General features: G+C 42.3%; 4 protein-coding genes across 6 annotated transcripts; 2 read left to right on the forward strand and 2 right to left on the reverse strand.

Moving 5' to 3' along the window:
• Positions 1-9,499: 9,499 nt before the first annotated feature.
• Positions 9,500-17,635, reverse strand: EIF3H (eukaryotic translation initiation factor 3 subunit H). Its single transcript, XM_078856287.1, has 8 exons — positions 17,489-17,635; positions 15,425-15,581; positions 14,623-14,790; positions 13,584-13,683; positions 13,214-13,363; positions 12,660-12,780; positions 12,367-12,499; positions 9,500-9,845 (listed from the first exon to the last, which is right to left on the reverse strand). The coding sequence occupies exons 1-8, from the start codon at positions 17,573-17,575 to the stop codon at positions 9,751-9,753; spliced, it is 1,011 nt and encodes a 336-aa protein (XP_078712413.1). The 5' UTR covers positions 17,576-17,635; the 3' UTR covers positions 9,500-9,750.
• A 2,103-nt stretch (positions 17,636-19,738) lies between these two features.
• Positions 19,739-27,777, forward strand: C5H20orf202 (chromosome 5 C20orf202 homolog). Its single transcript, XM_078856293.1, has 2 exons — positions 19,739-20,078; positions 25,882-27,777. Exons 1-2 carry the CDS (start codon positions 19,932-19,934, stop codon positions 26,089-26,091), a joined length of 357 nt encoding a protein of 118 aa, XP_078712419.1. The 5' UTR covers positions 19,739-19,931; the 3' UTR covers positions 26,092-27,777.
• A 100-nt stretch (positions 27,778-27,877) lies between these two features.
• PSMF1 (proteasome inhibitor subunit 1) lies at positions 27,878-38,404 on the reverse strand. Its single transcript, XM_078856292.1, has 8 exons — positions 38,334-38,404; positions 37,184-37,337; positions 34,097-34,243; positions 33,705-33,787; positions 31,826-32,023; positions 31,261-31,314; positions 29,862-29,996; positions 27,878-28,016 (listed from the first exon to the last, which is right to left on the reverse strand). Exons 2-8 carry the CDS (start codon positions 37,310-37,312, stop codon positions 27,965-27,967), a joined length of 798 nt encoding a protein of 265 aa, XP_078712418.1. The 5' UTR covers positions 37,313-37,337; positions 38,334-38,404; the 3' UTR covers positions 27,878-27,964.
• Positions 38,405-38,522: 118 nt separating this feature from the next.
• TRMT11 (tRNA methyltransferase 11) lies at positions 38,523-52,517 on the forward strand. 3 transcript variants are annotated; one of them, XM_078856289.1, is made up of 13 exons: positions 38,523-38,626; positions 39,989-40,057; positions 41,688-41,761; positions 41,854-41,932; positions 43,589-43,681; positions 43,948-44,082; positions 45,103-45,259; positions 47,732-47,812; positions 49,166-49,330; positions 49,734-49,806; positions 49,963-50,094; positions 50,238-50,358; positions 50,930-52,517. In XM_078856289.1, the coding sequence occupies exons 1-13, from the start codon at positions 38,531-38,533 to the stop codon at positions 51,047-51,049; spliced, it is 1,395 nt and encodes a 464-aa protein (XP_078712415.1). In that variant the 5' UTR covers positions 38,523-38,530; the 3' UTR covers positions 51,050-52,517. The 3 variants fall into 3 exon arrangements, with proteins under 3 accessions (XP_078712415.1, XP_078712416.1, XP_078712417.1); XM_078856291.1 differs by lacking the exon at positions 38,523-38,626 and adding an exon at positions 39,254-39,332; XM_078856290.1 differs by lacking the exon at positions 43,589-43,681.
• Positions 52,518-64,216: the final 11,699 nt, after the last annotated feature.

Here is a 64,216-nt window from a genome sequence, read left to right on the forward strand (position 1 = left end):
GACTCTGTCTTTTCGACAGACCTGTTCTCCACCTGAGGACGGCTGCTTGCGTTGTGGCCAAAACGTCGTGAGAATTATTTTATTATGTTATATATTTTTTATTTTTTTATTTCCATTCTACATGACTTTACCGAAAGAACCAAGAAGATGATTCCCTGTAGTTACGAAAGCTTTAAATCGAAATCTTAACACCAGTTTTGTTACTCTTTGTTTCTTTCGGTAAAGTCACGTATAAAGATCAAATAATAAATTAAATAATAGCATACGACGTTTCGATTGCAACACAAGCAATCATCATCAGGTATAAATGAAATAGCAACAAAAATCGAATCAGAAAACTATAGACAGACATATAAGCAGACAGATATCACCAAGATACAAATTTAAGATTGAACCACTTCTACGGGGAAGTTTCAAGTTTATCTTTTTCTCTCTCTCTGGGTTTTTTGTTTTCTCTCTCTGCCTGTGTATTTAGTGTACTTTTCCTGTCTCCACTCGTTTTTTGTCGTTCTTATGTTCTGCTCTGTCTGTGTGTCTCCGTTCCTCTTGTTTTATGTTTTGTCTCTCTTTGGAATTTTCACACTTAAATTCTAACTTAGCAATCTTTGAAATATTTAATCGACCAGGCTATGCATTAATTGTGTGTTGACCGACTCTCTGTGTTGTATTACATAACATTTCGATATTTTGCTAGGTTATTTAATTTAGTGTGTTCTTTCTCCCTCTTTCCTGATGTTCAAGCTTGCGTAATTGACCACGCGTCGCCGTACTCATTGACATGTTAATTTTTTCTCTAACCCCTCCCTCTCTCCGCCCCCCCCTCTTTCTATTTAAGGCCTCGCCACAGAGACGATCTCCCTCTCTGTGCCTATGTGTTACTCTCTCTATGTATCTTGGTGATATCTGTTTGCTTGTGTTGCAATCGAAACGTCGTATGCTATTATTTAATTTATTAATTTATCTTTATACGTGACTATACCGAAAGAACCAAAGAGTAATTCCTGTAGTCACGAAAGCTCCAAATTTAAGATCGAACCAGTTTTGTTGCCAGAAAAAAGGGGAAACCCCTATTATCATATTTTGGTACTGGCAAAGGAGATCCCATGATGAATTGTGTTATGTTTTGAATTAGATCATTTTATTTGTTCATTAAAAGCTTATATCTTTTACATCTGGAAGACTTCATTGAAAAGGACATTTTACGTGAATTTTGTCTCGTCGTTAAGTAGAAGGCCTTGCTGGGAGTTCGGTTCGATGTGATCGAGATAAGGCGACATGGAGCTGGCCGTGCGACAAGACCGCCATCTGCATTTCATTCATCTCCATAAATATAAAAGGCAAAGTTGTGATTATGTGTCTGTTCAAAATGTTTAGCGTACTTCCGGACATGCAACAAACTTGAAATTTGCCATGTGGGTACTTTCCAGACTGTACACCGCGTAAATCTATTTAAAAAATACATGTGGAAGCGTCACGCAGTGTGCCTGCTCATGTCACGCACCCTCCCTCCAACCCTCCGCGGGTACAGTGCCATACAAATGTGTTGCAGGTCTAAGGCGTTCTTCGCGCAGCATTGCTGCTTTGTTATTTCAGTCGTTTACTGCCGGACGCACCCTGAACGTTGTGTCTGCAGCAAGCGCGTGTCTGTGTACCTATGGACGTGTGTGTGGGGGAACGGTAGTGTAGTGGTTAATGCGCTGCGCTACGAACCCGGCGAACCGAGTTCGATTCCCGCTCACGGCCACCACCGGTGACGATTTGAACCGGTCCTGGGCCTCCCCTAGGTAGACTGGTGTGGTGTGTAGTAAACATCGCCACTGGGGAGACAAAGGCGGTCGGGCGTGGTGAATCCAAGTCCCGGGTAGTAAAGCTAGTCTAACCTATATAACATTGTTTTTAAACCCAAAGTGTTACACGTGAATGCAGCTGCGCTTATACAATACATCACTAGAAATAACAAAAATGCCGATACATGCAAATCGTGTAACGAATAACATGACTCGGTTTCTTAAAGGTATTTTTCCGCACCGTTTGTTTAAAAAAAATGTTAAACTACATTAAATACAAAGATGTCAGATCTTGTCATCATCATAACAATCGCACGGATAATCAATGCAGCATATTAAGGTGCAGCAATGCATTATGTCAATTAATATTTATGTTTTGGTCTCGTCACTTATTTTCGTTAAAGTACGCATCTTTGTTTTTCTCAAAAGGCAAGGCACATACATGATGTGGGTGCCTTTCGTTTTTTCCTTTAAATTCATTTCCCGACTACTTCGTGCAAATAAAAAAAAATAGCTTTTGTTAATCCATCATATAATAGTGCCATTCGCAATTAGAGCCCCAACATCTATATATCGTACATATATTATGCATATATAAAATAAACTCCTTTAAAAAAATGTTTTTTAAACAACGCTTTTATTCACAACTTAGTTCAACTCACGGTCGAAAAGTACGCCAATGATGCGGCGCCTGCTCCCACATCAACGCTGACTTGAATTGTTTGATGACTTTATAACTGCATCTTGAATGTCCAACTTCTGTGCTTGTGTGGAGCGATGGCGGCCGTAACTCGACCACGCGGCGCGTGCGCGCCTGAGGCACGCGGCGCCGGCTTCTTGTGCGAGCCGATTCCACAGTTTAGGGACCGCGGCGGTTTTTGATATAATTAATAAGCCGTCCATGCAAACATTGCTTGAAAGCAGGCATGCATTGTCTCCGGATCTGAGTACTTGTGCAACATTTGGAATTGATTGGAAAACAGGAAGTATACTAACTTTTGATTACAAGATTTGATCACGACAAACACAAGTGAAGTTAAATAAACTCCTTAAAAAAAGTAAAAAAAAACGGTTTTATTCACAACTTCGTTTAACTCACGCTCGAGAAGTATGTCAACGATGCGGCGCCTGCTCCCACATCAACGCTTACTTGAATAAATTGATCTTCTTGGTTCTTTCGGTAAAGCAATGTAGAAGAGAAATAATAAAATAACAAAAATAAAACACAATAAAATTAAAATTCTCACGACGAAATGTTATAAATTAATCTTCAATGTAAAACGTTTGTTTGCGTGCAGCGAGGGTGCCCGTAACTCGTTGACACGGAGCGTGCGCGCCTGAGGCACGTGGCGCCTGCTTCTTGGGCGACGCGATTCGAAAGTTTAGGGACCGCGGAGTTTTTGACCTACACAAATATATATAAATAATAAGGCGTCCATACAAAATGTAAATTGCTTTAAAGTAGCGAATTAATTTATGAATTGATGCCGATTTTGATACAGGCATGCATTGTCACCGGATCTGAGTCCGTGTGCAACATTTGGAATTGATTGGACAAAACAGGAAGTAGACTAAATGTTGATTACAAGATGTGACCACGACACAGGAATAAAGTTAAGTAAAACCGTTGAAAACCCTCGACTTTGTACTGTAGTTGTGCATTTGTCCACACGAGAGAGATACGTGACTTGTGTAGAACCTATAGCCCTGACCATAATCTGTAATGCTCATATAGCCACCTCAAACCCTATGGCCTTGATTGAATTGAATATCTGGCTTGCATGCCACAATGATTGTTATAATTTCAGTTGCTATACTTCAGTTATTTGAGGAAAGGGATTTTGAAAAAAAAATTTGTCCCCCCCCCTATGCTATCCGATGTTTGCCTGTGTTTTTAGTACAATTCGGGGATGTATAAATTGCAAATGCTTTTTGGGGGCTCATTTCACGATGGAAGTGTTTTTTAAATCCCTCGGGACAATTTGTAGCCGACATATTTTGAAATCAGGAAATGTTAAAACTGACTCTATGGACCTTTAGATTGTTCAGTAGTCAGTGCCCAAAAATCTTTGATCTGTCAATGAAAGCCTGTGAAAGAGAATGTCATTTTGAGCACAGAGCCCCCCTTTTTGGAAAACCATTCAACTCAGTGGCTCAAATGCAACTGTTTTTGACTCGGGGGGCTTCATTGAGACAAGGGGTGACTCGGTTAACATCAGTTGCAGTATATACAGATCTTCCAGACCATGTGTAAGTATGTTTTTCGTACAATTTTGGGACGCAGAAATTGCAAATGCTTTCGAAATGTTTTTCGTCAAACCCCTGGACAATTTGTAGCCTCCATATTCTGCAAGCAGGAAATGCAACAACTGGCTCTCCATGTCTATTGGTTGCAGTGTTATTAACAAGCAAAATTAAGGGCTTTTTAGCAATGTTTTGCAACAATTAGACTTTTTCCAATGGAAAATTGCATTGAAAAATGGTCAACTTTGCACCTTCATAACCCCTAAAGCTAAACCTACCCCTAATTCAATTGGGTTAGTGCGTTGATTTCTTTCTCGAGAAAAAATATATTTGTATAATCACCCAATTGTATTTTATATATAGCATATCATTCCTCAAGGCATTGGAGGAATGAGCTTTTAATTGTAAAATGACATGTGAAAAATGTGGCAATTTTTTTGCAAAAAAAACGTAGTACGTTTAATTTAACAGTTTTTGTTTCATACATCACGTAGTAAGACTAACGTCAACGGAATAATTCACAGTGGCAAGAATGTAACGACCTTGCCTGGTATACAGGAGGTCGTAGGTTCAGCCCCGTCCTTCACACCTGCTGCATTTTTGTAGTTTGAATGTTCTCCCCACGGTCGTGTGGCTTTTCCCCTCCACATGCGTTTAGTGTATTTGACTGCTATGTCGATTTTTCACGCAGAAAAAATATACATGTTAAATTCCCCAGTTTGTATACAGCATTGTAAATTCAATGGAGGAATTCACTTCTCATTGACCCCTCACCCTAACCGTTTACCATAACCCTGACTAGGCTAACAGGGTATATGGATTATTTTGAGAGTCCCTATTCCATTTCCGTGAGCCCCATAACCACTTTCTTGGTATTCACATTCCCGGATGAGGAATCGGAACTCCGAGATTTAGAATTGAGACTCCTACTTTGGGAATTATGACTTCTTAGGGTTGCAAGTGAGATGCCTCAAATATGCCTTTAAACGCGTCTCAGCGAGATTAGTTGAATCATATATGGCTCGACTCTGTCAAGTAGAGTCTCAGGGCATATACCACTTGCCTGTGTGACTTGTTGGACCAGGGCGGCATTTTGCTTTGAAGTCAATGATTTGAAGCGCACTGTTTGGGAATGCAGTGCATTTCACTATTTAAGCACCGATGTTCACCAAATATTCAACGGTGTAAACGTATGGAACAGCTTGGGATGTCAATGCAGTAGTTTGTTACTTGAAAATCCGTGAAGAAATACAGAATTGCAGTGCGAATCGGCCGCAGAGTTTCGTTTATTTTACCGGCGCCGGACGTGTTACGTGTGCCTTCTGGTGGACAAGTGCAGTACCACAAGCATTCAATTCGTGGTTTCGTCCGCTATGTGGTGGACATGTGCAGTGTAGGCCAACAGTTCGCCAGCAGTTGCCGCTGTCAGGCGTCACCCCGCGCGTTCCCCGCAGTTGTGAGTCGCTGCTGCTGCTGCGGCGTCCTGGCGTTAGTCCCAAGCGGGTTGGCGGCGATGAAGCCGTGAAGACGCCGCACAGTGCCACTGCTAGTCACCGCGCCAGGCACTGCAGTGGTACCACGTGACCACACGGTGGCGCTACAGCACCATGTTGGTTAAGTTATTTAAGCGAGTTTCCATGTTGGTTAGGTTATTTAGCGAGTGTCCATGTTGGTTATTTAGCGAGTGTCGATGTTGGTTAAGTTATTTAGCGCGTGTCCAGGATGGATAGGTTATTTAGCGAGTGTCCATGATGGTGTGTATGTTGAACTTCGTTCACACCGTACATAGCGATCCATGCTCATCGGAGGTGCGGGGGAAGGACAACAAACTAAACACAAAAAGCAATTCTAAAGAAAATGTATTTTCAATCTAGATTTTAAAAATGCGTAGCTCCAGTGACTTCCTAATATCGGAAGGACTGCTGCAGAAGTGCATCTGAAAGCGTGCAATGCAGAGACCGTCTTTATTCGATGACTAGCCAAAAGCTGCTGCGAAGACGACCAGAGTTTGTGTGATGGTTTATGGTCTTTGATAATATCAGCAACCCTAACCCTAATAACCCTGACCCTGACTCTAACCCCTAGCCCTAACCCCTAACCCCAAACCCTAACCTAACCCCAACCCATAACCCTACAACCCTATAACCCTAACCCTATAACCCTAACCATATAACCCTAACCCTATACCCTAACCCTAATAACCCTAACCCTAATAACCCTAACCCTAAACCCTGACCCTAACCCCTGACCCTAGCTCAAACCCTAACCCCTAACCCTATCCCTAACCTAACCTTAACCCCTAACCCTATAATCCTAACCCTATAACCCTAACCCTTAACCCCTAACCCCTAACCCCAATAACCCTAACCCTAATAACCCTAAACTCCTGACCCTGACCCATAACCCTAACCCCTAGCCCTAACCCCTAACCCTATCCCTAACCCCTAACCCTAAACTAACCCCAACCCCTAACCCTATAACCCTAACCCTATAACCCTAACCTAACCCTTAACCCTAATAACCCTAACCCTAATAACCCTAACCCCAAACCCTAACCTAACCCCTAACCCTATAACCCCTAACCCTAAACCATAACCCCTAAACCCTAAACCATAACCCTAAACCTTAACCCTAATAACCCTAATAACCCTAACCCTTATCCCTAACCCCTAACCCTAATAGTAGTAGTGTACAATAGTGTAGTGTGTAATAGTGTAGTGTGTAGTAGTGTATAGTAGTGTAGTGTATAGTAGTGTAAGGTATAGTTTGTTATCGTAGGTTAGGGTATAGTCGTGTATAGTGTAGTATATAGCAGTGTAGGGTAAAGTAGTGTAAAGGCGACATGTCATGCGCACACTCGTCGCCAGGTGGCGATGCTTTGCTCTTCTACCGTATGCGTATGTACAGGACACCTTGACAGTCTGTAGCTGTGCCGAGAGTGAACGCAGCGTCTCTATCGCAACACTCTTCACTTTTTTGTACATTTTCTTAAAATTTTGAAAAATGTTCGCCTTCCCCTATGTCTAAGAGGAAATGTGATGCACGTGCAGATAAGTACTTAAGGTTTTTCCAATATGTTGTTTTCACTTCATAAATGTTTGTCAAAGTAATGTTAAGTTACAATAAATGTTTGGGTTATTTTATTTTTGTGGTCAATTTTGGTATTTTTACGGTAACGGGTTTCCAGGAACGGAACGCCAATTTAAAACATTGCGCCTATAGGAAATAATGATTCGACTTACGAAGCCTCGACTTGCGACCATTGTCCAGGAACCAATTCGGTCCTAGGTGCGGGGTTCTCCTGAATAGCCTTAAAAGACTCGGGGCAAGTGCTGTTACCGAGCAACTATGAAGACATGCCCTTTGGATTGCACCCTTTGGGTTGCACTCTCATGCCTTTGGATTGCACCACTCTTCGATTTCACATTGACATGCTAATCTCTCACATTAACATAGCCACTTCCGTGCCCTCGTCCAGGAGGCCCCTCTCCGATCTTACATTTACATGCTAATTTCTCACATTAACATCACTAGCCCCATCCACTTCTTTATGACGCTTGGGCTACACCCATTTCAAACTTTTTAAAAGTCTGCCTCAGCAGCAAATCATGCTTTCCCACCTAATGACGGACGCTTGTGTTGCGCCCGAAACATCGTGATTTATTTTATACCTACGTGACTTACCGAAAGAACCAAAGAGTAAGGATGACTATCACAAGGGGCCACTTTAGCTAGCACCTGTGACAGGTCATAAAAGGCATCGGACTCATCGGCCTTGCCTGCATCCCTCCACTGATGTTCATCTTCGGTGGGGGCAAAAGTAACCACGACCACCACTACTCACCCCTGGTTAATGGTATGGTGAGGCCACAGTAGCCTGAGGCTTTACAGCTTCCAACACATTACTGCCACCCTCCCACGCCCCCTTCATTCTTTTGTTCAGAAGAGCCACTCCCTGTTGTTTGGTAGTCTCCTGCCCCGAGATGATGACAGTCCACCCCTCATGGTGGCAGGAGCCAGAGCCAGTCCACCGGACCTCCTGAATACCAGAGATTCAGGCAGTACCGGTCCAGCTTCCGACAGGGTGGCAGCAGCCTCTCCTCCACAGCGAACATTCGAATATTCCACATAGCCACCCGTAATGGCTTTTGTTGTTTCTGGAGGAACCCCGAGGGTAAGGGTTCAGTCTCCTCACTCCGCCAAATGGGGTTTGGCCAGAAGACATCATAGACGCCTGTCCCCCAGGGCCTCCAGCACAAGCTTAGATTTTTTTATGTGTTTTCATGGTACTTGTGTAGTGGCATAGAATAAGTAATGTAGCAGCATAGCGCTGGCTGCTGGCGGGGAAGGTGATCTGTGGCTTACAGCAGCCCTGACATCAGCAGGCCACGTGACACACCAGAGGGGGATCTCAGGGAAAGGTCACAGAAGGGGCACACCAAAAACCCATTGGTAGGTTCTAGAAAGGAGGCATGGCCGGGGGCAGAGCCACACCACACTGACAGTATAAGGGCCCCTGTTGCGGACCTCAGGGCTGTTGATCGTTAAGTAGGATCCCCGTTGTGCCGCTCAAGTCCATCATCGTCGTCACCATTCTTCTTAGTCGCCGCAGTCGTCGCTTGATATTGCGCCATTATACAGTTGTTGTCTGTATCAGTCAGCGCCATCGGTGTTAGGCGGCTAGTGTTGTGTATCGGCTAGGGTGTGCGTAGCCTAGGCGACTGTAGGATGTGAAGGGAGATTGTGAGTATAATAAAAGTGCCTCCAAGAATTACTGCCTCCGGGTTGAACCACTTGTATTGAAGGTGGAGGGGTTACCAGCCAGAGACCCCATTGGCTGCTATGGTGGCTACAAGCACCAAGAGGGGAAAAGCCAAATGGAATTGGCCATTCCATCCATGGCAATGCTTGCATCCACCACAGCGTTACCGTGCGGCACACCGAGGAGGTAGGGAGTTGTTTTTTGCTACCCACACAAAGATAAAGATCCCCCGTGTAGCCTTAACAGACTGTAGGGGCAAGTGCTGTTAGCGAGCACCTATGAAGGCCGGAACGGTACACAAGGGGGTGTGGCCAGCACCACGCCCGACCGCCTTTGTTTCCCTAGTGGCAATGTTTACACACTGCACCAGGTACTCATTTGAGGCCGAGTCGACCTAGGGGAGGCCCAGGACCAGTTCAGATAATCGTCACTGGTGTTGAACTCGGGTCTCCAGGTTCGTAGTGCAGCGTGCTAACCGCTACACTACCGCTCCCACACACCCATCACTAACTAAAGTGGCCCCTCGGAATAGTTATCTTGTTTGGTGACTGAGTGGGTCATGACATGGGCAATTGGACTCGAGTGATTGAAAGGCATGGGCCACATCAGCTCAATATAATGGTAGGAGACTGTTAGAGATGTCAGCAGCCCATGGACTTGTAATCACCGACACACATCAAACTGCTCAAAAAAACTCAGAACGAAATAGTCTTCAAAAACGTTTATTCCTTGTTTCAATTTTAACAATTCAATGGAGATGGTAGTCACATATGCACCTGTACATGTTATCGCAGATAGTTACTTCAAATAAACCTGTTGCAAATAATAACAATCAAGTGCACACCAAGTATGTTAGCTATGATTTGGGCATTTAGATACAACTCATGTAAGCAATGTATCCTGTTCGGTAATATAGTGAGTGAAGACTGGCCTTTCCCCCCTTGAGATACTGGACGCTCAGTTGTTGCTGTTGAGAGCTTCTGCCATGAACAGCTTTCCCAGGTTCTGCGATGTAAACTCATTGATTTGTTGGCAGTAGGTGTTGATTTGTCCTGAAAGTCAGATCACAATGTGGCATTGAAAGTTATAGCCAAGTAACCACATGGAACAAAACACTGTTTTATAAATATCTTGTCTAATATATTATAAACATTGACTTCAAGCTTTCGTGACTGCAGGAATTCATATTCTTTGGGTCTTTCGGTAAAGCCACGTAGAAAGAAAAAATAATAAAATCATGACGTTTCAATCGCAACACAAGCAAACCATAGAGCTCGTATTTCCGACCATAACCACCTAGCCAGTGAACTGGAGCACGTTCACCAAGCCCTCAAGAAGAATGGATATTCAGACTACACAATCCGTAAAGCTGTCGCCCCAACCGTTGGGAAAGAACCACCCGAGGACCCAATCAAAACCATCACCTTGCCATACATAGCAGGCGTCACCAAAATATTTCCAAAATCATGAGCATACACAAGATCCAAGTACGGTTCAACACAGTACATAAAATTCGTGATTTGATCCCATTTGTTAAGGATGTGATCCTTGACATGCAATAATATTATTATTATTATGACATGCAATACCCCAGTGTCTACAAACTAAGTTGTGTCTAATCTTAATTTAGGAGCTTTCGTGACTGCAGGAATTATTCTTTGGTTCTTTTCGGTTAAGTCACGTCTAAAAATAAAATAATATAATTTATTATTTTCTTTTTAGACGTCACGTCTAAAAATAAAATAATATAATTTATTATTTTCTTTTTAGACGTGACTTAACCGAAAAGAACCAAAGAATAAGTTGTGTCTACTGGCTATCAGCAAATATTCGTTCATGAAGCCATCCAGATATATAAACACATACACAATTTTAACCAAGAAGATGGGTACAAACTGAGCAATCACTGGAAGGACGTTATTAACCAGTTTAGGTCATAACTGGCTGTGATGTTCCTATCCTACCTACCTATTAGCAGTTATTTTCGACTCTTGAGTTACATTCACGAACACAGCCAACCTTTAGGTGTGTTAGTAAATGGCGGCTTGCCACTACGTCGTCCGGGCCCTTGCCGAGCTTACATTTACAAGCAAATTTCTCTCTTCTACTCGCTCCAACATTGGCATTAGCTGCCCTGCCCAACTGTCTCTCTCCTACTCGCTCCTCAAATGTATCTCTCCTACTCGCTCCTACATTGGCATTAGCTCCCCCACCCATCTCTAAACCTTTATAAACAGCCTGCCGCAGCAATTTCTCCCTCTCTTTTTCACCTGAAGACGATTGCTGGTGTGTGAATGAAGTGCATTATGTGGGTTTTCAACATGTGTAAATAATTCATTTAGACATATTCCATCTGACAAATTAAAGTGTTGTGCTTGAGAAAAGCAAGGGTACCTACAAGAAACAGATAAATTACCTATTGGAATAACAGGCAATCTCAGGAATTCTATCATGTGGTTTTATTCGAGAAGTTGGGGCTTCCTATGAATGACTATAGCATTAATGTGTGGCAGTTGCCGTTATTACAAGCAGAATTAAATTGTAACAAAAACATCCTTTAGGCCATGCTCAGCAGTGGCGAACTGAGAAACTGGGGTTGAATGGTAATTTCACAAAAATAAAAAAGGATTTGGTTATCGGCTTTAGCTCGTTTAATTTCTCCCCCATTTCCATTTAGCACTTTGCAGCTGGGATTTTTTAAAGTTGAAATAGCCTTCGATTCTTCAACCAAGTTTACTATTATTATTAAACTAGAGAGAACATTTGTTGTGGTCCGTTTGTGTCTCGGACACAAGCACGGATTTTGGCAAAAGTCTAAAAGGTCAGATGGCAACACTGAAACAGGCAGGCACAAAGACACAAAGACACAGCCAAGCAGACAAATACAGAGTGAGAGACACAGATGGACAAAGATAAACACACAGTATGAGCCAATATTAATACGATTTTCCTAATTTTGCCGAATAGGAATCAAATATTTTCCCGCAAATTTCACAGTAAGGTTAAAACTAAAACTAGTTTTATTTTACCAGGTAAGACCCACTGAGCTATATAGAGTGCTTTTTCAAAAGCAACCTGGCCATAAATGATGTGCAAATTTCTAGCAGCCAAATACTCTAAACGCATGTTTCTAAATATGGAGGGGAAAACCAAAGGTCCAGGTTAAAAATCCACATGACCATGGGGAGAACATGCAAACTCCAAATATACAGGCGTCAGGGTCGGGATCGAACTCAGGTGAGGGAGTTAACATAGCCACCGCGGTGCGCCAAGTTAAATGTAGCATTACATAGAAAAGAGCAAGGGTTACAGTAAATCTTGATACTGCAAAATGTTTCATCTTTGTTTTTATAGTTTAGAAAATATGCAAATGTAAACTGATTTCGAATGTTTTTTTGCTAAATGGTTAACCAGAACCAAACCTTCCCAAACCGTTTTCACCTGATTGAACTGTAACTGGTTCAATCGGATTTCAGATGATAGAAACTGTACCCGAAAACCATTCAGTTAAATTTCCTGATGTTCAGGTCACCCCATAAGTTAATTTAACGATTCTAATGCAAAGTGACTAACCAGCGATAAGCAGGGTATCAAGACGGGAAGGAGGTCCTGGCGGCTTGAAGAGCTTGCTGATGTCCTCCTCTGCCAATGGCTGGTCACCACGCGCCTCACGTTGAACGTTTTCCTGCTGGCGCTTCTGTAGATACTTTATTACCAACAGTGCCAAATGCACACCCACACAATAGCACACAAATGTTAACTTGTTGGCAGAATGCTCAATCCATCATGAAATGTCAGAATCAAAATCTTTATTTACACTGTATTTTAATGTCATGGGCCATGGTTTTGTGCGGCTTGACGGGCACCTGCGTCTTCTGCTGCTGTAGCTTTCCAAGAGTGCGCAGGTGCGTGTTGTACTTGACGATGTCAGAGGCCATGTCGTCTATGCGGTCCATTAGCAACTGCAGGTTCTTTTCTAGGTGATTGCTGTATGAACATCAACGATCAAGTTGTCATTGTTGCCAAAGCCATTGAAGCCACCACAATGCTTTCTTTCCTTTCCACCAAATCCCACAGCTGCTGCACAGTAGACCCACGACCTTCAAGATCGGCCCTGACAAGTGTCCCCCTCCATCTGGTCTTAGGTCTTCCTTTTCATTGCCAAACTCGTGGAGACTTGTCTAAAACCTAAGTAACCAACCCTCAGTGGTACTTATTCGATCAATATTAGAGGGGTGATTTGCCAAGTCAACTCACAACCAAAATGTAAACTCACAACCTTCCAATTATGACCCGCTCGCTCTAACACTGAGAAACCACATCGGGTTGTTGTTTAACGACTGTCAATGCACCTTTTCATTTGTATACCTCTAACTTGGGCCACTACCAGTGTGTGAGCAGTGAACAGTGCTCAGGGTACCTGCTCGCCAAGCTGAGGAGCTCCTGTTTATCGGCCACTTTGGACTTTCCCTCCAGCTCCCCCTCCAGCACGTTGGTGAGGTAGGAGTTCTTGATGATGATGGGAACTTCCTCAAACATCTGCTCATACGTCACGCCAGCTTTTTTTATTCTGTGAATGAAACATTCTACGAATCAGCTTGTTCAACATGGAACTTGATCGCAAAATGTTTACACAAGAGGTTTTCGCCATAAAGTAGACAGCATTACATCCTTCAACTGTTTAATCACAATAAAAAACTATTTCATTTGCTTTCAATCCAGCGACAATATCTAAACTCCACATCAACATGAAAATATATGAAGGAAATGGCTGTTTAAGTCCAGAATACCCTTCCGAGCTGAATTCCTTTTCCTTGTACAGTTCCATGAGCTTGGGTGTCAAGCGATACGCTTTGAGAGACAGACTACCCAGTGCTGTCTTCACAGGATCTGTCGGACAAAAATGGTGCCTATTATGTGCTTTTTCTTATCAATGTTGAGAGCTCTATTTAATAAAGAGTTGCACTTTTTGCGTATTGTTTTATCCTATGTTCTCAATATATCAAGAGCTGCAATGCATGTGTATAACGTCATGAAGCAGCAGTCCTTAAAGAGCCACCCATACACTAGGGCAAGGCAAGATACATTTTAGAACTTAGAAGCAGATTTAAAATGAAAAAAGCCAATGAGCAGGGATCAAATCTTGACTTAAAGCTTTCGTGACTGCAGGAATTCATATTCTTTGGGTCTTTCGGTAAAGTCACGTAAATAGGTTGAAAGAAAATAACAAAAAACTACGATGTTTCCATCACAACACAAGCGATTGTCATCAGGAGGAAAAAAGAGTAAAGCTGCCGAGGCGGACTGTTTAAAAGGTTTAGAATGCGTGTAGCCCAAGGGTTATAAACAAAGTGGGCGGGGCTAGTGATGTTAATGCAATAAATTAGCATGTTAATGTAAGATAGCAGAGTCTCTGCCATGTCGGCACGCGAGGTGGCGGTGTTAGTGTGAGAAATGTAACTTGTTAATGTAAAATCAGAGCCGAAAATACTAACATCGTTGTAACAGCACTCTCGCTGTGTTCTTTCTAGTTCAGCAGTTCCACTGCTGGATTATTCTTTCCGCCTGAGGACGACCGCTTGTGTTGCGATCGAAACGTCATGATATATTATTTTTTATTTTATTTTTCTACCTACGTGACTTTACCGAAAGAACCAAAGAATATAGTTGATTATTTATTGAATAATTTTAAATGTTTGCATGTCATTTAGTGTTTTCTATGTATATAAGCCATTTGACACCATGGACACAATTGAATACAAGATGTTCCATCTCAAATAATAATCCAGGTTAAATATTTCATTTAAACATATTTGAAGAACTCCTTACCAAATATGAGCACAACAGACTCCTCGATGGCATGTTGGTAGCTGAATTGCGAGTCGAGCAGTGCCCGGCTGATAAAGGAACCATAGAAAGTCGATTGGTACCAACCGACGTGCAGATGGTCAATATTGACATGCCGGAGACTGCGCATCATCTCCATCTGATACTGAACTGCAAGGACCAAGGAAAGACACTGGTTATTACTCATCTTGTTGTTCATGTTATGTTCCTGCTACGAGCAAGCAGAGAATCAAGGTGTACAAAATGCATCAACACTCACATTAACAATTTCGATAGGGTTATGAACTGCAGACTACAACGCGCAATAATTATGCATGGGATATTAAAATTCTTAACACCATTTTAGGTCCTAAAAATTGGCCTCGTTTCATACCTAGCCTGGATATTCTCCTACCCCAAAATATAAGCAAAATGTTAATGTTGGTTGAATTGATGTGGAATGGCCCCTATAACTTTATATAAATCATTATAAGGCAATGTTTCAAGAAAACCGATGTGACTTTTGTCAGTATGACAAGTCAATATTTGCAGTTGTTGCCAGTCTTGACATGTTTAAAGGCCCCATTTCCTTCCCTTCATCCAAAAATGTATGGGCTTTATTCTTTTAGACGTGTCCTTCACGAGACCACTTATATTCATAACAGTTTGGTTGATGTAATACATACATCGATATGTTCCTCTTACTGTCTCTCAATGAAATTACAATCATACAACTCGTCGTGCTTTTAAGTTTCTTCTACATTTTTTCTAAAAAATAATGTTTTTTTGTAATCACACGTTTTACCCTCATCAAAATCGGACTCATCCTCTGTGTGCTGCGGGAACGGGAAACAGTTGGTGATCTCCAGGCGGTCATCCACCACCAGGCCGAGCAACACCCCCTGCGCCACGTCCTGTACCGTGCCCTCCTCCTGGCAGTGCTTAATGATCTTCAGCACCACCTGAGGGCCAAGCACACTCCAATGTCTACTCCCACAAATACACAACCACTTATTCCATAACTTCAAAGAAATATGCCATATTTGAGGTGTTTGAAAATACAATTTACATATTTCCACACTATAAAAATTAAAAACATGACTTATTGCAATGTCCTTAAGAATAATACATCGGATTCCCTGCCTTTGGCCAAATTACCACTCCAAGACATCTTACAGTACTTACGCTGTCAGTGTAAAAATGCAAATCCAGGTAATAAAATTCAAAATTATAATAATATACTTATATAAAGTGTTCAGCTTCAAAAAATCTGCATCACATAGAGTCTGCAAATAAGCTATCGGGTTTCCAATAAGCGGAGTGAAAACAGCGTGTTTGAATTAAAATATATTTTTGATAACGTATCGTCTTACAAGTCCACCACTTTTGGCACTATGATGGCGATTTATAGTTTTACAGCATGTTTACGAATGTTTAATTAAGACAGAATTGATCATGTAGCTTATTTCGAATGAATACTTTTTTTATACATAAAAAAACTATACATATTCTGATTACAATGAAGATAAGTTACGTGGAATGACAAATGTTTTGTGTCCCATAGATTTTCCAAAATGTATTCGAATAAAGCCAAGGGCAAAATGTCGTCGCCATCATCCATGCAGTCTCGTGTCTTGTCACTTTGCAAATTAGATGATATCCTGGTCGAATTCTGACCTGGTGAAACACAATCGCCTTTAAACTTGTAAAGACAATCCATATCGTTTCATCACTACATATGTTTTCCTTGGTGAGCTTTCTCTCGGACGAATTCGTTTTTGGCTGCCATCCCGTTAAGTCTGGTCCATCGGCCACAATTGTTCACAGCGATGTTTGTGTTTAAGTAGAACGTGGGATACGTACATGAAGCGACATGTTAATTGGCTCATGGCAATGTATCACATGGCGTGCGTACATTCATCCCTTCAGAAAAATTGAAGTGGAGGCAGCGGCCGCTTGGGGAAGCATTTACATCTGGTTAGGAGCGACCATGGCTGAATACGATGAATGGGATTGACCTCGCTGAGGGCGACGGCTCATTCACCACAATCAACGAGTTTCCACAACGCACGCAGTCGCCGGGCTCGGGCGAAGAAAAATGTAGGAGGATCGGCTGTGGCGGTCGCAGACTCCAGGATTCAGTTTTTTACTCCTCTAAAAAGCCTCGGCACCATACTCGACCAGAATGTCGTTTGATCGCCATGCGTAAAATATCAGGGCTCTGCGACACATTCGACCACTATTGAGTTGTGACATCGCTAACACGGTATCGTGCAGCACAGTATCGACAAGGCTCGATCATTGGGGTGACGTCTGCCAAAAAAAAAAATCACCCAACTGCAGCGTGTACACAATTCTTTGTCACGTGTCGTGGCGGGTACTGGAAAATTTGACCATGTCCGTCCGGCGCTCGCCGAGCTGCATTGGCTTCCGGTAGCGGAACGAATGCATTACAAGGTCGCCCTCATTACACACCCAATGCTTGCACAAATGAACAACGATACCTGGCAAGGTACATAAACCATCACGCCGGTCATCCTCGCAGTGGCTTTTGGATAGCCATCGAACAAAGACGGTCACTTGAATCCCGCGACTTCGGATACACTTTTGAGACCGCCAGGAACGCTCTTCCTTCTGATATTAGGAAGCCACTGAAGCTACGCACTTTTACATACAGATTGAAAACTAATTTCTTTAAAACAGTTTTTTGTGTTTAAGTTTGTTGTCCTTCCCCCGAACCTCCGATGAGCGCTGTAGGCTACGGACGGGGAGAAAGAAGTTTAAACATACATACACCCCCATAGAGAACGGGAGTGGACAAGAGTACACGGGGAGACAGAGGGGAGAGCGGAGAGGCCGCTCGCCTCACCAGGCCGTCGATCTGCACCAACTTCACGGGCGAGCCGAGCGCCGCCGCCGCCGCCGCCACCACCGCTACCTCCTTCCTCGCCGCCATCTTCCGTGGTGAGAGCGTGTTGCCGTAAAGTTGCTAGTAAGGTGTCGTCACTTCCGTGTCGTGAAATACCAGCCGACAGTTTGCGACACTTGTCACGCAGTTGTGTCGCCACGTGCGGTGGGCGGGGCTCCGTTCGTCACGAAAGCTCCAAATTAACGGAGCTGGTCTTTGTCTCTCCACAGCAACGATGAAATACAACCTGGAGTTCAAATCCTCATTGGGAATTACTTGATCAGGAAATAACCAACTCATTGTCATTCTGTGGGCTGTTTATCAAACATTTCAAGCAAACTAAACACGGTCGTCAATAAGTCTAAAAAGGAAATGTATATAATAGACAGATTTTCGGGCAATGGTCCTCAGCACATAGAGCAGAGGTAGGCGTCCAGAGATGTAGGTAACATTTCAAGGAACGTTCCTGAGATCGGCCATGCAATGAAGGCATCTTTGTTACCAAATAGCTGCAATGTAAGTGCTGAGGAGTTTCACGACCAACTTCCCAGATAAAACAATACAGTACGAGAAATCAATGTGACGCTACTGGAATACGTATACTTACAATACCATCATTGTGGAATGTTTGACAAGATTTACTCACTAAATTGATGCTAGTGCGATTTTTGTGTGAGCGTGGGAATGTATGTGTGATGAGTGCGCTGTTTCCTGTGTATAGTATGTATGTTTAACTTATTTCGCACCGTACATAGTCAACCATTATTGGATGTGCGGGGAAAGGACAGCACAAAAATAAGTTCTAAATAAATTCGTTGTCAATCTAGATTTCACGAATGTATAAACATTCATGAACTGGCTGAAAACATCCTCAAATAAAAAAAACGATGCAGGACCCTCATGAATACGAATTCTACTACTCAATGTGTCTTTCCTGGACAAATAAGTAAATTATTATCAACTCTTGTATAAATACAATCATATAGTAAACTATGGTTTTATGTGCCATATTTTACTTTCTTTCCTGAAAATGAGGTATTTTTAGCATTAGGCTGGAAAAAAGGTGTCACAGAAGCCCAGTATGTTTGGCCAGGACTGTTTGGTGTCTAGGTAACAGGATAGTTCTGTAGTGGTAGCCCACCACAACGGGATAACAACACGTCCAATATTTGCATAACGTGTGCTTTTTCCATGTCAACTTAAAGTTTATATGGATTCATAATGTTCCACCAATCATTCTGCAATGTAGATGAGATTTCTTAAAAGTAGTGTCATATAAAATATCAGCAGAGCATTTGTATATATTTGCTGAAATAAAAACCCAACTTGTATGTTCTCATTCAGACAGAGCTGCTTTAACATGGAGCAGCCTCCCAGACACTAACATATGCCACCGGTCTCAACATATATATTATACATCTTTAATTAAAACACAATTGCACAATGTGCAACCTTTACAGCTAAACTACATTATTTATGAACTGGTGGTGTGCACAATTTTGTGGCGTGTTGATGTTTGAATTTGTAGATACAGTATGTTACTGTTTTACGTATCTTACGCGTTGGCAGTGTACGCATCCCGTTTTAATTAGGTTGCCCTACTGGATGCACATTGATGAACGAATGGAATTAAGTAAAGTATGTGCATTTCTAATACTTTAGTCTTTTTAAGGAAAGAGGATTTTATGTTATGCATACTACAACGTTTACACAATGTGTAGTTTAGGTGCCAAATACATACAGTATCTATATCTTTGGTGTTTCCCCAACTGCTTTGACATAACCCATCACCCACACCAAGCATTGATTCACAAATCCAATGCATTTTCAACCTGAACGTAACGAATACAGTTGTGTTAACGTATCAAAGGATAACTATGCAGCCTCGCCATTTGATTGTAGCTTGCTATGTGACTTAAAGCTGAACATCGAGATAAAAGTAAAACCGATTGACGCAACATCTTTAATCCTCCTGCCTTTCTGCTGCAGCTTTTGTGCCACGGCACGTGCTTTTTTCCCCCAACAGCATTTTCTTTTGAAGCCAAAGCGACACCCCTTGGAAGCAGTTCCAGCGTTGCTAAGACGTTGACGACAGTGTTTGTGTCTTGGAGATGTCCGCGTGCACACGACAAAGCGCAAAGGGGTGCTTGGGGGGCAGGCTTCTTCACAGCGCCGTGATTTCCCGTCACACCACGGCGAGACCACGCATTTGATGCCCTCCCTTCTCCCCCCCAGCCCTACCCCACGCTACCCCAGCACCCTCGCCTATAAATGCTCTGCTCAAACGCGCTCCACAGAAGATCATACGCGACACAGGCTGCAAAGCCGCAGTACGGACAACACAACAACCAAGCAGTCGGCTTTGCTGAAACACGTAGTTACATAAACAATTACTAATTGCTAGATGGAGGCTCTGTCGGCAGAACTCGTGCAGGATCGGTGCGGGCAGCACGGGGGCTGCCCCCCCCCGTGCTCTCCGGCCACCTTTCCCCAGAGGCGAGTCGGCAGAATGGACATCGGCAAGGCTCTGACTCACCTGCGCAATGAGCTGGTGAGCGATGATGCCCTGTGCACGCACCACGCAGCCACATGCTTCGTCAAGCTCTGCACAGACACACACTCTCTAGCTTCATCGTGTATCAACATGTAACTACTGGGTGTTCGCATGTGCATTGGCAGAGGGACACTTGGCTACGCAGGTTAATGACAGACATCATCAAAACGGTTAAGAAAAAATGAATCTTGATTTGGCAGAACGCATGGCTTAGACGGGGCGATGAACTGTGGTCGAGATTAGCGACGGAGTGGCAGCCAATGAACGTAACGCGTCCAAAAGTTGGACAACCGAGGAGACGGAGCGATAAAATCAGTTAATGTGCCGCTACTGTCATTGAATGCATTTCAAGATCGTGAGAGGTGCCGGTGGATTAGGAGGCCTTTACCGGGCAGTGGTTTGACCACGGCTATGATTATATTATTGACCCTTCTATTAGTTATTAGAAGGTAAATACTGTATGTTATCTTGAATTGTTAATGGAATTCAAAGTACAATGTACAGTTTATTTTGTGGAGATCAACGAAAATTAAAATTCAGAATGTTAATTAGGTGTTTTTATTTTCTTTGACTTTAATTTTTGTATTCTTCTTCGATGCGTTTGTCCCACTTGTGTGGGGCGTTCCGCTGTCCTTGCCAACCTTTTCCATGCTGCCCTGTCCTGCGCCATCTCTTTCCACTGCTCGGGCTACCGTGTCCGATCGCACTACATCACCCCCCCCCCCCACCTCTGCCTTCCTCTTGATCTCTTTTCTTGCACTTGCATAACTTGCACCTTCTGACCCACGTAATTTTCCTGTTCTCTCTCCACATGACCGAACCACACCCACAGCCTTTTCTCTCTCATCATCTCTGTGATTTAGACCACCTTGAGTCTTCCTCTCACTTCATTTCTCACCCTGTCCTTGCTTGTTAAACCGAACATCCACCGCAACATCCTCATCTCTGTGACTGCCATAGCTTGGTCCTTTCTCTTTCTTGTGCCCCAGCACTCGGCCCCATACAACAGCACTGGCCTCACCACCGTCTTGTACACTTTTCTATTCAACCAAACTGGGGGACCCTTTTATCGCACACCAACCACACCAGTCATGTCTCCTTCTAGTGATCCATCAGCACACATCGTTGCACCCAGGTACTTAACTGGTCACTTCCAATATGCAATCATCCTCCTGCATTGTCCACTGAAATTTGCCACCATGTCCTCCGTCTTTTTTGTTATTAGTTCATTAACTTCCCTTGTTTGAAATGCATTTTGTAAAACCTATGTAAAATACGGTACTATAATACAGGAATGTGTCACATGACAGTGTTCAAAAAGCGGCGGTAAGTCTGCACCCTGCACCTCTGCTTAGCACAGTGCGAAACCAGTTCAACAAACATATTGTACATACTTATCAATTTGCTACAACTACTACGACGATTACTCTGAACTTCACTCATTGATTCCTCCACCCATTTTGAGGACTCGGTCTCTACCACACTACGGTAATCATTTAGTCCCAGCCATATTGTGTTCAACCAGCACACTGCAAGTCACAAACACCCACAATATCGCAGGTTACAATACTTATATTTATGCTTCTTCCCTCAAATTGCTCCACTTAGGAATCCCCTCCTGGTGTCTATTTTCCCAAGTTCTTGTATTCTCACTCAATTAAAAAACATGTCGACTCATTGAACAACTTTGATATTGCTGTTTGTTGCTGGCCCCTTGACGTTTTAGGCGTGTACTCAGCAAATTGGGTAAAGAAAATCTCACGTGGTGTGTTTGGAAGCTCATTTTCCTGAAAACCACTGCGGGTGTTTGCGTGGTGACCTCTCTGGCGTGCCCTGTGGCCATGGCGATGAAGCTGTTATGTGTGTTTTGTGGCACTGAACTCACTGACGCAACCCTTTTCAACAAAAAGGATTGGGGCAAAAGTAATGAAAGCATTTATCACAAGCACAATCCAGTGCTTTTGTTGCTAAATGCTAATGAATAGCCACACGTGGATAACGTTTTATGACCTTGTTTGTGTTATCCTTTATAGCCATTTAATCAATCGACAACGTTTTGAATGTAACATTACTTGTATCTTGAACTTCTTTCGCACCGTACGTATCCAATCGTGATAATCGGATGTTATTGAAGCACCAAACCCAAATACTTGCCATTGGTTACAGTTGCGCTGGTGGTGTGGTTTCTAAGCAACAATGACTCGCACATCTATCAATGATAACTGGCAGCACTGGAATCCAAGTTTAGGTCATTGCGACTGGAAACATTTGTCTGGCGAATTCAGCACGTCACCCATAATATAGGTTTTTTTTGGGGGTTAGATAAAAAAAATATATAAATATGTCGTTAAACCCACCACCACCCGACGCAGCCAATTAGTAAGGGTTGTCACGTAAACAGAACATGCCAATTCGTTACTCGTACAGCACACCGGTGTGTTGGAGAGCAAATCCACAACATTTACAATCTGAGTACGTTTCGCCTTTTATATTTATAAAATACATTTATATTTAAGCGATTTATATCTTTATATTTACACGATCTAACCAAACAAAAACCTATATTATGGATATTGGTAAACTCAGCACGTAATTTTTCACAAAATATAAAAGCAGCTATTAATACAAGTTGGCTTAGGCAGGACATGTCGCTAGAAAGGATAATGGGTCAAGAATAATAACACGATGTGACACGAGTTTTGTTCCTGTGTACTAAGTGTTATTTTCTAATTGCGTCTGCCTCAAAAGTATAGAAAATGGCTATTATTCCCCACAAACTTTGCTTTTGTGACCAAGACTTTACGTGAAGGAATGACACAAATGCACACGTTTTATCATTGAAAATGGGTACATTTCAAAATATCACTGTCCAGGTCACAAAAGCAAAGTTTGTGGGGAATAATAGCCATTTTGTGTACTTTTGAGGCATAAGCAATTAGGAAATAACACTTACTACCCAGGAACAATTTTTTTTGTTACACAGTGTAATGGAGTGACAGTCAAGGAGTGTAACGTGTCCAAGATGACGAAGGAAATGGAGCAACAAATGCAGTTCAAGTGTTAGATGGATTGTTGCATCGCAGGCTTGTGAGAGGTGGCAGTGGCTTTGGGAGACCTCCATCCAGCAGTAGACTGACCATGGGTGATGATGAATGTTTAAAAAAAACATTATGTTGTTGCACAAGTTCAGTCTTCCAGAAAAAAACTAAATCTTTACCAGGGATCAAATTAAATAATTGTACCATTGTGCTTCCCATACTCTACTACTGTACTTAAATCCTGCTCACTGTAGTTATAAAAAAAAATCCATTCTCAATGTAAAAAAACAGCTTACGTAGAGAAATCTTAATTCACATGTTGTAACACGGAGGCTTTCGCGATGAATATCTATAATAGAGGCTTTTTTTTGGGGAATAGATCGCATAAATGTGTAGTTCAACCCGCCATCACCCGACACAGCCAACTAGTAAGGATTGTCACGTAAACAGAACATGCCAATTCGTCACTGGTACAGTACAACGGTGTGTTGATGACGCTAGTTGTAATTACTGGCGAAACGTCGTACTCAGTTTGTAAATGTTGTGGCTTGGCTCTCCAACACACCGGTGTGCTGTACTAGTGACGAATTGGCATGTTCTGTTTAGTGACAATCCTTACTAGTTGTCTGTGTCGGGTGGTGGAGAGTTTAAGGACACATTTATATATTTACGCGATCTAACCCAAAAAAAAACCTCTTATGGATCACGTTGTACTCATCAGGAATACATTTTCAATTTAAGATTAATAAAAATATAAAAAGCAAGGAATACACAGTCAAACGGCATTGCAAGCATTTGGATACACACTACTATGTAACAAGTGACCACCCATATTTATTGCAACAATCTCTTTGTACATATGTAGTGACATAGAATTGGTCACTAAGTAGCATAGCGCTAGCTGCTGGCAGCGAAGGGGATCTGCAGCTTGAAGCGGCCCTGACAGCAGGCCACGTGATAGACCCGAGAGGGATCTCGAGGAAAGGTTACGGAAGGGACATGTCGGGAACCCACTAGTAGGTTCTAGAATGGGGCGTGGCCAGGGCGGAGCGAGGCCACGCTGACAGTACAATGGCCCCTGTAGGGGACCTCAGGGCTGTTGATCGTAAGTGGGACCCCAAGCAGGAGCTCGGGGCTGTCGTTTGAAGTGGAATCCCTATCGTCGTTGCTGCTGAAGATTGCCGCCATCGCCGCTGTCTCGTGCCTTCGTCGCTGTCGTCTCCACTTGATAATTGCGCTGCTAGACGTAGTTGGCTGTCTCGGTTCAGCGTCGTCAGTGTCAGACGGCTAGCGTTGTGTGGAGGCTAGTAACCAGTGTAGAGTTGCGTATAAGCGAGCGAAAGAGAGAGTGTAACAGTGTAGGGTATGTATTGTATAAAGTGTACAAAGCGTGCTCAGTGTTTAATTAAATAATTGTCTCCAAGTCAGTCACTACACATATTTAGCATGCTATATTGAAATTGTATAAGATCTTCAGCATACCAATAGCTGACACCATCTCTGGCCACAGCTGCATCACTACCCAGTGACCATGCTCCTGCTGCTTGCTTGTGTAATGAGCGACTTCCGCGACACGTCGTGTAGAGGGTACTTCTTTTATTTCTCACACGGGCACAACACAGGCAGCGACGCAGTCCGGACCCAAGAATCCACACCCGAACCCCGAGCCCCGATCCGCCCGCGCTTATCTCCCCAGGTCCGGAGCATCTCGGCCAACCCCGCCTTTTACCTTTGCGCCAGATACCTCTCCCTTTCCGATTGGATGTTATCTTAGCGGTGCCCGTACCTGTGCTTCCCTTTCCCAGCCAGCAGGTATCATCATGTCATTATACCTGTAAAATAATGTTTACCTAACATGCAATGGCCATCACAACAAGCAGCCCTTGTGGGCATGGGGATAGTTGTTGGATGCTTGTGTAAATCCACGCATGATTTTGTGATTTTTAGTTATTCTTGTCCTCTGTGGGGATACCATCATTTTAAAAGGACAAAATAAACTTCAAATTTAATTATGAAACATTGCTGTAACTTTGCAACTATATATCAAATTAATAAAGCACTTCAACAGGCTCTTACTAAAGTCGCAACCAAACCCAATTGGTTTTAATAATTTAAGACAGTTCAGGGCAACCAAACACATGCAGCTTAGGTGTATATTTTATTTATTATATTTATTTACTTAAGAAATTTTCTAATTTTGTGATCTGGTGTGTAATTTTTCAAATTTGTCACGGGATCTTTAACATCGACTGTGAGGCATCCGGTGCATCGTATTGAATGGTCATTATGCCCACAGCATTACCGAGGACAGCCTGCATTTAGAATCATGAAATAATGGGCACTTTTAGATACCGTCATTCATCTAAACTGCACCTCATAACACTGCGCAATCCGCAAACATGTAGATGCCGATATAGTAAGATGTCTGCAGCCAATTAATGAGTGGAAGGACACAGGAGCACCCGGATAAAACTTACGTGCATAGGGGCAACTCATGAGCTAGGGCACCAGCACACGACACTCATGGGAAAGGGAGTTTCAAATCATTTGTGATCCACCAACCCTCCCCTCCACTGCTGGAGTACAGGCGTGCACCGCCACCACCACCTGGCGAAACATAACAAGCAGCAAATGTGCAACCACCGAGCCACCACTGAGCCACGTCACTCCACCACGTATCTAAACGAGTTGTCTTTTGGAATGCATTTTCCTGTAAACAGAGGTCCATGCGATCCAACGTGGTGCATTTACTCGCATTGTAGGTGGAGTTGCGTCTGCAGGACAAGGCGCTTCTGCAACAGCTGCGGGAGCTGCACCTGGGCCTACAGGAGCTGCGTCTTGGTGAGGACAACGGCAGCGAAAGTGGTGGCAGCCAGAGCGACATCTCCTACGCCTCATCTTTTGGGGACGGCGAACCCATCCCATGGCCTGGCTTCCCACGTGCACGCAGCCGCCGCAACTCCATGCCCTGATTTTAATGCCAAGCCCTGTACAAAACGCACTCTCGCGTGGCAAACTCGTGACAAATCACTGAGGTCAAGCTAGCTGCTAAATAGTAATTAAGCATGTGACAAAACCCAATAAAATTGATCATGACATTTACACCATTAGTGTAATTTTTAAACATGTTAACATCAGTCATGATAACGAGACATTTCATAGAGATGTTATCAGTTGTATCTCTTAACATGCAAAAAGTAGCCTATCTGAAGGAAATACTTTGAAGAGCAAATACCTTTGGCATGACAGAATATATCCACATGGTCCAAAGTGGGGAAAAATGCAAATATTAAGATGTTTCCGCAACTGCTATGTGAAAGTGAAGACGGCTAATTTAATTTCACAAATGTATGGATAATTGTTCTTTGGTTTCTGCTCCATAATCAACTTGACTTTGGCTTTGCCAAACTCCAACTTTTTATACTTTTGTAAGCACAAATGCATTTCCCAATATATTTGTTAAATTGGATTTTAACATGTTATGTTCCATTGACCAGTATGGACAGAATAGGCTAAACATGAACATTCCTGAACGATTCAATTGCAGATTTGGTTCAATCAGAAGCACTGATGTTTGGAAGTTTCTTATATGGCAATGGAGTTGTCTCACGATGACCTGACCTGCAATTTGCGCATTGGCTGACATGACCATTTATGAAACATAAGACAATGTGTGGTAATATTTTGACACAAATACCAAACACGCTTGGGTTAAGTTTAGGACTTACAAATTGGATGCTGTACAGTGAATACACCTAAAATATAAACATCCACAATGAGACAACCCTATCCAATGACATGGCCAGGCTATGATTATCACTTGAAAAAACATACCGATAAACATATTTCTTTTAGAAAAGGGAAATGTAAACCACAGCTCATTTGGCAAATATTTGACTTTTTTTTTTATCTACCAACAGATTGCCACTGTCAAAAGTTTTACTCCAAAATTAGTAAAAAGAGAAGAAAATTATACACTGGAGCATGTTATGCATATGTTAACTTAGAGGCCACGTTTTTGTCTCTGTGTTGAAAAGTCTCATGATAAATGAAGTGATTTACTTGAAAATTAAGTGAACTTATTCCAGCACGCTTTCATCAATTTGAAAATAATTTATGGAAATGGCATAAAGGAAACCAGAACTGGAGTAAAATATTTAATGAATGAATAATTTCTCACATATACCAGTTGGAGAAAAAAAAAAGGAAAGTTTAATGATCCAGTAATGGCAAAATGTGACAATGGGTCTGTTGACCTGTTTATACCATGACAACATACATTAATGTATAGCACTTTAAGATTTAACACTTTGTTTTTGTAATTTGTATAGTATTGTACTGGCTATATGACTTTATATTAAGTTATTGATATTGAATCTTGAATCATATACAGAGTATGACTACAAGTTATAGAACTACCAACACTAACTTTTAAGGTGCTTAGTTTAGTTCTATGAAACGTCAGTGAAGTCGTTCCTTGTTGAGTGTCAAATGCATTTACATGTACTGTATTTAAATGTTGTAATGTAACGCAATACAAAGGTAGGCATATGGAACAAGTGTGACTGCAAAGAACATGGACTGGACAGAAATAGCATGAGACCATATATCTTTACTATTTTACGTTGGGATAAGTACTTACACCAATAGCAAAGAAATATCAAGCAATGAAAAATATGAACAAAAGTACAATTTGATTTAACAAATTCCACATTTAAACAAGACTGCACATCTTTTTCTAGCATTAAGTGCTTTTCAGTTGCATGAAGTTTGTAAGATCAGATTGATCTAAAAGAGCACTGCAGTGTATTGCGTTTGCAGGTAATTCCAGATGTACAAGTTGTGCTACATAAACATATCATCATAGTTGGGGGGAGGCAGGTGGTCTGGATCCGGCCTGAAAATAAAAATACAAAATATTACACATTTATTATATGTTTCCCCATTCACAGCTACAACGGCTGTTATCATGTAATTTGTAAACACGAAAGTTCCTATTTAAAAAGATAATATATATCCAGAGGTGAAATGGGGGCAGCCATGGACCAAATGTAGTTAATTACAAACAGTAAGTTCGTAAAAGCTACGTGCCCCTGCTGTTCAAATGTTTACTTTAGTCCATCTGCTAGCACTTAGCAGTGACCTAAGGCTGGGGACATTGTGTTTTTTTAGAAACAGACCACTGCATTTTCCACATCACACGTGCAGATCGTGGTTTAGAAATATCGCCTCGCAAAACACCACCCATTTGGATGACAATTATACACACTGTACATATTATTAGGGTAAGGTTGACAAAGATTGAGCAAAATACATAGCTGCACTTAAGAGCCACACTTACAGTTGCCCCATGCTCGCTACACATATAAAAGCAGCCAATGTGTTATTAGAACAAATAACATAGTGACCAAACTGGAGAAATACTATATTGGTCTGCAATTAATATAACTAAATACGATCGTAACAAGGAAGAGACTAGGGGGTGTTTACAATAAAATATACTAAATTAGATTTAGCTGATGTCACTGTTTTAACCTGATCCTAGCATCCTTCGGTAAAATGTTTACTCAAGCAGTTATGGACACAAATGTCGACACACATGCACTGTGCAAGATTAAAGTAACATATGCAAAATAACATGAGTCTTTATTTGTTCTGTTTTGGATGTACACATATAAATGTTAATTAGTTTCACATGAATTGCATATTAAATACATGACTACTTCACAAACTTGATATGCCTCTGATCAAATCACCTGTTATGTACCCAATCTTGTTAGGGCTTAAAAGTTAAACAGGGTTGACCCTGGATCGTGCTTGAATGGGCAACCAGTATGTATAAACATGTGCTGTAGGCTGCCGTGGGTTAGCATAATTTACAGTGGACAGTGCAGAAAAATCTATTGTTGTACTGTGCTATGCTCCAAAATCTATGTTCACCGTCTTCACCAACCTTCAGATCAGCAGTGAAGTATAGACAAATAACTCCTACAACCTGCACAGCATGCGGAGGCCCTCATGCAGCAGTGGATTGACTATATGTACAAATCCTTCTGTACATTAATGAACAATCCCATAACATGATGTAAGAATGGGCATTCTCATGCAGCCTATGTCATGTCATCTATAAAACAATTAACATTGTTTTTACATTTACTATTTATTACGCACCTCACATTGGAATATTGGGAAATGTCAAGTGGCTGCTTGCATGAGTACTTGATGGATGATTTGATGAGACGTGAGCCAGCTAAAGTATGTATTGGCATGTGACATGATAACAATCTAAGTCTACGAAACCATGATTCTGCCGATACTATGATGTGGATTAGAATATTTGAGTCTGAGGAAGCAGACGAGCAAAAGATGCAGACTGCAAGTAGAAGTAGGTAGAGGGAAATCTTTGGATGCTCGAGGAGTCCCAAAATAAGAAAAGAAGACAATAAAATGATAGGCACAAGGAAACACAACAGATGCAAGAAATGAGACAAATGGTTTGGACATGTCTCGAGAATGCATCCTGACAGAATACCAAACATGGTGATGTATATCAGAATATACAGAGATTGAACAATATAAACAGACAGAATGTCTTGGTTTGATAAAGGGAAAGGAAATATAGAACAGAGGGCATTGTCAAGAATAAAGTTGTGAAATTGGCAGACAATAGAGTGCAATAGAGTTACTTCGTACAGAACAATGTCACAATTGAGCAGATGGACAGGACCTGAAGAAAACTCACCCGCCGTGGGTGCCATAGGGCCCGATGGGGTCAAACCGAGCGCCGGGAGGCACAGAGCCCAGGGGTAGCTGACCAGGAAACCGAGGTCTGGGACCACGGTGCCTGGGGTCCATCAACATTCCACCTTGGCCACGTCTGCATTAAAAAGCACAGGGCAAGTTTACAATAAAGTGCAAGCAAAAATGTTCCACCACTTATGTTCCGACAAAACAAAAACATAATACAGTAGAACCTCTGGTCACGAACGCTTCTGACCACGACCAAATCGGGTTCCGACCAAAAAATCCACAACATTTTTTTAATCTGGTCACGAACACAAACTCGGGTGGCGATCAAACACGGCCGCGGCCGATTTCCCCTTCCGCGCCATTTTTTTTTGTAAGCGCCAAATTTCCTGTTGTTTACAAACAACAGGAACCCACGTGTGGCCGCTTGCTCAGTCTGTCTCGCTTAGTAATCGGTCTCGGTCAGACGTGCACTCATTCGCTGTGAACTCTGTGCAGTATTTAGAGCGAAAGCGCTGAGTACGTAAATCGCTAACATAAGAACCCGTTAATCTCTTCTCGCATCATTCATACGATGATGCGGTGAAGTAAACATTCATTCGATATTATGGTGAATGTTTCCAAAAACAATACTGTACCCAAATATTACCGTTAACTTACTTTCAATAGAAACACGAATTGCTCATACGAATATTCTCTCTCTCTCTCTCTCAGAATCGACCCACTGATGTAGCAGACGAAGCAATCATCTTGTTGAACGATTCTAAACCTTGAGGCGGCAATGTTAGTTTTATCTGTTGTTCAAGGTTCTCAGTGTTATTGAATGTTTTTACATTTAGTTTACTATTACACTGCGAATTCCATGGCATAATTAACTATTTTTGTGCTAAAAAATCTTTATAAAACAATATTTATATACAGTTCGTAGGAGTTTGGAATGGATTAATCGTATTTACATACAATCCAATGGGGAAATTAGGTTCGAGTCACGACCAAATCGGGTTGCGACCAAAGTTATGGAACGAATTATGGTCGTGACCAGAGGTTCTACTGTAATGTGTCACCCAATGACATTTTCTAATTTGTTTATAATTCATTTAGTTTTTGCTCTTAGTTGTTCTCCACCTTTAAACATTTTTTTTTTATGTTCAACGCGTAAGCTTTCACAACCAATATCCATAATACAGGGTTTTTTTTGGGTTAGATCACGTACATTTTTTTGTATATATAAAGCCAAGCATGTCTTCTGTTACCTACTGGAATAGTGTACGTATGTTGAACTTCTTTTGCACCATATGTAGCCAACCGTGCTAATCAGAGGTGCGAATGAACTAGTCATCGAATCAGAAAATCAGTAATCAAAACAAAACACACTTTCTGGCTAAGGATCTTACCCAAATGGATCCAGGTCAGCTCCACCTACTGAAAATGGGTTCACAGGATCTGACCTGCAAAAAGCACACAATTAGTAGATAGCTATTTTTTCATGGGAAAAGATTACCATTGGTCAACAAGCTATGTGTTACACATAGACATGACATTAACTTGCTAATCTCCCTGCCTAATCTCTCCCATCAACAGAGTGCTAATCTCCCATTAACACTGCTGTGGTTCACATATGCGACGATTCTCTTATGCGGCGACGGAAGTTCATTTCATGCTAATCTCTCTCCCTAATCTAACCCATTAACACAACTGACGTGCTTGCGTCCAAGGATGAAATTCCTTTCCAGCTCAGACTCCGCTTGCTTGCCCATCGCCATATAAATAACCTCTTGTTGTAACGGCTCTCTCGCTGGTTCAGCAGTTCCACTGCTGGATTATTTTTTCCGCCTGAGGACGACCGCTTGTGTTGCGATCGAAACGTTGTGATGTTATTTTTTTTCCATTTTATTTTTCTACCTACGTGACTTTACCGAAAGAACCAAAGAGTATTGTGTCACGGTAATAAGCACTGACCAGTCAGGTTGTTTTGGTGGCCGGAAGCCATGTGGAAGGTTCTTTGGAGGTCCGTAATCTCTGAGGGGGTCAATGCGACTGCCCTCCTGCTGTGAACCTGAGGCTTTGGCCTGTTGCGGCCTCTGCTCCCTTCCTCCCAGTGGCTCCACAAGTTCTCTGGCCACCAAGTTGCGGAGACCATCTTGATTTTTGAAAACTCTGAATGGTATAAAAAAAAACAGCAAGTTTTTTAAGTTTCAAGCACATTGTTTAACCAAGTAAGAACCCAAGAGACAATGGATAGTCTCATTTGCAAGTGACTTGGGTCACCAAAATAACAAAAGCAATAACATAAAACAAAGGTACAACAATTTTTTTAAGGAATTCAGAGAAAACCCCACCAAATAGAAATTAGAGCAAAACTACCCAATTACAAAAGAGAAACTGCACAAACATGAATCAATTTAAGTTGCATATATTTCCTGTGATGAAAGTTGGTTCAGACAAATTACTTTAAAACTGTCCATGGAAAATGAAGTTACACATATAAACATGGATTTAGGGAGTTTGCATACACATGTAAACAGGCAAGGACAGGTGTCAATACAATGCAAAGGGGTAACTGCCCCTTTACCAGATTTCAGTTTCATTTATTAGGTATAGCTCTGTGAGCCATTCGGCTCTTGAATCGGGTGCAACCGCAACAAACAAAAAACAAAAACATGAACAAAAAAACATCTTAAAGTGACTATGTGACTATGTGCAAACAGAAAAGACAACAAAATATTGCAGAAAAAGCACCGTACACCAACGCTGTGTGCAAAAATCCCAGCAGGATGCAAGTCAAACAACAACAACCACAAGACAACTTAGATAAAGGCCATCAGTCTAACTCCGTACTACAACATGGCCAAAAAAATTATTTTTTTCTAAATCACCAAAATAAAGCCATAAAAGCAATGAAACAGTGATCATAAGAACTGTGACCAAATTTTCACAATAAACGACGTGAACAACATGTACCACCAAACCCTGCAGCCATAGCTGGCTGCATGAGTCACTCCACAACAGCAGGAACATAAGTTGGAGTATCAACATTTTTCAATGCACCTTTAAGATCAGTGCACTAAATCAAAACACAGATCATACTTTGCAGCGATCATCCGGAGTGAAACATTTTATTTTAGGCCACTGAATCGCAGTGGCAGCTATGGTGGTGGACCACCAGGCTAACTACACTAATCACACTGGGAGTAGCTACCCCGGCTTGGGTCCAGGTCCACATGTTGGTTACTCTTCTCGGACGTAGAACGTAGATCTTCAGGATAACAACAGCACCGCTGAACCCCGGTCCCACTGGGGACCCGGTTTATATTCTCACTGGTCGTGGCTGGCCCCACCCTTGGCCACGACCACCTTCTCGAATCCTTTAGCAGGATCTCGCCCGACAAGTGACCACCCCTAGCCCCCGCTTGGGGCCCCTGTGGAGACTTTACCCGCCACGTGCCTTCTGGGGTCAAACAGTGTCATGGCACCCTCACACCCCCTCCTATAGGGGACAGCACTGCACGCCGAGTGTGGTGCCACTCAGCGCTCTCTATCAGCACGCACCGAGCCCCTCTAGGGCTGGTACTACACCCACATGTACGGGGTGTCCGCGATGGCAATGCATCGCACGCCGTGCCTCTCTAGGGCCGGCACCACACAGTGACATTCGCGATGTCACTACACATGTACCAATCCAGTAAAAACACTGAGTAATTTTGTAAAAAAAATCAAGGAAAACAAATCCATCGAAGAAACTGCTTCAAATTGGATGATGTTTAAACATTACATATCGGTCATTATACAACTCTTTTTAACTCTTATTTCAGGCACGAAATGCAGAACCGTTTGTTACCTTTCAAAATCTTGGAGATTGTCCTCATCAATGTACTCAGTCAGCTTCAATGTTAAATCAACTACCTGTTCAGTTTTTGTATCCTGCAAAAAGACAACAAAATCTAAATCTACTCCATACAGAGAAGACCAATTGTATTGTAAAGAACTTTAAAAACATGTCAGGCTTGACAAAGACCACGCAATCCTTTAAAATGACTGTTTACTTGTTGCCAATTACCGCTTGCTAAAAATGTCTAGAGTATTGCAGAATGTCAGGATACGTTTAGACAATAATTTTTTTGGTTTTTCGCTGAAACAGATACATTGCTTACATTTTAATTTTTAGTAAAAACATTGCATTATAAATTACTCGATGAATAGAGCTGTACAAATGGGATGAGAAGTACTTGCCATTAAATTGATAATAGCTTCGCTCTCAATGGGGATGACCTTTAAAAGTAATGAGCGGTCTTTGGACGCATATCTCAGTGTGTAAACGTCTTTGACGTCATTCCATCCTTGTGGAAGCAATTCACTGTTCTTGTCACTTTCACCAGCCTGCAAAATGAAATCATGGAAATGTACTCGCCACAAGCCGGAACATTTATCATCTTGTTGTGCAACCAGAATATTCAACGCGGTATTATGAAGAACATATCAACCAGCCTCAGGAGCACTGTGATATGTGCATATATCCTATAATTCAGTCTGTCAAAACTGCTGAATCAGAAAAGAAAAAAATTCAAGCGACACAAATGAGTAATGAGCATTGCAAATGATAACAGAGAATAGTGTTTTTGAATCAAGACCAATACGTCATCATGGCCAAAGCCGTCGATTGCCACTGCACCTTGCCAATGCCTTTTTATCCTTGGCCCTCATAGCATCCCACTATCTGCTTTTAGGTCTTCCCTTGGTCACCACTCGTTGAATAGCAGTGAAATAGTCTTAAGTAAAAAAACACATGAGTGTGGCTATTGCCACCCAACATTGGTCTCAAACTGTATGTCATTGCATCCAGGTGCACTGGTGCAAAGTTACATACTTACAGGCTGTCACTACTTAAGAGTACCAGAAGAGGGAGCCCTGAGCACTGTGTTTTACCTAAAACAAACGAGGAATACATATTCTTGGTTCTTTCGGTAAAGTCGCAGTCACCGCCATACACATACCAGTGGATGACATTATTGCTCAGGTCGATGTAGCTCTTAAGGGTTTGGGACACATCACTGCAGACGTGACAAGATCTGAAATCACTGCAACATCAGTAAGTCAGCAACATCAGTAAGGAGGAGCGTTTTGAGTTGTCTCAATTAAAAAAAGAGGGAAGATATCGTCATCCTCTCTGCCGTAAAGGGCAATGCCATGGTCATCATTGTTTAAAAAAACGTGTACAATAACAAAATTCAGGACCTACTTAATGATGGTAGCTATACACTAAAATTAAAAGAGATCCCACCAACTGTCTCGTTACACAAACGAACAGTATCATCACTGATTCAGCTTCATTAATTGAACAGACCAAACTGTTTTCCTTAAAACCCTCTGCTGCTAGACCACCCAGACTATATGGCCGACCAAAAATCAACAAAGAAGGTACACCCCTTCATCCTATCGTCTACACCATTGGCTCACCCACCTACAAACTCGCCTGATATCTGAGACCTTGCAGCCATTCACTGGTAAGACCACCTCTTCTGTTCTTAACTTAGCTCATCTGGTATCGTCAATTAAAGACATCTCACTGAGTTTTGATGTAGTTTCTTTGTTCACCAAAGTTCCTGTGCCCGAAACCATTGCAATAATTGGAGATTTGGTCCAACAAGGATTGAATGCTAATGTACCAGCCCTGGTGAGACACTGCCTCACCAATACATACTTCACCTGGGGTGGAACATTCTACAAACAAACTGAAGGTACCCCAAATGGATCCTCCCTTATCTCCAGTTGTGGCCAACATTTTCATGGAAAAATTTGAGACAGACGCCATCCAGGCATCCACTCTACGCCCGTCCTTGTGGAAGAGGTACGTAGATGACACGTTTGTCATATGGCCACACGGCCGACCGGCTTTGAAACAATTGCTCAACCACATCAATTCCATACACCCAGCAATCAAATTCACCATGGAGGTAGAAAAGGATGGCATGCTACCTTTCTTGGATGTCTTAATCAAAAAGAGACCAGATGGCTCAATGAGCCATTCTGCCTACAGGAAAGTAAACCCATGCTGGCGCCTACCTAAAACCTGATTCCCACCACCATCCATCCCAGAAGAATTCCCTCATCAAAACGTTACACCCAACAGCTCAATGTATCTCCGACCATGAACACCTAACCAGTGAACTCAAACACGTACACCAAGCTCTCAAGGCGAATGAATATTGACTACACAATCCGCAAAGCCATCACCCCACCCATGAGGAAGGAGCCACCTGAAGATCCAATCAAAACCATCACCTTGCCTTACATAGCAGGGATAACCAAAAATATTTCCAAAATCTTGATCTGATCCCATCTGTGAAGGACAAGATCCCTGACATGCAATATTCCGGCGTCTACAAACTAAGCTGTGTCTGTGGCAGCAGTCACATTGGGGAAACTAAACGACATGTATCAGACCGTGTTCGTGAACATAAGGCAGATCTGAAAAACGGCAGGACCAACACTTCTGCCGTGGCTGATTATTACTTTACTTTAATGCAGCTGGCTCACATGAAATTTATTTATATAAGATGACGGCACTTTGCAAGCCGACTGGCTATCAACAAAGATTCGTTCACGAAGCCATCCATATACAGACACAATTTAAACCGAGACGAGGGTTTTAAACTCAGCAATCATTGGAAATATATCATCAACCACTTTGGGTCATGACTTGATTTGTGTTTTCTTGTCAACCTATACCGTCAGCAGTGTGGTTGTGTGTAGCGAGGTGCAATGCCCCCCCCCCCCCCTATCTCTACCCCATCTCTCCCCCCAATGTCTAACACTCTTGGACTGCGCCCTCGCCTTCACCGCCCCCTCCTCCCCCCCATTGTCTAACTCACTCGCTTTGCTTGTACTTCTGGTGCTTTGCTCCGACATTGGCGCTGGCTGCCCCGCCCATGCTGTTTACGCCGCACAGCTTTGCTCACCCTGAAAGCCCTTGGCAGCAGTTGCCTTTGGAGGCGTGCCCCCTCTTTTCTCTCCGCGTGATGAAGACCGCTTGTGTTGCGTTAGAAACGTCGTGGGGTTTTGGCTTGTATTATTTTTTCATTTAAATTTTACTTTTGTTTTTATTTTCTATCTACGTGACTTTACCGAAAGAACCAAGAATATTAATTCCTGCAGTCACGCAAGTTTTAAGTCAAAAAGAGGAATACACAACTTCCGGTCCCCAAAAGACATCACTGGAGCTGTTGTTAATTGCGATTACGCTGGTCATGAGTGCGGAGCTGTTACTGATGGGGGTGATAATGACAAGAGGAAAGGGGTTGGTGGGGAGGCGGTTTTCACCTGTTCGCCGAGCCCCCTGCACTTGTACCCAGCTGTGACCAGCTCCCAGTGCAGCAAGCAAAGCAGCGCGTCCGAGGGAGACGCCACGCCTCTTGCCGCGCCCTCGAACAGCAGCTCGAGCCCCGCCATCGAGGAATCCTGCGCCTCAAGTTGTCTTCGCAAGGCCACAGAAGAGTTTACAGGTCATTCAAACACGTCAGCCTGCTCAAATGAGCAACGGGCGGTGCTCAACTTGAACCCGAGTCAGGTGCTCTCACAGTTCCACCGAAGAACGCCGCTGTTGTATACAAGTAGATATGTTGGTGTCGCAGGCCATCCAATACGATATAACAACAGGTTTTACCTTTTCTGGCAATAAAACAGGTGTTAAGATGTTGAAACACCAAACAGAATCCTTTTTCAAGGAATTCTGTTTGCATTAACCACGCGTGCTTGTGGTGAACATGCAAAAAAACATGCTCTGCATATATTATCAGAGCTTGTTTTTATTTGCTTTGTGCGTCTCAGATTTAAAATATATAAATCACATTCCTAATACGTAGTCCATGAGCTCAAGCAGAATTCGCTACCACTAGAGGCGGACATATTGAGTAATACGAGCTTGTGTGTGGATAGTAAAAGTGGAGTATGCGGTAAAATACTTGATAAATAAGGTTTTTTCATAATTCCATTTTATGGTTAAAGGGGGCCCCAACAAGTGCATTTTTTTGGTCAGGGGCCAATGGATTATGGTTGGGGCCCATGGTTTATGATTTTGAAATAATTGCATCGCTCCAAAAATATGCAAGGCCCAAACTGTAGGCGACATGAGATCTCTTCCGCAATGCATCATCACTCCCCAGCGCGACTGCACATCCGTGACAGCGGTCAGACGCCCCAACGCATATACAATCCCCACATCGTATCACCACAGCACGGGCCAAGTCGCCTCGAGTCGGCAACGACGCCGCCACATTCACATGACGGTGGCAAGGACTTAGAAAACGGCCACTTCTGTGTTGACCGACTTCCCGAAAATCGGTACTCATATTTGCCCCGTTTCCAACAAAGTCGTGCCCTAATAACATAAAGACGATAGCGCGCTTAGCAATAACCAGAACGTAGCGGTAGCGATAGTTTAGTTTGAGTTAATTACAACCCGGAGCCGAACCTCGTTGCGACTGCGTGAAGCCGCCGGGCAGACGAGTCGTGATGACGTCACTAAGTCGCTTGCTGGTGACGACATCCGCCAAATTTTGAAGACGTCATAGCGCCATGATCGGGGCGTTTCCACGGCAACGGGCGCGCGACAGTCGCTGGAGCGCCGCGCTCGCTGATGACGTCATCGCTTTACAGCAAATGTATGCGATGGCGTCACTCGTCAACATGGCGGCTTCCACGACGAGCACGTGTGGCCGGTTCCTGCTGTTGCTGGCGCAGGAGCACGTGGAGTTCAGGCTGCCCGTGAGCCCCGCTCGCCCCAGTGACACCTCACGCTCCCGCGGTCTCTCCCAGCACGCACCTCAGCCCATGGAGGCTCTGTTACTAGACTGAACCATAGTGGACACATGTGCTTGGCCGTGCAGGTGAAAGGTTGACTCAAATTTCAATAAAGTTAAAGACATTTTCTGGTCAAATGAGGATTTAGGCGATATTAATCTGTTTGCAGCCCTGGGTCAGTGGTTTAAACTCCACATTTCTATGCCGGGTGCAAGTATTTCAAGAGGACAGTCACTGCTGACTTGCCGATAAATTGGTACCCGTTGTATCGGAGGGATGAAGGGCTGAGTCAATCCTCAAACCAGGATTTGAACTCGCAACCTTTACGCTTGCGAGCCGCTTGCGCTATCGCTGAGCCACCTGACTGGTTAATATTGAGTATGGACAGGTGTATTGGTTCAACAGCAGCGACAGCACCCACGCATTATATGCCTATCCTGATAGACATGCCAGGTCCCGTGTTAGAAAGTCATGTTTCTCGTACCGAGCCTTGAGGGAGGCCACTTCATAACATCTTGCGGCTGTGTATATCAACAAGGTGTACTCGGAAAGTACGATTACTGAGCATCGTGTCGATTCGGTGTACTGTACAATAGAACACCATCTGATGATTTTGGCCATCTTCCGCAGCAGGCCATGATGCCAAAACGGTGACGTAGGCAGCAGAAAGGTAAAAAAATCATTGCTGTACCAGTTTTCTGTTGACATTGAAAACCAGCTTCTGTGAGGGTTGTGAACGCAACGATCCGTTTGCAGCAGCTACGGTCAGTTCGAAATCTGGATTGTTCGGGAGGTAGTTGGGGGCCGACTGTCAATTATGGCAGGCATTGCTTGGCACGTTCCATAAGATTGGAGGTGGAGGGCCAGAGGGATATTGGCCTGTAGCTGGAGGGCGAATCTTGTGGCTTTTCGGGTTTCAGAATGGCGGTGACTATGTCTTGCTTACATTTTTGTGTGTCAAGCTGAATGTATCATCATGGCCAAAGCCATTGATGCCACCACGCGACACCAACGCTTCTTTTCTCTGTAATATTCCGCAACTGCTGCACAGAAGGCATGCGACCTCCCAGATATGCCAACACACTTTGTTTGGAATTTGTTTTGAAAATATATTTTTTACATTTTGTGTGTGCTTTACACAAATTAATGTCTGTAGATTGCAGCAACAGCATATGACATTAATATATTGCAAGGATCAGAACTCGTAGTCCGTTTGCTTAAAACAAGTGCGATTTTCATTGTTTACATAAACAAATAAGTCGCTAAATGCCGAGCGTTTCTGTATGAACACAACATCGTGACAGCAGTGCGTGGTCATTCCCACAGGAGCTGAGGGCGCTGTTCTCAGTGTGCGGAAAGCACTTGGAATGCAACACAGGTGGAAGTTCTGACAAAGTAAGAACTTTAAGATAAAATATTCATGTTTGTGTGCATGGACAACTTCTTGTCGGGGTATGCAAAATGAGAACTCAATTTCTGTGAACCGATCAGTTGTCTGTAAACTCTGAGATGTCCATTAGCTGGTTTAAACTGTCCTCAACGTTGGCACAGTGCATGCAAACCTCAAAAAGTCAATGGGATTTCCTGCTCAAATGAGAATTCAGGCGGTGCTCATCTCCAGTTGACAGCCCTGAACCAGTGGTGGAAATTCCTCATCCCTATGGTAAGGGTGAACATATCCAGAGGAAAACAACCATTAACTTTCCACACAATGATACTATTTTGTCAACCCCAGGTGGATGATGGGCTGAGCTACCCCCCAACCAATATTTGATGAGATTTTAGGTTTTATGATTTTTAAAAATAGTAATATATGTTATTGGTTCTTTCGGTAAAGTCACGTAGAAGGGAAATAATAAAATAATATACATGTATTTATATTATTTTATTTATAAAACATTGTTTTATATTTATATTATTTTATTATTTCCCTCCTACGTGACTTTACCGAAAGAACCAAGAATATGAATCCCTGCAGTCACGAAAGCTTTTAATCAAAAGTAATGTATGTTGTTTGTGATTAATAAGTATGCTATTGTTTTAATGTTAGGTTAGAAACACTTAGTGCTCTAAAATTGCCTGGGTGAAGAGTGGGCTAAGTTTTGCCGAATCTTGGCCAACTGGCTGAAATACTTAATACAGTGGAACCTCGGTATACGTCTTCTTGGTTCTTTCGGTAAAGTCATGTAGAAGGGAAATAATAAAATAATAAAAATAAAACATAATAAAATAATTCTCACGACGTTTCGGCCACAACGCAAGCAGCCATCCTCAGGTGAAGAACCGGTCTGTCGGTAAGACAGCGTCTGAATGACTCGGTATACGTTGTTAATTCGTTCCAGAAGGTAGGACTTATACCGAAAATGACGTATACCAAACGAATTTTTCCCATAAGAAATAAAGGGAAAGGAAATAATCCGTTCCAGAGTATAAGAAATTATATTTTATATGGCATATTATACATTAATGGGGTTGTATAAAATAATTTAGACACTACTTATGACTAAAATGCATACATAAATTTAAATAAATGCATACATAAATTGAAATGAATTGAAAAAAATGTTTACATCACAAAAAACACGTGAAAATTCACCGAGAGTTATATCAAGGGTTGTGCACTGAACGAGATCTACTGTACAGGCAGACTGAGGAGCCGTGCTTTGTTTCAGTCGTGAACGGGGTATACGCGGGTATGCGGTGACTCATCCATTCAAGTTCTAGCATGCGCGTCGTATCCTAAGCAAGATGTCGTATCCCAAGACATTTTTTTCTCGTTAAAACATGACATACCAAATTCGACGTATTCCAAAGCGGTCGTATACCGAGGTATGACTGTATATTAAATATTTAAACTTGCTCGCACGACCGCTGTCACGCTCCCACAGAGCCACCTATCTGTGAGGTGGACATGTATAATCCTGGTGTGAACAGTCGTCGTGTCGCATATTGCACACACATCGACTTATCAAATAAAAATGTTACATTTCTGATTTTACTCTTATGCTCTGAATGCTTTTACTAGGGCCCATTTTTGGTTGTTTTGGGAACATCGGAGGAAACAATTCGAAAAGTCATGGAAAGGACCGTATGCGCCAAGTAAGCACTGCAACATGAATAACTGTCTTTCCCTTTCGGCGTAAAGTTCTCACCAGCAATATGGTAATATACTGGTTTGTATTTCCCTATAGGTCTGCTATAGAGCTGTGGGGAATGGGGAAGACCCATCAGGAGCTGCTGGCTTCCCTCAAACCACAATCTGAGCACATCGTGAGAACATTTATTATTTACTTTTTACTTTCAATGTTCACTTGTAAAGCATTCTCAATCACAGCCTTCATCTTCAACTAGGTGAGAGCTCATTGAGATGATAAATCTCTCTTCCAAGGGAGACCAGGATTGAAAGAGCAGGCCACCCTGGTGGATTATGTGCATGTTTTAAACATACAACACTACGCACCGTCTGCTTTACAGAGGACGTTAAAAATCTTGGTGCATCCTTCGAATAAGAGTAGGCCATTGTTTGCTGGCGTCATAATTCCCATTTGAAATGCACTCTCAAATTACTTAATTGGGAAACATAGAGCACAGCACATGTTGCTCTCTCCTGTGAAAACTTAGCAGAACCCTCCTCAAATAGTCCTTGACACTCGGTGAGGCTCTTCTAGGTAAACAAGTGTAAAATATGAAACTGTTGGGTGAAGGAATAAGGACATGTTCATAAGTTTAGTGTTAACCCCCCTCACATAACGATTTTCTTTTTGCATCTCAGGTTGCAGAGGATTACATCTGTTACGAACAAGTCAAATTTACCGATTGGCCGGTCCTTAGCAAAGGTGGTGAATAAAAACTTAAACAAATGCAAGTTCCTTTGTATTGATTTATAAAGGAGAGCACAATGATGATCAATGTGACTTATTTAGAACAAAGCACAAGGGTGAATGGAAGATTTGGTGTAGAAAATTGACAGAACCCTAATCATGGTTCTGTCAATGTTTCGCAAAAAGGAAAATGGTGGCTGTTATTATTTGTAATACATAATATTACTACTATAAAAGTCATTATCTTTCTCTAGTTTCACATTAATACTTTGTTAGAATTGCCTATTTTATACATTTGTCTACTAACCTATATTTATAAAAGGGAAATTTGTGATTGTGTGTCTGTTCAAAATGTTTAGCGTACTTCCCGACATGCAACAAACTTGAAATTTGCCATGTGGGTACTTTCCAGACTGTACACCATGCACACATTATAAAAATAGACTTTTGTGTTTTTGGGGGGGCGGGGCGCAATAATGCATATATTTTTAACAGCAAGTGAGCTGTGACGTCACATCTGTCATGTGACCCGCGCGTGCGGAAGCGTAACGGAGTGTGCCTACTGATCGCGGGTAAAGTGAAATACAAATGTGTTGCAGGTCTAAGGCGTTCTTCGTGCCGGCCTTCATAGGTGCTCGCTAACAGCACTTGCCCCCTACAGTCTCACAGGCTGCACGGGGGATCTTTGTCTTTATCCTGTGTGTGTGGGGGGGGGCAGCGACTGCGTAGCGATTCGCGCGCTGCGCTACGAACCCGATGACCCGAGTTTGATTCCTGCTCATGGCCACCACCGGTGACGATTATTTTAACCGCTCCTGGGCCTCCCCTAGGTCGACTCAGCCTCAAACGAATAACTGCTGTGGTGTGTGAACATCGCCACTGGGGAGACAAAGGTGGCCGGGCATAGTTAATCCAAGCCCCAGGCGAAGCCAGGTAGTAAAGCTAGTTATTGTATATAATGAAAACACATTTCTCCAGGGTAGCAAAGGCATGCACCGAGATGATTTTTTGCCATTTGTAATCCTTGATTTCACTGCTCAAAGTGCAATATCATTATCAGTCTGTACCAGGCTATGAATATGGGATGACCCGGCTTTTCTAACAGAGGCAGCTGTGCCACCCAGAATCTTCATTCAAGATCACAATACACACTTTTAACAAGACTCTCCAGTACAACGAGCGTCTGCAGAGGATTGAGGTAAGGATTTGACTGTGGTGTGCTCATACAAGAGGGTGCTGGTTGCATTGTTAATCGAGTGGTCTTGGGTATGGTGACAGCTTGTCTTTATGAGACTTTGCCAACATCCACTTTTGCCACCAATGCTTTCTATGTTAAAAAACATTTGCATGGTTGTGTGTTTGTGGCAGGCATAGCAATGTGTCCATACTTTTACAGCCAAATTAAAGGTTGTGTGTACAGTGGCCTTTAACAAAGCATATTTTTTGTTATTTTGTCTGTTTCAGTCATTGGATGTCCTTCCGTTTAATGGGCGAGTGGACTTAAAAAACCCAGATCACAATTTTTTCCTCCTGGAAGATTATGGGCTGGACCCTAACAACGTTCCCACAGACCCTCTCTGCCTCTACTTCGGCAGATGGGTAGGTGTTGGCTGACCAACTTACACTGTGTATATTTATAGTATGCATTGTATTTGATCAAATGTACACAATTCTGTGAATTTAGGCTCCAATGATTAAAAAAACGTTTTATCTTGCTATACATCAATTAAAGCAAACAGTAATGATTCAGTGTAGTGCCTTATATAGTTATATCTTTAGCAATAATGTGTCAAGTGACACTTATATGGGCATCACATATAACCAAAACATATGCTGTGCACATTTAGTCCATGGGTCAGACAGGTTAATAGGTGAATTGGTACCATTATGAGGTAACAGATGGAATTGACACTTGTGTTTTTGTGTCCCCAAGACATGAATAAAAATGCATGACGGACTTTTCGAAGGGTAGTTGTAACCTGTTATAGACTATACAGAAGAACTCCTCTTAGCCGTGACCCTATTATCCACAACTCCTAATATCCACAAAAAACTCACAATTTCCCGCAGCCCTATTCTAACAATTGCCACCATCCACACATTTCTCCGAGCGCTAACTGCGGAACCTCAAAGTACAGACTGGTTAGATAATACAAACAAACAAATAAAGAGGTAGATTAATATACAAAAGCGAAAACAGACACAACAGACTCTACACAATTACATTTTATAATAAAAAAACACATGTAAGTGGTAGTCAAGAATAATTAGCACTGTAAAGCTACTGGTCATAAAGTACACGATATGTAAACATCTACAAGCATGTAGTAAGTCACTACACTCAATAAAGTGTGCTATATTGCTTTATAAATCCTGGTACCAATCCCATATCTAAGCACTGCTTCATGGACTCAATATCTGAGAGATGTGCGGAATATATGTATGTTAAACTTCTTTCGCACCATACGTAGCCAACCGTGCTCATCGAATGTGCGGGGAAGGACAATACACTAAACACAAAAAGCCACATTAAAATTCAAACAAATGAATGTGGCACTGAAAAATATAGGCTTATTATTCAGTGGTGGTTAATATGATATGGTGCCATCTTTTAAACAGCTGGTGGATGGACAGCGTGACTTACTGCGGAGCTACAGTGTGAAGACGCGTCACTTCATTGGCAACACCAGCATGGACGCCGGCCTGGCCTTCATCATGGCTAACCACGCAAGAGTGCAACCAGGGCACCTTGTGTGCGACCCATTCGTTGGCACTGGTACGATATTAGTAGTCTACCCATAGGGAGCAGATGTATTCAGCTTACATTTGCCCAGTATGTATGTTGAACTCCTTCCGCACTATAGGTAGCCAACCATGCTCATTGGAGGTGCGGGGGAAGGACAACAAACTAAACACATAAACCATTTCTCAACAAATTAGTTTTCAATTTAGATTTAAAGGTGCATAGTTCCAGTGGCTCCCAAATGTCAGAAGGAAGAGCGTTCCAGACGGCCGCAGAAGCGCACCTGAAAGTGTGTGATGCAGTGACCGTCTTTGTTCAATGACTAGTCAAAAGCCACTGTGAGGATGACTGTAGTTCGCTTGATTGTTTATGCTCCAGTGTTCTTATGATACAGTGAGTGGAAGTAACCAGATATTGGAACGTTAATGTTGCTAAAATATATAATTGGCCTTAAATAGATTTGTGAGAGTTTGGGTGACTGCATCGATTTCTATTGAATGGGAAGTTTTTTATAAACTAAAGACGAGGCACAATTTCAAGTGAAATGCATTTGTGGTGGGCTCAAACTGAGTCACAGACGTACTCTTTGGAGGCAATACACTTATTTAATACCAACACTGGTTAAACACTATACAACCTATGGTGGTGACCACCAGGCTAACTACACTAATCACACAGTAACTGGCTACCACGGACAGGACCACAGCTTGGGTCCAGGCTCACGTGTTGGAGACTCTTCTTGGACGTAGAACGTAGGTTTCGTCAGGATAACAACAGCAGCCGGTCCCTCTGGGGGCCCGGCTTATATCTTGTGTGGCGGGGCTCGCTCCGCCCTTCGCCCTGACCACTTTCTCGAATCGTCGAGCAGCATCTTTACCCAGACACGTGATCACCCCTAGCCCCCTTTTGGGGGCTCCCGTGTAGACACCACCGGTCTACACCGGTCACGTGTCCTCCAGGGTCAAGCAGAGTGTCATGGCCCCTTGTAACCCTATTCCATGGCCGGCACTCACGCACTCTATCCTGTAGGGGCTAGCACTGCACGCCGAGTGTGGTGCCATCCATCACTGTCAGTGCTCACCGAGCCTCACTAGGGCCGGTACTGCATCCACATTCAAGTGGTGGCCGCGATGTATTGATCAAATATGCAGGTTTTCTGAGAATTATACTTATGGTTCACCAAATTTTCCAAGTACATAAAACTTTTCAAGAAAGAAACTAAGCCTACATTGTAACCATGATTTAAGAATCAATACTTTTACAGAGGTACTCGCCAATCAGTTGTAGAGCATTCTAAGTTGATTGTGGAGAAGCAGTGGAGCCGTTTAGAGTACAATACACAGTAGTACAGTCCTGTATGTATAGACTTCTGCGACCACCACCGCTTGGCAGTATCCTGAAGCTCCCATTAACAACAGATCTATGGTAAGCACATGCATGGCAAGATGCCAGTTGGCTCTCAGATGTTTTCCAGATACGTGAAGGAAGATTCGTATTGCCATCTGATAGATGCCAGTTAATAGAGCATTCCGTATGGTGAAGTGCCGGATAACAGAGCTTTTGCTTTATGTATGTAGTCAATAGTAGAGAAACCTTTAATAAACCCTGCCCATGCTCACGGTTGATTGGCCTCTAAGTTTGTCATGATTTGTTTCCAATGATCTTTGCCAACTATTTATATAAGAGAACGAGTGTGTAGTTTTCAATTCAGTCACTGGTACATGTGGAAAGTTATATAGTTGTACCTTACTCAGCGTTTCACAATGCTGAGTATGGCACTGCTATATAACTTGACCAGGTTACTATTGTTTTTATGATTGTTGCTCGGTATTTTACAATACACGTGCATAAAGTATGTTTTTATAAAAGGTTTGCAAAGAAGTAGGGAACAGGTGCATGCTTGAAATTACAGAGACAAACAGTAACACGTATTAGAGAACACATAAGTTAGAGACATTGCCTTAAGACAAGTAATAGGACATGTCGAAAGAAGGGTTGATCGTCGGTGGTTGAGTCTTCTGATGGAGTGGCAACCAAAGGAAAGAACATCCCCAAGAGTCCCATCAAATGCAGAGATGGAGTGATGAAATCAGATCTTGCGCAGGTTTGTTGTTGCATTGCAGATCAATAGCTGCATTGTAGGAACATGAGAGATGGAAATGGCTTGGGGGAGCCTCTTGACCAATGGATTTATCATGGCTGATGATGAATGTAAAATTTTTATTCCAGCTCCATGCAAATATGCATTAAAATAGAAGAGTGATTTCCTAAGCCCTGTAAGCTTATTTCCACGTGTAAATAACTGTCAGAATGATGTCGAGTGCATAACATAGCAGATGTTTTGTCCTGTGTGAGTTCTATTAGCCCTGATGGAAACATAGGCATTGTGCATAATTGAAAAAGAGTATTTTCTATTTTGCAACCACATGCTGTGCTGGCTTTTTACTCCAAAATAATTTACAGCATTGTTTTTTGCCATGTGTCTTAAATCTTGCCTGTGTGCAGGGAGCCTGCTGGTAGCTTGTGCTCGGTTTGGCGCATTTGTCATGGGCAGCGACATTGACTACAACACAATCCATGGACTGGGTATGACCTTCACATCAAACCTCACTTAAGCAGATAGCACACAGTACAGGATTCAATGGATGCTTTACAATGTAAGATGTATAAATAATGTTCAAGTGGAATGTTCCGATTTCACCAGGAACATGTTAACCTGGGCAGAACCTCCATTTCCTGATCAAACACAGCGGGATGAAACTATTCGTTTGGCAGAGAGCTGGTGAAGAAAGAGGGGGCTACGTAGCTGCTGCACCAGCTACGTACATTCACAGCAGCCAAGCATCGTCCACCTTCAAGCGACAGCTCAGGACTCAACTGTTCAGGCTAGCTTATGAGGAACGTTGAGTTCCATTGTCTTATTTTCGAAATATGCACAAATGAATTGTGTATTACTGGTAGTGCATTCTGCACTGACATCTCTAAATTCTGCAACCTAGTATCTAAGTTTGCCCTGCCCATATTTGTTGGCAATTCACCAGCACACATTAATTCATATTAGAAGGGAAAGTGGCCAGGAAAAAAAACAGTATAGGGTTACCAACCAACCTAAAGTATAGGCTCCACTACATTACAACTCATTTACCTAGGAAAGCCTCACCAAGTCTCAAGACTTTTTTATGAGGGTTCTGCCAAGTGTTTTTTTGCAGTCGGTAGCGATGATTGCTATGCATTTCCCAAATAAGTAATTTACAAGTGAGTTTTTAATTTGGACCAAGATGCCGGCATACAAGGGCCCACTTTTCTTCTATTGGCGTCTCGGGATGTTAACGCCCACTATGAAGCAGATGGCGCTTAGTATTGTATGGTTAATACGCCTGCAGTTTTACCCACTGATACTGCGGGTGTGTCAGCCGTATAAATATACACCATCTTCACAGTGGACATTTAAGATCCTGTGATGTAAATTGCAAGTGTAGGCCATGGTGTGCCAGTGTCATGGTCCAAATTTTGAAATATTACCCACCAATTACTCAATTGAGATTACACGTAGCATTCATCGCATCGACTGCAAAAACACGTCAAGATCCTCCTGAAAGAGTCATGAGACTCGGTGAGGCTTTCCCGGGTAAAGAAGTGTCATGATAACTACTCCCTACTCCAATTCGAACCATTACTTTTTGCAACAAGTGTCAAACGTGCTACTGCTCGGCCACACTGCGACATATTGTCTTAATGGAAACAGGAGATGCCTTAATATCCAACAAATTTCTAGCACAGAGCAGCTCAAACAAGAAGTGGCTTGTTTTAATTATGCATTTTGCAAACTCTAATCTGCCTAAGAAGTATAATTTTAATATGATAATGTAGGAATCTGTGCAGCAAAAGCCATGTGTGCATGTTATTGCTTTAGACTATGCCCGATGCTTTCCTTTATAGGAAAGGCAAGCCGAAAAAACCAGAAGTGGCGTGGGCCTGACGAGAACATCCGTGCAAACCTGCGACAGTATGGCCTGGAGCAGCTGTACGCAGACGTGCTGGTGTCAGACGCTTCGCGTCCCATCTGGAGGCCACACCAACTCTTTGATGCCATCCTCACTGACCGTATAAGCAGTTTCCATGACATCTCTTACAACAGATTGCTTTAGTACTCATGTTTTATATAGGGGCAATACACTGTCATGTTTTGTGCCTAGTTCCATGAATGCGTTACTCACGTGTAGTGTCCGGCCAGGTGTATTGAGTGCCTCCGTGGTAGAGTGAGTAGCTCGCAATCAGAAAGTTGCAGCTTAAAATACTGGTTGGGAGTTGACTTGGCCCATCTTCCATACAGTGTCAATACAATAAGTTCCACTTGCAATTATAAAGACTTTATATAATTACACACAGTATGTGAGCAAAAAATAGGCAAATAATTGCGTTACATTTTTTGTATGTATATGTATGTTGAACGTTTTTCGGACCATATGTAGCTTGTAAGTAAATTAACATTTATTTTTACCAACAGCGCCATATGGAATCCGAGAGTCCACGAGAAAAATTGGATCGTATGGTGAAAATGGCAAAGTCCCTGATGACGTGTAAGTAATTTAATATTGGATTATTTGCCTAAAATGAAATAACTTCAAATTGGTAATGGCAATGGTTGTTCTGAAGAAATTATTGCAATATATTTTTAATAAAGCCACTGCCAAAGTGGAGAAATAGCTGCTGGTTTTGCTTTGTTTTTGTTTCAGCGCAGATAACCACATGCCCGAGAGCAGGGAATACCATCTGAGTGATATCTTTGTGGATCTGCTCAACTTTGCAGCGGAGTACCTGGTGAATGGGGGGCGGCTTGTTTACTGGTTGCCCGTCTTCAGACCTGAGTGAGTTGAACTATGCAGCCGAGTACACTGCCCTTTTAACCGGTTAATTAACATGAAATGCTTCAACATTGAAGTTCAAGAGTTACTCATATTTCAAGAGTGATAGCCCCACCAGATCATGTGGAACTGTCTCGTCATCCCAGCTACACGGAGGAGATTGTGCCCCGGCATCCGTGCTTGAAGCTCGTGAGCAACTGTGAGCAGATGCTCAACAGCCAGAGTGGCCGCCGCCTCCTCACCATGCAGAAGATCAAGGACTTTGAGGTGAGCATTGCCAACATCAGCACATTTGCAGTCAGGATGGCCAAGTGGTGCTGTGGCTTGGTGCTCGACTCGCAATCAATGAGTAAAAAAAACAGATGGAGGTCGACTCGGCTATTTATATTAGAAATCAGCCATCGATGCCTGATCGAGTGACTGACATATTAGAATAATGTGAATATTCATTCACAGTATGAACATTAAAGTGCATTTATAGTATTGTGTAAACATGTTTTCATTACATTGTCGGGGCTAACTTTTGTCACCGGAAATTTGTTTTATTGAAGATTCACTTATATTTGTACAGTTTTCAATTTCTGCTGTAATGTGGTGGGTTTTTTCCTGCTTTCTAATTATTTAAGCACTGTACTTTGTTTTTATGTTACTGATTTTTTCACTTTTGAGTTTCAATAACACTGTTCTTATGAGTTTGTATGCAATTTTAATATATGTTGAGTAATTTTTCCTATAATATTGGCATACGTAAAAGACACCACGAGTCACATTGAGACACCAGTGAGGGCGTTCCAAAAAGCCAGCGTGGTTGAGAATGACAACATTTTTTTCCCCCCAGGAGGTTGATCGTTATGCACATATGCAAGATGTGCGACAAAACCCTTATAAGGGGCACAACGCGTTCCGCGACAAGTACTTCAGCGGGCTCACAAAGGAGAGGGCCCGGGAGTGTGAGTGAGGACAGCACAGAATACTACATCGACACTCAAAATGATATACATAATGTATTGCTGATGTTACAATGTACTTTGTGGTGCTTTGAAAAGACAGGGTAAAGGTAATCATTTGTTGAAAGCCACAAAAGGTAGGGCAGATGTAAAATATTGTCAGGAGTAGATATTACTATTGCTATATTGTATAAAAATATACATAATGAAGCCATTAAAATGCTGGTGAGTCTGCTTTTAAAATGTCTTCTCAAATTGAATAAATTAATAGACTAAAGTTTAATAGTATAAATATTGTGTTGTGTATCATTTTCAATAGATTTTTACTAAAGAAATCGGAAAATAAAAATAGATATATTTCAGTTGTAAAGTCTGATTTTAAATATCGACACTGTGTAGATACCATGTTGTATTTCTCAGTCAGTTATTTTATGGAAGTGACAAAAAGTATTTGATTTAATAGGTGTGGCAGTTGTGGAAAAGGGATCAAGGGAAGTATGCTTTTTCCATGAGGGCATTTTGCATGCCACAATATTGCAACTGTAGCTGGGACATACAATATTCAGTCTAGACTCTCGGCAATTTCTCCACATGTAAACATTTTAATGTTAGGCAGGATGACAATGATGTTCCCCTAGCCACTCCGGCCAGCAGAAAGAGTAATACATTTGTGTTACAATGTATGAGATTTCCTTGAAGCTTTGTTTTTGTGACCTTGTACTTTAACGGTATGTAGCTAGTGATAAGATTCGTTTTATATGTATGAAGCCTTAGCCAGGAGCCTTAAACATTTTGTAATTTACCATTGTGGCCCACTACTTGGCATTTCTATTATTTTTGAAAGACTGCTACTGTCTACTAGCTTATCCAGTTTTAGACTGCAGGGCATATTCTAGATTTTATCATAGATTTCAACATAGGGTATTCACTTAAATACTCTTTTCCAAGGACACGTGTAGCATGAACTTATTACGTCTTATACAGATGTATCTGGCTTCATACAGTGACGGGCTAATGGGAAGTATCTCTGCAATTCTAACATTAATTCCATGGCAGTTTCTGGCAACGTTATAATATTTAGTTTGTAATCGCCCAAGATTGATGGTGTGTTTAGGGAATTTGTTAAGTGATTTGAAAACGATGTAGGTATGTGTTAAAGTCTGAAAATATTTCATTGGTAACTATGATGCATACATTAAACACGTACGTGGGCTATGGAAACAAATGTTTTCAATAATTTAGATTGAGCCAAGGCAGACCGCAAAGTTCCTGCAATTGTAATTTGTCTGTTTTTTAAATGCTCTCGATTTTCTAAACGGCTGTGTAATCTATTAAACACAGATGCATGCAATTCCCACCAAATATGGTGATCCTCCACTTATGTGTTTTTGTTGTAATTTTTTTACTTCCAAAACAATTTACTGTACACAGTTGCACCTTTGTTTTATTTTCAAGATGTTAGTTTGTGTAAGTTTGATTAGAGACACTGCACAATATTTTGATGAATAAAAATGTGTTTGAAATGGTGGTACATTATTGAGTGTGCATTCCTGTTATATGAAAAAGAAGCCATGAGGAATGTGAACAATGCTTAGGTCCAGTAAGTGCCCACTCGTTTGAGAGTAAAGAAACGGAGCAGAAGGGCCCCATTGGCCTGAGGAAAATACACTCCCGTGATCGCCTTGCACCCATGTTTTCCAGCAAGGTGATAATTATGGGAATATCAGAATGAGGGACGGGGTTCTAAAAAAATATGTTCTTTGTGACAGATTATAACATGGTGCATGTGTAGTGGTGATATGTGCTGGCAGGGAGGATCGTGAGACAGCGCGTGGTGGGTGGCTACATCACGGTCCGCAGGCGGGTGCCCACATCGCGGTCCGCATAGGGCCCCGCCCCCTGGAGTGGAGGGCTATGTAAGGCGATGCGCGGAGGCACTCGGGGAGTTGGTAACCGGCGAAGACAGAAAACGGAGGAAGAGATAGGCCCTGGGACCCCTAGCCCCGCTGCCCTTGTAAGGGCCGGGGCTCTGTGAGGCTCGGAGGCGAGGCCTTGGGATTCACGGCCCGACGCCCTTGTAAGGGCCGGGCTGTGTAACTCAGTGGTCGAGACCCGTGGCCTGGCAAGGCGGGTCTGATAGCTCCCCGTGGGGAGAGCGTAGCCGGAGAGCCTGAGTGCAAGGCAGAGTTAGGCACGCGTACCCTACGGGAGAGACTGAGTGCGTGGCCGAGCCGGGTGCGCGTAGGGGTCTGATAGCTCCCCGTGGGGAGAGCGTAGCCGGAAAGCCTGAGTGCAAGGCAGAGTTAGGCACGCGTACCCTACGGGAGAGACTGAGTGCGTGGCCGAGCCAGGCACGCGTAGCATAGGCGTTATCTCGGTTGTGCCTGTCACTGTGCAACCATTGTGAATAAATAAATGCTGCCCCGTCAACTCGTCTCCCGCCATTATTGAAGATATTACACATGTATTAATGCAACCTTCAGCTGTTTATATTTTCCAGTAAATGATACCAATGGGTCTTGGCATGTTTATTGCAGCAAGAGAGCCGAGATGCATATATCGAGTTCAGATATATTTGTTGATTCCCATCATGTTTTATTTTTTTAATTCATTTTGTTCTGGTTCACAATATTGGGGATGCTCAAAAGGCATAATAAGCGATCTCTCGTATTCGCACACGACTATAACATGGGATTTGAGGGATGTTTTCTAAGTCTGATCTTTGGTCAAGGTATAAAACCTTGCTCAGTCACGTCTTAAAGCATGTTTTAGTGGAAAGGAATTGGTCCAATATTAGCACAATTACAATGAACTCTGAAGTAAAAGAAAATGAACTATAATAAAACCCCAACATCTATATTCAAGGTCTGAAAAACATTTCTCTGAGCTATCAAAAAACCACGGTGAATGAGGTTGGGATTTCAGGTTACAGAGATCTGGTAATATTAAAATAGGAACCCCAAGGTCACTCATTAATAATTCAGTTTTGCATTACAGTCTGTGTTTCTTCCAGATGACGTGTGTCGAATTGAGTCGTCATTCCAGTGTTTAGCGCAAACCAGGTTTCACAATAATTTAAGTAATTTCATGAAAAATATGTGCACATATATATGGTGATGAGAATATAACTGCAAGTTCGTTGTTTTAAAGGCTTGCATCTTACATTTCCATGACTGCATGAATTGCCGTAACATTGTTCTGTGTTGACAGGAATATTCTTTGCGGGCATTGTACATTTTTGACAACTCCACTCTACCTGTGAGTTGCATCCATTGTTATGTCCAGTAGGGGGAGGTATAGACAAGTTCCCTCCATCCCTAAATCGGGAAATGATGTCAAAGGGAATGCTCCCATCATTGAATTTGCAACTTTAAGCATAAGATGACAACGTGGCATTTATGATTTCACTTGTTTGAATTGGAAATACTGTATATTGAATCAGGCAGGCACTTGTGAGAAATTGCAATTAACATGCATTATATGCTCTTTCGGAGGCTTTTAGCAGCACACCAATGTGCCTGGAAAATAACGTCGATCAGTGCACATTACCATGATAACATACGGATCAAAAATATGGGCACTGACAAGTAAAATGGAACACCAGCTGAAAATTTCACAAATGGGCATGGGGAGATGCAAGCTTGGAATTACCCGCAGATAAAATGGAACACATGGATCAGGATACAGAATACACTTAGAGGCATTACTTGTTCAAGAAAGTAAGTTGGCTGGGACAGGACACATCGCTAGGAGGGCTGATGAGAGCGGTGAAGTAATGGCAGCCAAAGGAGCGAATGTACCCAATAGGATAACCACCTCGGAAGCGGAGCAAACAGAGCAGCATCTGTAGAGGAGTGAGATGGATTGTGGCATTGTAGGACCATGAGTGATGACGATCGGGTGGGGAGGTCTTCCTTCATGCAGCAGTGGATAGACAATGGCTAATAATTCCATGAAGGCATCACAAACATACAACAATCAGCTTTCCTTGAATTCTATATAAGGTATATTACATTCAGACCAGTGAAATAAATACACATATCTTTTGATTTATAGCTTTTGTGACTGCAGGAATTCATACTCTTTGGGTCTTTCGGTAAAGCCACGTAGATAGAAAACATAATAAAAATAATAACAATATCACGTTTCCATGGCAACTCAAGCAATCGTCATCAGGTGAAAAAAGAGGGAGAAAGCTGCTGAGGCAGGCTGTTTATAAAGGTTTAGAGATGGGCGCGGCAGCTAATGTTAATGTAGGAGAGGTCTCCGTAATCATATGCATTGTCTTTGAAACTGATTGGTCCACACATTTACAAGCATCTCTAAACCTTTATAAACAGCTCTTTTATTGGGGTAGACCTACTGCAGGCTACGGAGACCTTTCCTACATTAACATTTGCTGCTCCACCCATCTCTAAACCTTTATAAACAGCTCTTTGATTGGTGTCGACCTACTACTGCAGGCTACGGAGACCTCTCCGCCATTAACATTAGCTGCGCGCCCATCTCTAAACCTTTATAAACAGCCTGCCTCAGCAGCTTTACCCCTCTGTTTTCACCTGATGACGATTGCTTGTGTTGGGATCGAAACGTCATTATTATTTTTTCTATCTACATGGCTTTACCGAAAAACCCAAATAATACACAATATATCGTTATAACTAGCTTTACAAGTCTATTAACCTTCAGATGAATTCACAGATTAACATTAACTTTGAAACGTCATTTGAAATGCACTTGTACATTATTAACTTGTATTAAATGTGTTTAGGATATATTTAATTTAACAGTCTTAAACTCTTGTATATGTAGTGCTGAACTTTACGCGGACAACTTCTTATTTTTCTGTTGTCACTTTATTTGATCAAACTCAGCACATTTCGCCACCTCTCCAGCGCGTTCTCCGCTCGCTCGCCGCGCTCCACCGGCCTCGCTCACTCCGTTCCTCCCTCTCTCTCTCCGTCTCTCTCTCTCTCCCGACTCTCCTCTCTGCTTCTCGGCTTTGAGCTTCGCCGTCTCCGTCTCTACTGCTACCCTATACTTCTTCTACTCTACTGCTACCCTACACTTCTTCTCATCTCTTCTTTCTCTGCTCCAACCGTCTCGGTCCAGCTCCCAGCACAACTCCCCGTCTCACTCTGACACTCCCGTATTTATCCCCGTCCCTATTAATTTCCAATTAATTAACCGGCGTCCCCCCAACGCCCCGCGCCCCCCCCCGCCGCCACCTGCTCCCATTCCCAGACTTAAGAGGCGCCACCTTGCCCCTGACAACAACAAACAGCCAATCACTGCCCTGCATCCTATAATTGCCTAACGAGCCGTCTCCGTCTGACCGTTGGCCCCCAGCAACACCAGCTTGTCCCGATACGACCCAACTGTCCACAACCCACTCGTGTTTACAATTACCCCACTTGGTGCGCGTTAAACCACTACATATATTTACCAGTGAATCCATACTTTTCACAAAGTTTATATATTTGTTATGTAGCTTTTCACGGGAATGCATAAATTGTTTGAAGACTTGACTTAAAGCTTTCGTGACTGCAGGGATTCATATTCTTTGGATCTTTCGGTAAAGTCATGTAGATAGGTATAAATAAATAATAAACTGCGACGTTTCGATCGCAACACAAGCGACTGTCACTTGATGACTGTCACCTGATGACGGGCGCTTGTGTTGTGATCGAAACGTCGTAGTTAAAAAAAAATGAACCTATCTACGTGACTTTACCGAAAGACCCAAAGAATATGTTTGAAGACGGTATAATTAGTGCTATAATTTCCTGCTGAGCAGCAAATGTGCACTTATTCATATATAACCACAACTATATATACTTATATATATCTTGCCCCCAAATACCCTCCCATCGCCGTTGCCACCCCTGCGCCTTTAACTGTCAAAAGGCTCAGAAATGGAACCTGTTGAAAGGAGGAAGGCAGCAATGTTCATCTTCACAAGTGTTGACATTGTTGTCATGCAGTGTATGAAGCTCTCTCTGGCCTCCAGACCAGGCCATCATCATATGAGTGGCAAGTGTCTGGGGTGGTCCCCTCACAACATTTGAGCATTAAAGAGGGACTTGCAGGTCCAGGTATTAAATACATCAAGTGGCTGCAAACATTGCTCAGTGAAGTCACCCAGCTATGACCGCCTGAGCTGTCATCAAACCCAGCTGAATGTACGATCAAGTCAGAAATACATTCTGGCTCCTGTGCTTTCGTTATTGAATGTACATGCACAATCAGACCTATATTGTCATTGATATATGTATTTAGCAGAATACTGCTCTTAATGTTATATTTGATGCTGCACAAAAATGCTTTTTTTTTTATCAGAAAGGGAATCTGCTGTAATGCCATTCACACATTGGCATAGGCACGCACATGCAACGACTTTGAGTCACGGTTCTTGTTTGACCATGCTTGTAATTACATGTTTTATAAAATCTCTTGATATTTTTTTTTCTAATTCTGGCCATAATCCACACAATTGCATCTGACAAAATCATTAGGAACACTTTGACTATCATCCTCCCAGCAAAATGAGCAATGATAGTGTGCCAGTCACAATTATTAATGTTGTGCTTGTTTACCCGGGAAAGTCTCACAATTGACCTTTGAAAAACCAACAAAGGCATAAGCCAATGCTTGATAGCTATTGGAAACCTAGTGCAAGGTAAGGAGCAACTTGAAATGTGTTTTGAATTTCATAAGCGTCCCCACTAATGCAGGGCACGAGCTATTTGCCAACAAAACTGGATAGCTCACTGGCACCTGTTCAGCCCTTCACACGCTATATAACTAATGTAGCAACAACTAGCATACTGTGGCGATCAGCTAGATTTTTTTAGGTGCTATCATTCACTAAATCACAACTTTAAAATGTGATGTCAACCAAATGACACGAAGGTCAAGAAGTAAAAACCGATATGAACCGTGATAAAAATAATAATGTGAGAAGTATCTACATTGGATTCCCTAAATGTGTTTATCAGACACAATACATGTGGTCAGAATGCAAACAATCAGTTTCAAAGACAATGCATATATTATCAGAGTATGTTTTTTGTTTGCATTCTGACCACAAGTGTTGTTAATGCAGACATAACTCCTTGTAAAAGGTTTCAGTTTGGTGTTTTAACATCTTAACACCTGTTATATTGCCAGAAAAAAGGGGAAAACCTATTCTCATATTTTGGTACTGGCAAAGGAGGTCCTATGATGTGTGTATGTATATTCAAAATTTAAGCAAATTACACAGACACAATTGCAAGAATATGGGAGTACATACAGGAATTGTACATGTAAATGCCACTTGATAATGCTAGGACCTCATATCATGGGAACTTTATTCAGTTAATACAATACTGTGCGATTTGATCTGTGGTTTACCATTACACAACTTTATGAAATTTCATCAGAAAAAATTACGGGTAATTATCATAGCCTTACGTAAATACTCAGTTTTGTGTAATGAAAGTATAACTTATTGTTTTTGTACAGCAGTCATGATTTTGATCCTTCACCATGCCATTTTGTAAAATGTTACGTTGTTAGAAATTTCTGAAATAATGATCGCACACCCATGCGTTGTGGACTGGCAGTCATATCCCAGCATATACCCAATGGTTTAGGGAAATGATCGAGAGTTGAGTTGGAATAGGTAAGGGTTAAGATCGTGGGCTGGAGGGTATAAGGCTTGTTTTGTTTTATATCAAACTGATTTTCTACACACCGACACCCCCTGGTCTATAAAACTAAAACAAATCCTAGCGAGAGTCCTACTGGAAGGAATAAACATGTTGGCAGGCTTTGTGGCACAGTGGCTCAGCCAACACTAGACACTCACGCAAGATGATGTCAACCAGTCGGTCTCCCTTAGAGGCTTACTATACATAGGTCTACCATAAAGAGTCAAACGACTTATTGTGAAAATGTTTTATTATACACTAGGCATTATTTGCATTAGCAAATATTACATTTAATTCATTTTAAAATCAACCTTTTTGTATCTGATGGCATCATTTGGCCACAACTGTAGTGCTTCACAATGCATCATGGTATGGTTCCGATCTGCAGCTTTGGTGTTACCTTTGGAGTTTGATGGGTTTGGTTGGGCATATAATGAATCACCGTGATGCCCAAAGCCAATGTAGCTCAAATGGAGGTGACAGTGCACTGCCTGAGAGACCAAGGTTTATGTAAAGCTCTTCTGGAATGTGGTGGCTGCCTTAATACAGCACTGTAGCCCTGGAGAAAGCAAAAGGCCAGCTGCCAATTTGATTACAATGACTGGTGGCAGCAGAAGATGTGGGTAAGGCTATAACTCTTAATAGAGACAACATAGGGTATTATGGTCGTGTCATTATACACGATGTTGCAGGCCAGCATGTTTACCCATGCCGACATTTTAAAGATGACTTTAAACTAAACATAGCATACCTGTGTTCGGAAGATAACACAGTAGGATGTTGTTGCAGGAGTTAGTGTAATAAACCAGAGAGTACTCCCCTAGCTACATACCTACCCAGCTAGCCTGTCAGCTACAAAGCCGGCCACCCAGCCAGCACTGCCACACAGGCACCTAACACTACCCGTATAACATGCCACTCTTTGTCCCAGCTACATACCCTATGTATGTAACACATCACCAGATCGCTACCATCACATCCAGCCAACCTGCCTGCCATTGGGCTACCTATCCAACCCCCACCCATCCACCCAACCGGTCGATCACCCACCTCGTTCCCCACCCAGCCATACACTATTGACCTGCTTTCCAGATTCAATGATAAGTTACGTTCGATTTTTACAAATTAAATGTAGTGCTCTTACACGAAATACTAACCTTTAATTTATGTAGAAATGGCCACAAATGTCCAATGCCATAAAACTTATATACATCTTATATACAATAACCAATTAAAAGATCGAATTATTTAACGTATTTTTTTTACTTTTACATGAATAAAATGACAACTTATTAATATTATTGGTAAAAGTAAATACATGTGCATATAATTTAGGAGCTTTCGTGACTGCAGGAATTATTCTTTGGTTCTTTTCGGTTAAGTCACGTCTAAAAATAAAATAAAATAATAAATTAAAATAACATATTACGACGTTTCGATTGCAACACAAGCAATCATCATCAGGTATAAAAGAAATAGCAACAAAAAATCTAACTAGAAAACTATAGACAGACATACAAGCAGACATCACAACGGCACACAGCGAGATGACACACATCGTGTGCCTGTCTCCAATTTTCAATTTTGCGTGCCCGTTCCACATTGTCATCTTACTTGCAACAGGAGTACGTGGCCGTACACTCATTGATATGCTAATTCTCTCTGCCCCCTCCCTCTCTCCGTCCCCGCCCCCCTCTCTATATTTAAGGGACCGTCACAGAAACGACCCCTCTCTTTGTGCCGATGTGTGTCATCTCGCTGTGTGCCGTTGTGATGTCTGTCTGCTTGTATGTCTGTCTATAGTTTTCTAGTTAGATTTTTTGTTGCTATTTCTTTTATACCTGATGATGATTGCTTGTGTTGCAATCGAAACGTCGTAATATGTTATTTTAATTTTTTATTTTATTTTTAGACGTGACTTAACCGAAAAGAACCAAAGAATACATGTGCATATAGTTTTAAATATGTTGATAAGAAATGTGTAACAACGCATACAAAAAAACTACAAACATTCTAACCAATGATATTACGATATTACCATCTTCCTAGGCTCATCTAATTCATACATGTTCATCACATTTTTACACAGAAATAATATACCACAATCATGAAATGATGCCTTAATCATGAGGACTTACTTATTATTCCTTAAAATATATGACGGCATAAAGGACATGTACACTTCAGGATATAAAGGGCATTACAATAAATGTTAAGAGTCCTAAAACTAAACCATCTTCCAGATTTTCCTATAATTTAAACGAATATCATCACACAATCCTTCATGGTGGCATAAAACCTGGAACATGTATGCAACGCCTCACATTTCCCAGAAGCACGTTTAATTGTACACAGCAGCACAGTTTTAACGCACCACAGCCACACCATGATTTAGGCAATGGAATAACACTACAAAGACACATTATATCCATTGCCAAGGTATTTATTTTAACAAGGCCAGACAGGCGAAAGGATAAGCCGACAAGTCAAAAATATGATACATACCATTATATATCTAAGACAATGCTAAGTTTATATTTGTGGAAGCCAACCAATCAGCAGTCAGACGATTGCATTTCTATTTATGATCATAATGCCATATAAAATACAACATTTTCCACAAGTATGGTTGGCACTTGCCTAATCTATCTACAGCGTGCAAAATAACACTCTGGAAGTGGTTAAGGAAATGACTTCGTCAGCGGCAAACATGTTAATAATTCATGTTAACAATGTTAACATGTTAATAATTCCTTAAGTATTTATTCCTGTACAGCCACAAGGGAGGACGAATAACGCGATTAGCTTTCGTGCTATACACCACGGTAGAATCTTAAAAATATATATGTTATACAGTGAGGGAAAAAAGTATTTGATCCCCTGCTGATTTTGTACGTTTGCCCACTGACAAAGAAATGATTAGTCTATAATTTAATGGTAGGTTTATTTGAACAGTGAAAGACAGAATAAAAACAAAAAAATCCAAAAAAATGCATGTCAAAATTTGTATTAATTGATTTGCATTTTAATGAGGGAAATAAGTATTTGACCCCTCTACTAAACATGACTTAGTACTTGGTGGCAAAACCCTTGTTGGCAATCACAGAGGTCAGACGTTTCTTGTAGTTGGCCACCAGGTTTGCACACATCTCAGGAGGGATTTTGTCCCACTCTTTGCAGATCTTCTCCAAGTCATTAAGGTTTTGAGGTTGACGTTTGGCAACTCGAACCTTTAGCTCCCTCCACAGACTTTCTATGGGATTAAGGTCTGGATACTGGCTAGGCCACTCCAGGACCTTAATGTGCTTCTTCTTGAGCCACTCCTTTGTTGCCTTGGCCGTGTGTTTTGGGTCATTGTCATGCTGGAATACTCATCCACGACCCATTTTCAATGCCCTGGCTGAGGGAAGGAGGTTCTCACCCAAGATTTGACGGTACATGGCCCCGTCCATCGTCCCTTTGATGCGGTGAAGTTGTCCTGTCCCCTTAGCAGAAAAACACCTCCAAAGCATAATGTTTCTACCTCCATGTTCGACGGTGGGGATGGGTTTCTTGGGGTCATAGGCAGCATTCCTCCTCCTCCAAACACGGCGAGTTGAGTTGATGCCAAAGAGCTCCATTTTGGTCTCATCTGACCACAACACTTTCACCCAGTTGTCCTCTGAATCATTTAGATGTTCATTGGCAAACTTCAGACGGGCATGTATATGTGCTTTCTTGAGCAGGGGGACCTTGCGGGTGCTGCAGGATTTCAGTCCTTCACGGCGTAGTGTGTTACCAACTGTTTTCTTGGTGACTATGGTCCCAGCTGCCTTGAGATCATTGACAAGATCCTCCCGTGTAGTTCTGGGCTGATTCCTCACCCTTCTCATGATCATTGCAACTCCACGAGGTGAGATCTTGCATGGAGCCTCAGGCCGAGGGAGATTGACAGTTCTTTTGTGTTTCTTTCATTTGCGAATAATCGCACCAACTGTTGTCACCTTCTCACCAAGCTGCTTGGCGATGGTCTTGTAGCCCATTCCAGCCTTGTGTAGGTCTACAATCTTGCCCCTGACATCCTTGGAGAGCTCTTTGGTCTTGGCCATGGTGGAGAGTTTGGAATCGGATTGATTCCTTCTGTGAACAGGTGTCTTTTATACAGGTAACAAGCTGAGATTAGGAGCACTCCCTTTAAGAGTGTGCTCCTAATCTCAGCTCGTTACCTGTATAAAAGACACCTGGGAGCTAGAAATCTTTCTGATTGAGAGGGGGTCAATACTTATTTTCCTCATTAAAATGCAAACAAATTTACAACATTTTTGACATGCGTTTTTCTGGATGTTTTTGTTGTTATTCTCTCACTGTTCAAATAAACCTACCATTAAAATTTTAGACTGATCATTTCTTTGTCAGTGGGCAAACGTACAAAATCAGTAGGGGATCAAATACTTTTTTTCCTCACTGTATCATTCCCTTTGATAAAACATGTTGTAGTTTATAGCTTACCAAGCACATGGCTGGACAAATTTAGTGATTGGAAGAGACGATTCGACACGTTATACCTTAGTCACTTTCCTTGTGAATCTAAGAGGCAAAAATTCCCTCATCAAAACTCTACACCATAGGGCTCGTTGCATTTCCGACCATCACCACCTAGCCAGTGAACTGGAGCACGTACACCAAGCCCTCAAGATGAATGGATATTCGGATCGCACAATCCGTAAAGCTGTCACTCCAACCGTTGGGAGAGAACCACCTGAGGACCCAATCAAAACCATCACCTTGCCATACATAGTAGGTGTCACCAAAAAGATTTCCAAAATCATGAGCAAACACAAGATCCAGGTCCGATTCAATATAGTACATAAAATTTGTGATCTGATCCCATCTGTGAAGGATGTGATCCCTGACATGCAATACCCCGGTGCCTACAAACTAAGCTGTGCCTGCGGCAGTAGTTACATTGGGAAAACTAAGCGACATGTCTCAGACCGTGTTCACGAACACAAGGCGGATCTGAAACACAGTAGGACCAACACCTCTGCCGTGGCTGATCATTGTTTTAACGCTGTGGGCACACATGAAATGTATTTATCCAAGACGAAGGTACTCTGCAAAACCACTGGCTACCAACAAAGATCTGTTCATGAAGCCATCCATGCAGTACCGGCCCTAGCGGGGTCCGGCTGACATGACTTGTCAGGGATGGATGCCACTGCACTCCACGTGCAGTGCTAGCCCCCAGAGGTTCGGGGGCGAGAGTGTCGGGCACGGTGCGGGGTTCACAAGGGGCCATGGCACTCTGAGTGAACCCGCGGCACACGTGACCAGAGGTATCGACTGGGGGGGGCCCCCAAAGAGGGGGCAGGGTCGCTGCAATCTACAAGCTGGAAGCTCTACAAGGCAGCCACGTGGTTGCGGACCTGAGTGAGGGCTCGATCCTTCGTAGCAGTAACTCCTCTATCTAGAGTAGTTAGCTGTGTGGTCACCACCCTAGGCTGT

Source organism: Lampetra fluviatilis, chromosome 5, assembly GCF_964198595.1.
Source record: "Lampetra fluviatilis chromosome 5, kcLamFluv1.1, whole genome shotgun sequence".
Lineage (NCBI taxonomy): Eukaryota > Metazoa > Chordata > Hyperoartia > Petromyzontiformes > Petromyzontidae > Lampetra > Lampetra fluviatilis.

What these genes read in the sequence shown, in the direction of transcription:
- C5H20orf202 (XM_078856293.1), top strand. Translation starts at nt 19,932, where the DNA reads ATGGAGGCTCTGTCGGCAGAACTCGTGCAGGATCGGTGCGGGCAGCAC. An exon ending in CTCACCTGCGCAATGAGCTG is followed by an intron (nt 20,079 to 25,881) that starts GTGAGCGATGAT and finishes CTCGCATTGTAG; the next exon opens with GTGGAGTTGCGTCTGCAGGA.
- PSMF1 (XM_078856292.1), bottom strand. Translation starts at nt 37,312, where the DNA reads ATGGCGGGGCTCGAGCTGCTGTTCGAGGGCGCGGCAAGAGGCGTGGCG. An exon ending in GCTGACCTGGATCCATTTGG is followed by an intron (nt 29,997 to 31,260) that starts GTAAGATCCTTA and finishes TTTTTAATGCAG; the next exon opens with ACGTGGCCAAGGTGGAATGT. An exon ending in CCCTATGGCACCCACGGCGG is followed by an intron (nt 28,017 to 29,861) that starts GTGAGTTTTCTT and finishes TTTTATTTTCAG; the next exon opens with GCCGGATCCAGACCACCTGC.
- EIF3H (XM_078856287.1), bottom strand. Translation starts at nt 17,575, where the DNA reads ATGGCGGCGAGGAAGGAGGTAGCGGTGGTGGCGGCGGCGGCGGCGGCG. An exon ending in TGGTGCAGATCGACGGCCTG is followed by an intron (nt 15,582 to 17,488) that starts GTGAGGCGAGCG and finishes CTTGGCCCTCAG; the next exon opens with GTGGTGCTGAAGATCATTAA. An exon ending in TACAGCAGCAGAAGACGCAG is followed by an intron (nt 12,500 to 12,659) that starts GTGCCCGTCAAG and finishes TTGGTAATAAAG; the next exon opens with TATCTACAGAAGCGCCAGCA.
- TRMT11 (XM_078856289.1), top strand. Translation starts at nt 38,531, where the DNA reads ATGGCGTCACTCGTCAACATGGCGGCTTCCACGACGAGCACGTGTGGC. An exon ending in GAAAGGACCGTATGCGCCAA is followed by an intron (nt 41,762 to 41,853) that starts GTAAGCACTGCA and finishes ATTTCCCTATAG; the next exon opens with GTCTGCTATAGAGCTGTGGG. An exon ending in AGAAGATCAAGGACTTTGAG is followed by an intron (nt 50,359 to 50,929) that starts GTGAGCATTGCC and finishes TTTTCCCCCCAG; the next exon opens with GAGGTTGATCGTTATGCACA.